Genomic DNA, 72,089 nt, shown 5'->3' on the forward strand with positions numbered 1-72,089 from the left:
TGTTGTAAATATTCTTGGGATATGCCTTGGGGAGGGTTGCTGAGCAGAAAACCATCTTACCAGGGATCTTTCACTTGGCTTCTGCTAGGCTATGGCCTGAGTAGAAGGGAAAAGCTCAGACCCTGGGAGAATTCTGCTTCCTGACTTTGGAGCTAGAAAAATTAATTATTCAAGCCGTATCGACTGCCACAGAAGCCACAGAATTGTAAAGACCAAGCAGCAGTGCCTGGGAGGCCTGAGGGGCCCTAAGCCCAGCGGAGGTGACCACCAGTCAGGGCCTGAGTGGAAGGGGGTAGGCAGGCGTGATGCCTGAACAGACTCGCATTCACAGACCCATTGTCTCATGATAGGTCAGCTTCCAGCCTCTGAAAGAGTGTGAGTCAGCCCCATTGATTTTTATCTTGGCGAGCTTACCAGGATCTTGGAGAATTTAGATACAGAGAGCTGGAATAGTTTTGTGATGGATTTAGAATTAGAAGGCCAATGTTTATACCTTATTTACTATGCTCTTGGCAAGCCACTTCACTGATTTTAGGAATCTCATTGATAAAATGGAGATCGTCTCAATGTCTATTGACACGGAGACTCTACACTTGCAAACACTTTGTTATCTGTATGTCTCATGCAAGCGTTTATTGTTGTTATTATAGGTCTTGTTTTTCTGCGTCACTATAGACCTTCTGTTCCACCAGGCGGAGTTATGCCCTTCCCGATTCCTTAAGGCTGTGGTTGGGAGAAGTCCCCGCGAGACCTCTGGGCAAACAGTTGCCACCGTGAGCATACAGTTTGAGAATATTCTCTGGGCTCTGGCCAATCCCAAGTCTAGTTCTCAATTAGAGGTGAGAGAGCTCCATGGAGAGTTTGTAAGACCGTTACTAACCTCATCAGAGGCTCCAAATGTGTAAGTCACTAGTTTAATATCCCACAGAGGGAGAGGTACAACTGACAACAGATTTCAGAAAATCAATGACAAGTTCTTGAGGCAAAATTGCTTTTCTAATAAATTGGTATTGCCTGAGAACATTTGACGACAGGTGTGGGAAATTCCCAGGGCTCACGAATTGGCTGATTCAGGCACTGGATTCCGAAAACAACCCAGTTCAGGTGTTTCTAGATTTCAGACTCCCCCCCTTCTAGTGTTTCCTCTTTGGCATAATTTGATAGGTGGCTAAACCAAGCCACTCCTTGGCTTTCAAAGAAAGCTTAATGCTCGTATAGTTCAATGGATGGGAGCCAGGGCTTCAGGGTTCAACTGATCTAGAATTCCTGGTCGTAATCATAAGCCGTGTGTCCTTAAGTGAACTAGTCTCTTAAGTGAATTAGTTAAGGTCAGATTAGCTGCTGTAACAAACACATGCCAGAAATGTAGCACAGTGGTGAGTTTTATTTCTCACTTATATAAAATCCAAAATGGTTCTTCTTGATCTGCTGGTGACTTCCTCTAAGAGGCAGTGAAGAACCCAGGCCTCCTCCGTCTTGCAGATCCTCCATCTTCAGCACATAGTTTTCAAGGTTGCCATGGCAGAGGAAAGACTACGGGGGATGGTATATGGTGGGTTTTAATAGGCCAAGCCTAGAAGCAGCATAATCTTTGCCCCCCACACTCCGTTCCACTCAGTTACATGGCAACACCTAGGTGTGAGGGCAGCTGCCCATCTAATCCCCAGCTATGAGCCCAGGGAAAGAGGAGATAGGTTTGGTGATTAGGTCAAAGAGAAAGATGAAAATAGGGGGCCGGCCTGGTGGTGCAGCAGTTAAGTTCGCACATTCCACTTCTCGGTGGCCCAGGGTTCGCAGGTTCGGATCCCAGGTGCAGACATGGCACCGCTTGGCAAAAGCCTTTCTGTGCAGGGCCAGTCTTCCTCAGCAAAAAGAGGAGGATTGGCAGTAGTTAGCTCAGGGCTAATCTTCTGCCACCCCTCACCCCCAAAAAAGAAAGATGAAAATGGAAACTGTCTCACAAGAGTTGTGAGGATTACACATGATAATGTATGAGAATCTGGCACATACTTAATGCTCAATAAATATGTTATTAGTATTATCATAATATTGGTTCTGATGAAAATTTTTAAAAAATAATTTTCAATGCTAGGAGTCTAGATTCAAATCTCTCATAACTTTACAGTTGCCATGGGTAAATATTAACTTTTTATGGAGGGTAATTCTGAAATAATAAGGGAAGCTCAACTTTATGAGGCATACCATATCCCAGATAATGCGTTAACATCTACATGTAATTTATCACTTCATCTTATAAAAACTCTCTGAGGTAGATATAATATTATTATACTCATGCATAAGAAGAAGAAGGTTAGAGGTATTAAGAGACTTATCCAGAGCCACTCAGCTGGTAAGTGACAGAGTTGGATATCAGTGCTCACACTGTTCATGACCTCCCATGTGCTCAGACTGTAAGGAAATGGGCTCATTTTCTAGCTCAGTAATTTCAAAGCCAGAGATGTTTTAAATCAACCGTAATTATCCAGAAATATTTCTAAAATCTATGTAGAGTCAAGGTAGAAAACAGGAACAGGCCTTAGTTTCTGGGAATCTACAAACAGCAATGACGTGGACGGAAACACACTATTGAGAATACACTTCAAACAAATGTATCGTACGTAAGTGTGGTAGAATAATTTTTTGATAATTAACCAATGTCAACCACCCTTCCACTTACTCTGTTCTTTTTTCCTAATTCCAGCAGAGAGTTGGTTCTATTTAATTGTCTCAGCTCAGGGTTGAGGCAAGGTAGAAGTCAGAAATAGATTCCTAGCTTCTTAGGCTCTTCTGTTCCAAAAGCTCTTAAGCCCTTTGTGGACCTAAATGAAGATAGATAAAATGATGGGGACAGACAGTAGAAAGAGGATAGGGTCCACCCAGCTAGAAAAAAATTCCTGAGGCCAGGGCAGAGGAGACAGGAGGACAGGTGATGAGAATAGAGAGGTTGATGGGTCCCACAGAGAGGAACCCTGGGTCTGTTTAAGCAGATTCCTAGGGAGGCAGCTAGAATGACCGATTATGGGGAGGCCCAGGCAGATAAGACCATAGACAGCCTGACAAAGATTTCTTCTGTCTCCAGCTTGGTATAGAAATAACATACTGGAATACTTCTCAAACTCTAATGTAAGGATCACCTGGAGATCTGGTTAAAATGTAGACTCTGATTCAGTAAGTCTGAGGTGGATCCTGAGAGATTCTGCATTTCCACTAAGCTCCCAGGTGATACCAAACTGCAAGCTTAGAATAACAATGGCATAGAGTGTTGCTGGACTTGAATGGGCCACCTGGACAGAGGGAGTACCTAGGAGTTGTGTGTGAGCTGAATCGTCTTCTGCAGACTGTTCAAATGTCTTCAGACTGACAGAATACCAACCCTCAACTCATCCAAGAGTCCAGGGCAAATTACCTTCCCCTCTGGTCCACTCTTCCCCTTGTCAGCAACCAGTACCTTGACCGGTGACATTCAACAGAGGTCAAGGCCATTAGAATCCTGAGCCTTTGCTCTATCTCCATCTGACTTACCCCATATGGACACCATTGAGACATCCTCCTATGACACACTTAAACTCTAGCAAAGGAGCACAGATCCTCGGAAGCTCAGCAAGGTCCCCCATACTCATACTTGTGAACCAATCCTCAAACCGCAGTAGTTAACATGTTCATAATAAGCAACAAGAATAAAGTGTTAGCAGGGGCTGGCCAGCCCTGTGGCATCGTGGTTAGGTTTGCATGCTCCACTTCGGCAGCCCGGGGTGCTCAGGTTTGGATCCCAGGTAGGGACCTACACCACTCATCAAACCATGCTGTTGTGGCAGCCCAAATACAAAGTGGAGGAGGATTGGCACAGATGTTAGCTCAGGGCTAATCTTCCTCAAGCAAAAAAAGAGGAAGTTAGCTCAGGGCAAATCTTCTTCAGCAAAAAAAGACAGAATAAAGCGTTGACTCTGGAACTCAACCCACCAACGTTTGCATTATGACTTTACCAACTTGCTAGTTAAGAAACATCTTTTTCCTGAACTTCATTTTCTTCATCGCTAAAATGAGACTTTTTGTGGGAAGTAAATGAGAGAATATTATTAGGTTCTTTCTAAAGATGTGAGTGAAAACCAAGTGAATTGAATGAGAGAGGGAAAGAGTTGGGTGATCTCTGAGGTCCTCTTAGAACAATTTGGAAGAGGGTGTTTTGAAAACAGTGTTTAATCTCTGTTCAGATTGTGTTCAGGCAGTTTAGTTCCTGAGACACAGAGCTCCTCTCTGGCCTGGTGGTGCCCAGGGGCATTTGGCATAAAAGCCTCAGGGGCCGACTGTGCCCCTCCTTCTCCTGGACCACTCGTCACTTATCTACCTCCGCCTGTAGGCCACTCATGGAAAAGCAGCTCACTTTTCATTCTACTCTGCAGTTCAAAGCCGAGGCTATTTCTCTCAGTTACCTTATCTCAAAGGAAGTAATTACTTGATATCAAGACTCTCTTTTGATTCAAACAAATCAGATTTAGACAGAATTGCCAATAAATAGTGTTTCCAGCCTCTCTGGAACGAATTTCCTCCATCCTGCTCCTTCGCTGTTTCTGGAGATTCTGCCATGTGTTTCAGGGAAGGTGAATTCTGCCGTAGATACGTAATCACTGGCATTTTAAAGAAAGGATTTAGAATTTTCTCATTATATGATTAGATTTAAAAGGTGGCTATAAGATGGGGGCAGCAACAAAGATGGCTGCAGCGGGGAGACCAGTGACCTAGGATTTCTGTGGAACATCTCCTTTTCTAAGGGAGCATAAGGTATTTGCTACAACAAAATGAGTGACCGGGCAAATCAAACTTTCTCACACCACGCTAGGGACAGGAGCGCTTTGACCATTTTCATTTGTGACAACAGCAGCAGCGATATCAACAGTTACTATTCGCTGTGTTAATCATGACACAAGCACTTGTCTAAGTTCTTAAAGTGCAACATCTAGTTCAATTCCTAACAAAAGTCTTGCAGAGGTTGTCCTAAATCCCTATTACATTTTCTCCATGAAACATTTCCTAATTCCCTTAAGTTACTACCAATTTTAGCTTAAACATTATTAGTAGCTTACATTTCTTTAGTGCTTACCAGGAGAGAAACTCTATGCTAAATATTCTTTATTCTTCCCACCATCCACTGGACTCTAAGCTCCAGGAGGCTCAATGTTTTTGTCTCTTGTTTTCAGTGTTGTATCGTTAGCACGGAGAACAGGTCCTTTCAGGGAATACATACTTGGTAAACATTTGTTGAGTGAATGAATCTCATGATGCTTTTTGTATTTTACAAATGGCAAAAATAAAAGATCAGATGAGTTAATTAGCCTAAAACCACATGCTAGTAAGGAGTAAAGGTATGAACCTAATCTGACTCCAGTTCCTGCCTGTGTAACTACCTTTCCATACTGTAGTTGTATGGTCCCTGTAATTCTGTGCACAACTAACTATGAAATACAAAACTCTCTACGTGTCCCAGGGTGCTGAGATGATGCTTATATGATTATGTGACCAAAATCTTTGAGGTTTGTCTGCTATTTCTTCCTTGAGATCTTGTGTTTTGAGGGATGTTTTGAAAGAGGAAGGGAGCATAGCTGGATGAAAAAGGAGTGGCAAAGACAATCCCGGGAGAAGGGAGAGAGGCAGATGAACGCAAAATTCAGAAACTGGACTGAGTGTTGGAGGTAATGAGCAAGTTTGTTTGACATAAAAGATGGATTTAAATGGGAATAAAATATGAGGAAGCTTAATTGAAAATGGACGGATGGATTAACAAGAACTGTTTTATTATCAAGAGTTTAGAATGAGCATAAGAAACTATCGAAGGCTGCTGCAGGGTTTTACGCAGAGAAACAATATTGCCATTACATCTTTAAGGAAGATGGTTTCTGCGGTTGCGTGCAGCATAGATTGATGAAGGTAGAGATATCAGTAAGAAGGGTTTTGTGGTAGACCAAAATACAAGAGGATCACGGTCTTCACTGTAATTGTGTCTTTAAAACTGAAATGATTATGTCTGAGATGTGTTTTAGAAAGAAATGCAGAACCTTCTTTAGATTGACTATTTGGTGTGAAAAGCAGGAAAGGTGTTCCTAGCTATCATGTACTCTTTCTACTTTGTCATTTAAGAAGCGACGGAGACAATATATTCTTCTGTGAAGATGAAAGCAGTAGGAGAGCTGTTTGACCACTTGTGGATCATAAACTGGTACATGCTAAAGGTGGAATCTGGCTCATTTATGGGTTTTGTTTGCATAGCAAATTGTTTAATTAGTTCCAATGACGAAGTCAATTCATCAGAGGTCACACTACTCTATCGTCTTACATTTAGCCACACAACATCATAATTTTACCTACCTGGACTCAAAGTGCCTTTGAATTGGTGGCCTCTGTCTTACACATTCTTTGAGGTCCTGTTTCTGCATTTTTACAATGCTGTGCTTCTAAGTGGCAGCGGAATTATAAAAACTGCCTTTCCCTTTCTTCCTGTGGCAGCATGGTGACACAGCTCCCACACAGATCTGGCAATTATGCAAACTTTGGGGAGCAGAAAAAAAAATGCTTCTCTATCAGTGTGTGGGCTACAGACAGAACATGAGGATACTCTCGAAATGCAAGCTGGAAAGGAAGATGCAGAAAGTAATAAATCTTTGAGCATGGGTCTTAGTCAAGAGAGATCTTTAAAGAAAATCTACTCCAGTAAGCAGAGGGGCGTGAAATATGTAAGATCAGAGAACAGGATTTGACGTGGTTTTAGAGAGAAAGGGGTCACATAAATGACCAGCTGTGGCTTGGAGGCCTCTCAGGAAAACTTAGTGAAGGGCCGGGGGAGAAAGCTGACGTCCAGGAGTGGACCAAGACAAATCACACTTTTCTTTCATCTTAGCTTAAATTTTCGATTCTATAGTCCTGTCTTGCTCACTTGAAGTGACGGACAGGAAGCTAATGATGACTTTATAAAATGTGGAAGGTATAAAAGACAGTTAGCCAGACTGAGGAAACAGAAAAACTAATCCAAATGCAAGCTTGACTCAAAAAATGTTTCAGGCCAATCAAGGGGGCACAGCCAACATTTTCTCTTGGGACAAAATGCAGATACAGTTTTAAAAAGGATTAATTTGTTAAAATCTGTCTTCCCTGGACAGAATCTCGAATGGCTGATGTGTGCGTCCTTTCTTTCCACTCCAGCAGAAGAACGCCTCACCTTCCTTCCGAGACAGCAAGTATGAAAGCTACTGTTTGTTTTGTTTTGTTTTCCGAGAAAACCCAGCACATCTTCAAGTGGATTTTGTAGAGTTTAAACAACCCTCCCCCACCCATGTAATTACCAGCTATGACCCGGGATTTGAATTCCTTATTTTAGCCATTGCTTTTGTGATCAAGAGAACAAGGAGAAACCACATTTCAAAACATCCAGCTCTATCTGCCCAGAGACTGCACAGCTTCAGAAATCTGGGTTGGTGCACGGAAACTTTGCGTTGAAAAGAGTATAATTATTTTGTACCAAGGCAATAAGATGGGAGTATACAATGTAATCAGAATTCTTTCAAAGTACTCTGTTTAGATAATCAACTTTCTAATACCCTGAACGCTAAAGTGGTATAGCCCCAGTATTACCTCAGGATCAAGGACATTTTATGGGAAGTCAAATTACAGTTTTCCTTCTAGGACAACAAACGTGTGATTTAGCCGAGAAGAAAGAGGGAGCAAAGGAGATCTTTCATCTGGAGATGATTTTATATGATAGCATCTCAGTTTGTGGATCGAGTAGACTCTTATTTTGAAATACAATCAACATATATCGATGTATCCAATACTATGATTAGTGCTTCTGCATATTCGGAGCAATTATTCTCTCCATAGCCCTCTGGAGTGGATGTCATTAGTATTGTTCTGATTTTAAAGATGCAAAACACAGATGCTTAGAGTAATTTGCTTGAGATTACACAGTTAACAAGTGGCAGAGTGGGAATTTAAACTCCAGCTCTAACGTTTATTCTGTGCCATACAGATACACCATTGTTTAAAATGCCTGTATTTGGGGAAATTTTCTATCAATTTTCTGTTGAATAATTTCGGTGTATCATATTTCTAACAACTTTACTAATTTCCCTAGTTGTGCATGCTTCTGAGTGTGTGCATGTGTGTGTTTGTGAGTGTTACAGTTTGGAGAATGAACTATTTTCTGAAACAAAATATTCAATACTCTTTGAAAACATTTGCTTAATTCTCATCTACCCCTGATTTAAGTGTGGCAGCTAAATAAGTGAACAATTTTCTAAATTCAAGTGAGATCTCTCCTTTTATTTCCGAATATAATATAATCAATGTAGTTTACCGCATGCATTGACGGTTACAAGAACTTTCTGACTGGTTTATTTACATTTGCGTTTTTCCTGAAAGATTTTGGCTACCATCAAGTTAATCTTTCTAAAGTCCTGTGGTTATACTCTTCCTCCTTCCGCAAATATCCCAGTGGCATAACAATTATTCCCACAGGAGACGTCCTAGCCTTCCCCCCTTCCCCACCCACTGAAATGCCTGTGGTCTTTGTTGTTTAATTCCTCCTCCTTCATCCTCTTAAGAATCAGTTTGCAACTAAGTTTCAGGAGATCATCTAACTAGGATGGCAAATACCTCCATCATTTTTTCACTAATTTCTAATTAAAACTAAACATTTTCAATTATGAATTTAAGGGGCAACAAACCACGGTAATATTAATACTACTTGAGGCTTTTTAGTAATAGGAATCATAGGTATTTATATATCATATTTTAGTTGTTATGGATATCTCAAACTATCATTTACACTAATCACTACTTTGTAATTATAGCAGTTATTAATCTTTTCACTAGATCTTGCTATTAATGTGTAGATAAAAGACACATATTACTTGGACATAATTTAAAGAAAACATTTAGTCCACGATTTCAAAATATTGAGTGTCCTTGGTAGTCTAATGTATTTTATTTTAGGCATTTAGAAACATTGTGCTGAGATAAGGTCCATAGGCTTCATCAGACTGCCAACAAGTTCAGTGGCACAAAAAAGGTCACAAGCGCCTGCTATAAGGAGAGTCCAGTCTTCTCCAGGCTCCTCAAGAGTACACAAAGCAGAGCTGATGGATTGATGGAGAAGGGGGCAGCAAAGACAATGGGAGAGAGGGAGTAGGGAGGAAAGAAAGCAGGAGAGTGGGGAGAGGAAAATGTCAAGAGTGGTGTGAGCTGGGGTGAGGAAATAGAAGATAAAAGCCTAGGGAGGGGGAGATAAGAAAACAGGAGAGGCAAGGAATGAGGATTTTTAGAAGTGTTGGTTTCATTGCAAATGGGATCTCCTCTGGTGTTCTTAGAAAAATACAAATAAATAGAATTCCTTTACATTTTATTTTTTATGCTTTTTGCTTCTGAACTGCTCCTCTTTGAATCTGACTCTATTCAGAACTGGGCTATGAGGGAACTGGGATTTATTTGGGCTCCATCTTCAGTAGACTGCTACTAAAGACCTTCAGGAGAAATTCAAATTAATTAGCCTGGCATAAAAGACCCCAAATTGTGTCAGCCTCCTATATTTACATCCCCTCAGTTCCCAGCATCAGTCCTCTATTTGAGCCAAGTCATACTTTTTGCTATCACGTGACCATTCCCAGGCGCATCCTGTGGATATGCCTCTGCTCTTTCTAGAGTCTCTGCCTGAATTGCCTCCTTTCAATGTTCTCCACATTCTTCCCAATGACCTAGGCCTGGCTCTTCTACTCCCGTAAATGCTCCTGCAATGACTATAGACCAGTAGTCAGCAAACTTAATCTGGAAAGGACCAGATGATAAATATTTTAACCTCTGTGGGCCTAAACAAGTCTCTGTTACAAGTATTCAACTCTAACAAAAGCATCCATAGAAAATGTGTAAATGGATGAGTGTGGCTGTGTGCCAACGAAATTTTATTTACAGAACAGGTGGTGGACCACATTTGGCCTCTGGGGATAGTTTGCTGACCCCTGCTCCACATCACAGCAATCGCTTCCTTTCTCTGAACACTACTAACAGCTATTTTCATAACCACCTATTTAGTTCTAGTTTACGGCCGTATGCTATTAGTTATATTTTCTACTATAAGCTTCTTCAGGGATGAATTTGATAGTGTGGCCCATAATGTTGAAGAAAGAAAGGAATAAATTGTTGCATGTCAGTGAGATAGAATGTTGTTAGACCTACATATGTTTGTGTAAATATCTCTAGGCCCCCATGTCTGTCAATAACTCAGCCTCAGTTACACGTAATTGCCAACTTAGACAAATCAATCCCCAAATTGTCCAGAAACATTTAGAGCTCTTCAAAAACACTGAAATTGGTGATTTGCACTTCAGAGAAGAATTAATAACTTTTTACCTACAGTGGCATTTTTTTCTGCTCTTCATACCTGATTTTAAAAACTCCTTAAAGTTAAATTATCAGTTTTACTAATAAGGTTTAATGGATTTCACTGGATGGTTTATTTGTCATAAATGCTGTTATTTCTCAGAAAGATGGAATTTGGACTAAAAGGTTTAGATTTGAGACCTAGCTCCATCAATTAACTCTGCGACATTGGGTAAATCATTTAATATTTAGGATCCTTATTTTAATTTTTTGTAATGACGGGTTAATTCACGTACTTACAACCTTGAAATGGATAAGGAATGTGCAAGTGCTTTGTAATGGGTAAAATAATGGAAATGTCACTTGCTGTTGTTCATGATAATATAATTGCTTTCAGGATCCCTTCCTTCAATGTATTTTTTTTAAACAACTGGTTCTGGAGTAGTTAAGACGAGTACTGGCCCTATTGGTTTGGCATTCTGGTAACACTTGATTCAGAGCTGAAGTGAAAGGAATTTGTTAGAGGTAAATTTTAAAAAATCAGAGTCAAATCAAGAACTCCTTCCCTGTCCCTCAAGATATAAATAGATTAAGAAAGAGTGACAGTCCCTAGGGGGGTCTGGATTGGATGGACTAGGTGGGAAACAGCACAGAAATACAGAAAGGACACTCTTGGAAAGTTAGGTAGAGAACTTGAATAGTTAGGTAGAGAGCAGAATAGTTCTGACAACAATCCAAAAGATTGAAAACAGGGCTCAACTCTGGCAGAAATAAAGGATGTGGGGCAAGCCACAACTGGAAAAATGAATCACGGAACTAGGCTTTTCTGGCACATCCAGTTTTCAGGGGAAGAGGGCAATCTTGGGAGGGAAAGACCTGGTTAGAAGCGTGTTGACTGGCAGGGGTAGAGGCTGCCACTAGATGCTTCCCGTTTGATAGAGATGATGTGGTAGAATGGAGACAGCACAGCTCTGGAGCCAGGCAATTTGTTTGAACCTCAGACTTGTCCCCTTACCAGCTACATAATGTCAATTTTCCCTAAACCTCATACTCTTCATCTGTAGGACATTGTGAGGCAAGTGCCTAACTCAGGTCCCGGCATGTAGAGTGCATTAGATAAATATTCGTTCTCCTTAAGGCAGTCTGCATCTCGACTTGAGATAGCAAAAGAGTAGCTCCAGCCAACTTTCTGCTTTCGTGAAAGTTTCTTAGATTTTTCTACACTGACTTGTCTACGGCAGCATTTTCTGGATTCAATGTAAACTGAAAATTTGAAAGCCTAGGGTGGGTATTCCTCTTATGTAATAACTTTTCATCTGCTGACTTAGAATTATATACAAAGATTTCCTTTCTATTTTTCTTTTCTGTCTTCTAGAGGCTGATTATAAATATACCTTGAGAATTGGCTTTTATGTTAATTTCCTGCAGTTTTTGAAGTTTACTTTCTTTTTTGTGGCATTCTTTTACATTTTATGAACTTAATCATTAAGTTTAAAATTATTAGGTTACTTTTTAGAAGCATCTCTGATATGTCCACACTTTAAGTAGATGTGTTGTTCAATATATAACATATAATATATGTTGTTATATATTGCACAACAGTATATATTATATGTATAATATACATAGTGAATAACAACACAATACGTATTGTTAATAACAATAAGTTGTTAATAACAATATGTATTGTTATTCAATACATATGTCAATATATTAATATATTATCGCTCTGTGCATCTATCAGACTGAGTTGTTTGAGTTGAAGATTCCAACTCTTGCTACTTTAAACAGAATGCAAGTCACTAGGGAATTTTACCCAGCTCAGAGAATGACTGTAAGATCTGGAGAAACAGGCTTTAAGCTTTTGGGAACAACAATAGAACCTTGTTTCTAACCGGCCTGATATGGTCGCTGCTGCCACCACCAGCTTCAAAACAATGCCAGCACACCCAAAAAATGGATGCTTAGCTTCTTGCTTTTAGCAGCCCACTTTCAAATCAAAGTTTCAGCAGGTATATCCGCTTGATGGAATTTAAGGTTCACGTTTGAACCCAACTGTAAAGGAGTGTGGAAAATATTTTTTCTTTTTAAATTTTAACTTAGAATAGGATTCAAAATATAGGAAGCTATGAAAATGTGGCGAGATCGTCGTAGATGTGGGAGTTCACCGCGGTCTATGTGGTCTTCTCAAGAATAAGGGACAGTGTTGCTTTAAAAGTTTATTTGAAGGCTGAAAAAATTCTTATTTATATAGTTTCATTTCCATTTTTAGGATTCATATAAACTCTCTTTATGTAAACATTCCAAAATTGAATTTCTCATTCATACCTGCTCCGCATCTATCCACCATCCCTAATCATTATTGCTGATCTCAGTGGATGCCATCATTATTCACTCGGGTCACCCTTGCTATCTCTTTCTTTTCATAACTCTTTCCCATCCAACCACAAAGTCTTACTGATTTAAATTTTGAAATATGCATCAAATTTGTTCACTCTGTCCATATGTGCTGTCGCAACCCTAGCTTAAGTCAACATGACCTCTTTCACGGACTAGTTCTTTTCTTTCGCTCATGTTATTTGTTCAGATTACCTTCACCAAAGAAATGAGTTCCTCCTGTTACATGCTTACATGCCACCTGTACTTTTCCATAAAGAACTTTTCCAATTATATTCTACACATGTAATTTAATAAATATTTTTGCAGGTTATAAAATTTCTGTCTTCCCCACTGCACTGTAGGCTTCCTGAAAGCAGGGACTGTCAATATTCATCGATGAGTTCTTTAGATATAACATAGACACTTAATAAATATGGTTTGAAAAAAATGTACCAAAGGGGTTAACATTATATACTGACTTTGGAAGATTACATAAATTTGCTAGGGCTTCTATCCATAACTTGGAAGGTCCTGAAGAATCTTGCCTAATGCTTGATTTTTGAGGAAATGAAAGTACTTTGTTTGTTTTTTTTTGGTAAGGAAGATTGGTCCTGAGCTAACAACTATTGCCAATCTTTTTCTTTTTGCTTGAGTAAGAGTGGCCCTGAGCTAATACCTGTGCCCATCTCTCTCTTTTTTTTATGTGGGATGTAGCCACAGCATGGCGTGATGAGTGGTGTAGGTCCATGCCTGGGATCTGTACCCGTGAACCCAGGCCACTGAAGAAGAGTGAACTGCACTTAACAACTATGCCACTGGGCTGGCCCCAAAATGACACTATTTTTAATATAAACATCTATCCTCAAGAAAGTAACCAGGAAAAAAAACGTATTCATTCCAGCCAGACCAGCACAGAGCTGTCGTTGGTGAATGGGCCTCCATGACTTGCCTACTTAAACCAGAGTTAACTACAATGAGAATTTTATTCTTTTTTTCTTTTACATACTGAGTATCTACTATGTGCCAGGTAGGCTGTGCGCCCAAAGCTAGGGATGCAAAGATGATTTGGACATCTCAAATTGCTCACAATCTAGTGGGAGAAATAGATTTAACAACCTCTTTATGAAATTATCTAATAAGCAGTCCACATATAATGGAGAGTAAATAAAAAATTTGATAATAGGATGATTAATTTTGCTGGCACAATGAAGACCAGGCACAGGTCAGCTGGAAGGATAATCATAAACAGGGAAAATGTGAAAGAAAGCTGTTTCAGACAAGGAAAATAGACGGAGTATCAGTGTGAGTGCCCCAGTGAGGGAAGATGGTGCTGTCTCCTAGTCAATGGCCAGCAATTAGGAAAAAGACTAGATATTCCTCAGGCCAGATGAGCGAGAATGGCTTGGTCACACTGTATTGAAGTGCTGTCCTACAGAGACTGTCCTCATCTACCCACAGTTGGTCCTGTGCTTTAGGTCACTTTTTCCATCGATATTGATAGCTTTGTACTTCTCTGTCCATTCCTGCTGGCCCCACTCCCTTTATGATAGTCTACAGAAATTGTAACACGGTTGGCCAAGGAGAAGACGCCATCTGCAGTCATCAAATACAAGTTGCCCCCTTCTTAGCAAGATCCCGCCCGCCCGAGCCTCTTCAGGGCTCACATTGTGCCTCTTACTCCTATGAGAGCCAGAACAAGATGGACTTGCGTTTCACTCTTGTCTCCTTTTCTTCTCAAATCAGTCACCAGCACTTGTCCACAGGAAACATGCTGAATGTGGAGTCAGATCGAACTAGGAAGCAATCCTGGCTTGGCTACTTAAGACATTAGGAATGTTATTTATCCTCTCTTACATGATTTCCTCAACTGAAAAATGAAGATGGGAGTGTTTCCTTGTAGAGTTGGCATCGCGATTACAGGAAGCATCATAAACAAGGGGGCACATAGCAGGCAGTCGATACATGTTCTTATTTTGTGTTTCCCTGGACAGTTATGGCAGCTCCTTGGTCATCTCAGCAATCCATATGATAAGCTTCCCTATCCGAAAGCTATTGCTACTGCCAACTAGATGAAGACAACCTCAGTGATCCTTTAGCAGTTAACATAAACCTCAGTAATCCTGGGTCAACTGGACCTCCGAAACCCAGGGTGCTGGGGCCCCACAACCACAGCCTTAGGTCTCTGAAAACACCTGATTTTTCAATCAGCAGCATGAACACTAAGTATAGAGATGAAGTCAACTTTGTATTTCTCCACTGGGCCACAAACTTGTGGTTTATGTGACATAGATGCTTAATTACTGTCAATAAGTAACTTTATACACACATCTTCCTTCTCCAACCCTGAGCAAATGCCCTGTGTTGTGAATTGCTGTAATGCACCAACTCTCCCCAATACAACTAAAGTGTAAGCAAAGACGCTTGCCCTCATCAGCGCACTCGTGCCAGCTAATTCCTCTCTCCTTCCTGCCATGCACTCACTCTCGCCCATCCTCCCCTTTTGTATTTATGAGGAAAGAGTGCAAGACCCTGCCCGTATCTTCTGAGTTTATTATTTCGACTGCCAGGCACCTGCTGCCTGCTGCTCCTCTTGTGTAGAAAGAATTAAGCCTGTCTTCCATCTGCTTTAAGATGCTTTAAGAGTCATGTCAGTAGGATGTAATTAAAAAAGACAAGAACAGCAGGGAAAATGCCAGGCAATTACTAGGAAACACAGGGTAAAAACAAAGTTGAGACAAACTAGTTTATATCAAAAGGAATTCTGATTACCACCATAGTTATTATTGGTATTTAATTTATTGAGCACCAACATGGAGTTACACACTGTACAGAACATAGAATTAGACCCTTCTCTAGCCAGGAAGTAATGTTTAAGGAGCCGTGAGAGTTTTCCAAAGCTGCTGGCCTCAGATGCTGCTCTCCTATGAGGAGGGCCGGAGGCTTCTGATGCTGTGTGGATCTTGGAGCCTTTATATGGGAAATAAATGAGATAATGAACTCAAACATGAGAATTGCTTATAGTAAGCACTCAATACAGATTAGTTCTAGGAGGGGAGGCAGGCCGCAGCGGTCACAGCAGCGAGGGGCATCCGGAGGGGCTGCCAGCCCACCTGGGAAGGCTGCTTTCCCCTGTGTGGAGCCAGACTCTTCTCACTGTGCCTTACTTTATGGGGTCCCTGCAAAATCCTGTTTTAGCTTGCCTTGAGAAAATGTTGAAGTATCTTTCAAAGTGCTCAAATCATGTTATCAGAGATCAACATTTCACCCCAGGTAGGCCAGAGGCCACCTGAAGCCCCTTGACTGGGCAGAGATCTGTCTTTGTCATCTCTGTAGATCTTACACCTGGCAGAACACCCAGTAAATGATAGGTGCTGAGAGAAAGAGTTAAGGAATAGAAGATAAAAATAATAAAAGATATTTAAATAAACTAAAAAAAAAAATTGGGTTGTGAATTTTTCATATAAAAAGCTATTTAGGAAAAAAAGCCTTTCAGTCAGCCATACCAAGCCGCGACAGTGCCATAAAATGTAACCGATACATGGATGTGGCAGTGGTAGGACCTGTGAGAGCCAAGAAAGTGCCTTTCCCTGTCGCCGTCTGCCCGCGCCTGCTCCAGAGCAGCTCGCTCGCATCTGTCTGGTGACTTTCCGCTGGGAGCTGACTCTGGTAAGTGCTTTTTCAGGCAAATCAAACTTCTCTCTTATGTCCTCAAACTATTTCGGATAGATATCTTTCCAAAATATGTACACATTGCCTTTCTTTCTGAAGCAGAGCATATTCTGTTCAGTTTTGATCTGCACATTCTGGGAGTAATGTTGGAAAATTGGAGCAGATTTAGAAAATGTTTCCACCAGCTTCACAGCCCAGGACACAGATCCTGAGCCTGTTGCCTTCCCAGCGTGCAACTCTGAGACATCCGAGAACTCCAAATTTCAATCTGGTGTTCCAGGTGGTTTCAGAGGATGTTTGTCTAGATAAGAAGATAGAATATATTTTATTTAATAAGTGTTTTTTTAAAATAAGCTTGATTTGTACGTTTTAAATAATTTGAGCTCTGTTCATATTTTTGCCTCAGGGTCTGCAAAAGATAGGCCTATGCCAAGGTTGTCCACATGGGTCATCCTCAAAATGAGAGAGAAAAAAGTGTGATTAACCATCCGTCATTACAAGTAACCTCCTTTCTCTCCACACATTCTAATGAATCAAAAGCGACTGAAAAAGTCTGGAGATCAATCTAGCACAAAGCCGCTTTAGCCTAGATGCATCTGAACTTAAATGGAGCTCTTGAATGCTATCCTTTCTCTAATTCTGTAGAGAGTATTCTGTTGGCTATCACTGCATAACCTTTGGACAATAATCATTAGGAAAGGCAAGCCTTGGAAAAAACAATTTGTCAGGGTGAAATTCATATTGCTGTAAATCATGAAGACTTCCCTGAGAATATTTGCCAGTTTTGGTTTTTTTTGAGGGATAATTTGGATGTCTATAGCAGCTATTCACTTAATGACAGGATAAAGTGAATAGATTCTTCCTCTGCTTACACATCACGATGGAGAGGGAGCTCTGACTTTCTCAGCTGCTGCGGTGGTTGGATCCGAATGCCTCTGGTGGAGTTTAGGACGTGACTTTCCCTGAGGTCTGCCTCCTCTCTTTTCTTCCCACACTCGCTGGGGCGCTCACTGGTAGTCAGACAGAGGCAGGCTTCACCAAGCAGCATTTCTCCCACTCGATGGCTCGTCTTAGTGCTGGCTACCCTTTAAACTGTCCTTGAGACTCAAACCAGCGCCTGCATCCCTGAGATGGAGGTCTCACTCCTCACTTCCTTTTCTGAAGCTGGTCGTAGGCCGAAGCTTGAAGAACCAAATGCTGACCCCAGGCTGCTGCCTTTACTTTTCAACCCCACCTTCTCGGATTATTGTTCACCAGTGATGTAATATAAAGGAATAGAAAATATACTGCTTTGAAGACAGTTTGGTGGAGATTAAACATTTTCTAATGAACTGTAAGGAAAACACTTAGGGAATTGGAAGAACAATTTTCACAGAAAATGAAAATGTGTGAAAATTATTTTTCCTGCATTAGTTTCCACTGCTGCAGTATTTTGAATATTTGCCAAACTATGTGAATAATTACTGTGGCTTAAAAGACAAATATGTTCATTCGGTTGTGTGTGAGAAATCAATTTCTTATGCATGGCTTATTGCTTCTTACATAAAGCAAACATAGCCCAGTCGACTGAAATATTGCTATGTAATCTACGGCAAGGTTGTCCCAGACCCATAGGATGATCGATCATGCTTAGCTTTTCAATCCATCACTAAGTAATAGCTGTGATAGGCTTACACAGCAGCCTGCCTTAAGGCAGAGAAGTCTAGGCGGTGGACCTGAAACAAAAGCCAATTTAACAAAGAAATTCTGCATTTGACGTGAGTGGGGTTGCACAGGGATTTTTTTCCTCTTGCTTTGACAAATGTGGAAGTAATGTTGTTGATTCTAGACCCACAGCTATAATTATTGCAAATCATTTAGAAGTACAAAGGTTGCTTTTGACTCTCCCATTATTGCATTATGCTCATTCCTGAGCCGGTCAGGCTGCCTTCAGTTGAACTACCAGACCGAGCACCCTTGGAGGACCCCAGAAAGCACACTTGCCCGTGGCTGATTCTCACAAAAGCCTATTGACCAGAGTAAAACATCCCCAGCGCTCCCACGGCCCTTGGGTCTATGTCCTGGGAACACAGACTTGGTTTGCTTGCCCATGGGTTTCCATTCAGCCGTGAAAATGAACTTTGAGGTGAGGAATTCTGTTTCAGGGTCAGCCATATAATTTTAATCAAGAGACTTCAGAAGGCAAGAATGACCTCACATTCTTGTTTTTTTCCTCTAGATAATTCTATGGTTGGAAATAAATTTTAGGAAAACATAACGCAAATGTGGTACAAAAATGAAACTTGAAGGATGAAAAAGATGATTGTGTTCTGATCATAAGCCACACACTGTGATTCAGAGATGATGTGGGTTCTGAAATGAGTGCTATGCATTGGAAATGGCAGTGGTGGAGCCGGGGAGACCTGTTGCTTGAACCCTGGCTCTGCTAATTGCTAATTGGCTGAACTTGGGCAAGTTACTTAACATTCCTGCACCTTCGTGTCTTCAGTATGCACAATAAAATGTATATAATAACACTAACCAGGCATATTTATTGTCAGGATTAAATGAAATAAGGTCCAGCACCTAGAATAGACTAGAAACTCAGCAAGCAGAAGATATTTTTTTCATTAATATTAATAGTAGCGATAAAGTTAAGAAAATAATCCCCTACCAAAATTTGAATATGTTCTCCCTAATCTGAGAAGGCTGTTTAAATTGATGCAGAGAAAAGAGTTTATCTATTATATCTCTGAGGAAACTCGTATTTCAAAGTTTAGACCATTGTAGGTAGTCTCATGGAAGACCATGCGCTCCGGAGAACAGTTTAGCCAAAAAGTCATTTCTGTGGATATTTTGATCTTTTATGTTGTTAATCATCTCTGTAGACTGGGAGCTTGTTGGAAATTTATTATCTTAATGGATATGTTTTTGCATTTCCTGGCAATCTGAGGCAGTTTCAGTGAACAATGAAATTTTAGAAATCATGAAAATAATAAAACAGAGAGAGAATGGAGCTCCAGTGAGTAACCTTTAATAACAATCTGGGCAACAGCCTGCAAACCAAGCTTGAGATCCTGTCGGAGATCAGGGACCTGGGCTCCGGCTCTTATTTCCTTTGTGACTCAGCCGAAAGCACTATTTGTGGTTCTCACAGGACTAAGTGCACAACGTGACCTTTACTGGCCGTGCATTTGCCAATACCTTTCTTTTACTAGAGACAGTCTAGTGCTTATGTGTTTTTCCCTTCAGAGTCTTCCCTATCCATTAATAGCCTATACTTTTCCTTCCTGCTTCTAGATCCATCAACTTGTCTCCTCCATTATCATCTATGAAAGCTCAAGTGACCATGTTGGCAGCAAATTCTTGAAGTTGGGGTTTGAGATTTATGATTCCATGGGAATATCCCATTTCATCCAGCAATAGGCATCACATTGAAATATAGAAGAAAAACATTGACTAATATTCATACCCTAACCGTCCACAGTGTTATTTACCCTTGGTATCTCAATGTCTTGTAAATACACAGAGAGGATTGGATGATATAACCAAAGCTGTCTTGCCAATACCGTGTCAAGGAGTTCCTGGTTAAAAGGAGGGCATGGGAAAATGAAAGCATTACTTTAGTAAATCACAAAATATCTGTCTTACTTTTATTTTCATGCAACATGTTCATAAATATATTTCCAGAAAAGGAAAAACTCCAGGGCATTGCAGCACCTCGAGACTCTTTTCTGACCTTGATGAATATTCATCTTCTCTTTAATTTTAGCTGATTGTTAGAATTATTAGCACAAGAAGGACAACCTTGCCAAATTAGTTCCCTGTGATCACAGAGATCAAGGCAGAAGCTGGTAGGAATAGACCCGAGGACTCTTGATGTTTAGTTTCTTGCACTAGTTATTAAGCACGCATCCTCTCCATCAGCTGTGCAAAAGGCATCTCTGCCGTCGCTAAGCCAACCGTAGGTTCAGCAGGCAGAAAACGTGCTGCACAGTCTCTCTCCTTTCGCCGTCAGGGAGCGCAGCGCCTAAGTGCAGGTTTGGTCAGAGATGAGGCAGAATGCCATGAGGCTGCTGCAGCCACACGGGCTCCGAGCCCTGGAGGCTGGAGAGAGGAAATGCTCTGGTTAAATGAGACTCCTCACCGTACAGCTGTATTTCATGCCGTGCCTACCGGCACGTCCTATGGAAATAAGGATTAATCTGGACATGCAAGTAATTTAAAGATATGCGTGTTATTATGATCGATCTTACAGCGCTGTCACCTATTTCCCATTCGACTCATCCTTTTCAGTTACAATGAAATAACATGCGGCAGAAAGGCTGCGAGGAGCAGATGATTCCAGGGTGTGGGAATGACAACACCCTCGTCAATCTAGTGGTTTCCTAGAACAGGGAACACAATTAGCCTTGCTTTGAGCTATTAATTAACCAACTGGTCATTAACTGCTGCTAACAATTGACTTAGAAGGAATTATTGCTTAAATAGCAGGAGGCATTTAAGAAGAATAAATTAAAACAAAGAACTGCTGGATCCTGAGAAAAAAATAGGAGTTCTTGAAATATAGAGAATAGCTGAAAGGCTCTTTAATTATCAAGTGATAAACAATCATTGAGAAGCACATTGCTTTATTTTTTTTTTCAGAAATAGTGACAGTATCTTATAATCAAGACCCCAATTCGATGTCTTTACTAACTGAATGATCCAAAGTGAATCATGTTATCAGAAGCATGACTGAAGTAGTAAATAGTCATTTTAGTGAGTTACCAGAACATTCACATGGGTCACAACTATACCGTCTTGGCAATGTATTATGGAAGTTTAGGTTACAAGCAAAATATTAAAAGAAACAAAACAACACCCCGACAGCATGTCGATTGCCCTGAGCTGAATCACGTGGGCTCCCACCACGTGACTCCAAGGACGTGGTTTTCAGCCTCTGCCAGTTCCTGGGCCGGTTCGTCTGACAGCCTCTCGTGATGATTTTCCTTTTCCTCTTACCTCGAGAATGGGGTTTACAGGGGTTACTGCTTTTGATCTAAAGCAACAATGAGAAAACTAATAGTAACCAAAGAAACTAAGGAAAATTTACTGTTTTTGAGTGAATTATTTCCCATCTTACTAAAGACACCTTTAGGAATTATATAACTAATAATCCCAATAATATTTTTTAACCAAAACCAAGTTGACCTGCCCTACTGTTGCATCAAGTTTATTGAGCACCTGCTATCCACGAGGAACCGAGGAGGTCTGTCTCCCCATCTGAACTGCTCATTGAACACGATCTTACGGGCAATGTTAACCTGAGGGGTAAATGTCAGAGTTTCCTAAGCTTTAGCATGCTTACTTTGTCCAATCATCATATTAAAAAAAATGTCTCCTGAAATTTAGTTGTAGTAGAGCTTTTAGTGGGTAGTTTTTCAGTAAGTTCTTAAGGCTGTAGGTGATGATTCCATATATCCAGCTTCTTTAGAAAAACTTTGGAAGTTGGTGGGAATTTTATCACAGCACAAAGGGAGGGGTTCACTACAGACATCTAGCAGACAGAAATCTAGGGATATGCATAAAGGATTTTTTGTAAATTTTAACACATACTAAATTTTCCAGGAATGCAAACACCATGAAAACCAAGAAAAGATTGTTCTCTGTTTTGTTTGGAAATTCACCAAGAGTAATTTACAATTTTAGAAGTGCACTTCACTGACAACAGTGCTATTTGTGGTGTTGGAGCTGCCAGCCTGTCCGCCTGTTTCAGTTTGAAGCGGCGGCTGGCACAGTCGGCTACGCACAGGCACTCCTTGCTTCGCGCGGCCCCGTGTGTATTGAAACCTGTGCATATCGGAGCCGTGTCCTCACTTTGCGCAATTCTGAAATGCATCATTTCGGTTAACACAGTACTGTGTAAAGCAAGGACTACCTGGAATGAAAAAGATTTGAAAGTTTGAAATTTCCTTCACAGTCTGGTTTAGAATTAGTATTATTAAATGCATGGACAGACAAAATACAAAAATATTACTAAATTTCATTAATAAAGTCTGTTTTTAAAATTCTTTTCTTTTCCATCACATACTCTTTAAATGTTGAAGTTAAATGATAAGAAATCTGAAGTTACATCAAAATAATTTATTTATTAATGATTGGGATGCTTCTTGACTTAACCACTACCTCAGATTATTTTTCTTGTTTTTGTTCTACCATCAATTCCCATTGCTTATTGAAAGATGTGGCTTCCATGGGCATGATGGTTAATTTTATTTGTCAACTTGGAGGGTGATTTTGAATGAGATTAACATTGGGGGGCCAGCCCGGTGGCGCAGCAGGTTAAGTTTGCACGTTCTGCTTCTCTGCGGCTCAGGGTTAGCTGGTTCAGATCCCAGGTGCGGACATGGCACCGCTTGGCAAAAGCCGTGCTGTGGTAGGCATTCCATATATAAAGTAGAGGAAGATGGGCATGGATGTTAGCTCAAGACCAGTCTTCTTTAGCAAAAAGAGGAGGATTTGCAGCAGTTAACTCAGGGCTAATCTTCCTCAAAAAAAAAATTTTTTTACATTGGTGAACTTTAGGTAAAGCAAATTGCCCTCTGTAACGTGGGTGGGCCTCACCTAATCAGTTGAAGGCCTGAATGGAACAAAAAGACCAGCCTCCTTGAGCAAGAGGGACTTCTTCAGCAGACTGTCTTCATACTTCACCTATGCCGTTGACTCTCATGTGTGCCTGCTTGCCGGCTTGCACTGCAGCTTTGGACTTGCCAGCCTCCATAACACCATGAGCCAATCCTTATAAGAAACATTTTTCTGTATGTATATGTGTGTATATATACACACACCCTATTGGTTCTGTTTTTCTGTAGAACTATGACTAATACAATGGTCTTTCTTTTTAATTAACATGCAATAAAGTTGATCCCTTTTTTTCGGTGTTAGCAGTATGAGTTTTTAGCACATGCATGAATTCCACATAGCCACCACCACGATCAGGATGCAGAATAGTTTCATTACTATGAAAACTCCCTTAGGCTCATCTGCAGCCCCACTGTTCCCCTACTCTGAACCTCTGATAAGGAGCCATCTGTCCTCTGTCAAGGTCTGTGTAGTTGTGTCTTTTTAAGAATTCCACATGCGCATTGACTTGCCTGGACGAATTCTGGATACTGGCTTCTTTTACTCAGGACGATGCCTTTGAGATTGAACTAATTGTTGCATCTGTCAATAGTCTGTGCCTGCTTATTGCTAAGTAGTATCCCATTATATGATCAAGTCTTTTTATATATAAGAAATTTATGCATTGATATGTATTGAGATTTTAAAATGAGATATGTTTTCCGTGATACTTTTTCTTACTATATGTTATAAAAGGTGAATTATTTTTCTGTAAGAGTTTTAAGAAAGGCCCAGCTTATTTGTGAAAAATATGATACTTCTGCATTTTCTCCTTTGGACAGTCTGTAATTTATCTTGTCTTGTTATCACTACCTCAGTCCAGGTTATCTTTCTCTCTGTCATACTGGCTGGTGTGTCCTCTCACTGCTGTGTTCCAGCAGCCTCCTGGGTCTCTGCACTATCGTTTTCTTACACTTCTGTGTAGGATGTAGGTGCATCTAGTATAGTCATGTCTGTGCATTTACATGTCAAAATGCATGTTATCTTACTATAAAAACATTGAAATATATGTTACCTTATAAGTTACGATTTTTGTATTTCTCCTTTTTATAATAGTTAAGATATATTTAGAATTTTAAAAAGTTATGTGTGTTATTGGGTCATAGAATATGAATTTCATTTCAACATATTAAAGAAGTGATTTTTCTAAAATGGGACATTAAGACACTTTTGAGAACCACTGATTTAAACCTTATGTCTATAACTACTTTTTGGTTTTTTTCTTCTCCAGGACGGCACAACCCTCTAGTTTGACTTGATGATCTCTAACTTCCCTTCGTAGTCAGAGAGTTTAGAATGTTTGCCTGTAAACACGGCTGTGTTGTCTTCATTCCCGTTCCATCAGTCAGCTGCAGTGACATGGAGCCCCAGCTGTAGAGGCTTTCAGTAGCAGGCAAGTTCCTGCTGTTACGTGACCATCACGGGTCGGCGTGGGGCCCTCTTGTGTCTTCCTGCTGAGCCCTGGGAGGAAAGAGCAGCGTTGGTCTGGAATACGTCGAGCCTGCAGCAGAGAGAAAAGAGCAATGGCAGACCACGTCACCTCTTAAACCTTTTTCTGAAAGGGCTTCACGTCAGTTCCACTCTCATTTCATTGACCAAAACAGCCACGTAGTCAGCCTGAAGTATAACCCTCCTATTAGGAAGGGTCAGCAAATATTTTTTTTAAAATGATACAATTTACCTTATATAGCTTGTAAGTATTATTTCACTTTCCCTGTTTTATTGTTTTAACTATGGATATATAGAAAGTTTAGATTTTACAACACATGTTAAGTGATTACATGTGTTAAGCACTATCTTAAGTATTTCATATCTTTTTTAACTTAACCATCAAAACAAGCATAAGTGATAGCTAATATTTGCAATGGTAAAGAATTTGAAATAAAATCAGTTCCATCTTAAATTTTATATAATCCTGGCCCACAGACTCAGTAACCTGTTCAATTAGCTATTTTTCATGGTTCACTTTTTTTTTTTTTTTTTTGGTGAGGAAGATTGGTCCTGAACTAGCATCTGTTGACAATCTTCCCCCTTGTTGCTTGAGGAAGACTGGCCCTGAGCTAACATCTATGCCAGTCTTCCTCTGTTTTATGTGGGGTGCCACCACAGCATGGCTTGATGATTGGTATGTAGGCCTGTGCCTGGGATCCAAACTGGTGAACCCTGGGCCACTGAAGCAGAGCACACAAGCTTATCCACTATGCCACTGGGCCGGCCTCCATCGTTCACTTTTTAATTGTAACTTATAAAAGTGTCTAGGTAATTTATTAAATACTCTGCAGAAAAAAAGTCACATGCAATTAGGTACCTCATAGAATTCTTTCTCTTTTTAATTTCTCTGCAGAGCCAGGAGCGTCTTGAAGAGAGGAACCATCTTTGAATCCTTATTGTAGCCGAAGCCATCATTTTCCTGGCCCTAACTTTTGTGCGTGCCCACCTGAGCATGTCCAACCACTAGCATGGTTGCCTCTTGGTCTGTGGCTTTCTCTGGTGACCAGAGTCTCCTGGCCCACATGCCAGACAGGCTGGAAGTGCCCAGGAGGTGGCACCTCCTGGGAGGAACAGGCTCGCCCCTGGATTGAAGTTGCTCTGAGACACATTCCACACTGCCTCCCAGGGTTCCTGTGGCAGTGAGCCCGCTGCCCAGAGCAGGAACCTGCACCAACAACCCCTTTTCTTGGCCTCCCTTCTTCCCCGTCTTGCTTTACCACGTCCCTGCTGATGCTTTCTGGAATCAATCAAATACACCTGAACCCTTTACACTCATATCCTTATCTCAGGGTCTGCTTCTGGGGGAACCCCATCTAAGACGTCTACCATGTGGATTAAGGCCTGGCAAGCAATGGACGCTTACAGAGTGTTGATCATCATGGTCAGAAGAAGCCCAGGGAAGATGCAGACATTTTCCTGAGAAATATTGCTCCAGGGAAACATGTAAAGCTGGATTTTAAATTTAATATTTCTTTTAGCGTGTCTAACAAGATCACCTGCATATAACTTGACATTTAAAAATTTTATCACGTCTTATATTTTCACGTTTCTGATGACTTCTTCTACCTGGTATCCTTTCTCTACCAACCCCCATGTCTTAGTCCAAATTTTAAAGTCCTACAAAAGATCATGATGTGAAAATTAATGATAATAATAACAGCCATGGCCAGTAATTGTCGGGCGTTTGCTCTGTGCTGAGCACCGTCCTCAGGGCTCGGCACCTGTGAACTCAGTTAAGCATCACAACAAACCAGGAGCACGGTATCATTATTTGTCTCCAGTTGGTTAATTAAGAAAGGCACAAAGAGAACGCAATTATTATTATTTTTAGATGATACATTTGAATATTTAGAAACCCAAAGGAGCAAACTTTAAAACTGATAGAATTAATAAAACAGTTTAGTAACGGAGTCAGAAAAATACTTCATTAGACAAAAGTATCGGATAAGATTTATCACTTCCCCTCATTATAGGCTCTTTTATAATATATTCAACTGTAGCCCCCACCTCATGACTCTGAGCAACCGGGCCAGGGAAGTACATAGTCTAAGGCCAGAGAGGAAGGCCAGTTTTGAGAATTTAAGCCAAGAGACAAGAAGACTTGTTAGGTGAATTTGTGGCTGGAACAAGGATCGCAACAAGCCGAAGCTGGAGCCATATCAAACCGGGTCCAACCACAAGCCGGACATTGTCATGATGAGTAGAAACTCTGAGGAAGCAGAGAAAGCCAGCTGGTGACGAGGAGAGAGAACTGAATCAAGCAGTTGCTTGGCCTGAGATCTGACTAAAAGGTCTTATCAATATCAAGAACTTGGGGCAAAACATTCCAGGAGGGATCACAGCAACTATCGAGGCCCCGAGGCTGAACACACTTGTAGGGAGGAGGCAGGGAAAGATGGGGAGTGAGCTCAGGGAGGGTGATGCCAGGTGACAGCAGAGGGAGCAGCCAAGCTGAGTCGGGGCTGGCGAGCCATGGTGAGAGGTTTGGATCCCCTTATTGGGAAGCCCAGCCCAGCTCTGTTCTGCCTCCCTTTGAAGCTGTTCCCGTTGGCTTCCATGAATGGAATCTCACCTTCTTTAGAACGTTCACAGACGTACACCTCCAGCAATTGGCATGTAAACCCTGAATCACAGATTTGTTTTACATGTTTTATATTCCCAAGGATGTTAGGTCTTAGGAGTCGGGAGCTATGAATCTTTGTATCCTCTACAGACAGTAGCGAGCTAGCGTGAACATGGTGGGTGCACGGTAAATATTTGTTGGCTCAATAAAGGGGACAATTATTAAGTATTCTCCACCAGTGCCCGTGGTTCCTCACTATGCTCTCACCTAGAAGTTCTAAAGCTACGTTATGTGACACAAATGGTTAACTGAGACTCTCCTTGTCCAGGTGGTTGCTCAGTGAAACTAAAGACTGTGCAGCGATAAGTCTTTTGTTAAGGGCTTTTGTTTGAGTGGCTGGGAAATGGGGAGTACCATTTCATGAATCCAGGAGAAATTACACAGCCATATAAGGAATACTTATTGAGCCCCTACCACAGGGCAATGTTTAATGTTTTATAAGCATTTCTTGTTTAATCTTCAAACGACCCTCTAGAGTCCCAACTAGTATGTGGGAAAATCAGTCATGTAGCCAGGTTGGCTGAGCCTGATTCCACGCTCTCAATTAGCAGGCTAAAGTTGCCCCAGGCTGTCCAGGTGGAAGAAGGTGATGTCCCTGTACTTTTTACAAGCTTACTTACGCATCGAGCGCGTGCTCCCTGATCCAGGCTACACTACGCACACAGGGGGACTTTGATTTTTCTCTAACGTTTGTAAGGCCAAAGGATTCAAACCTGTAGAAATGAATTTAGCAGCAGTCTTGCCCTTTCTTTAGTACCTTTCTAATCTTCACTTTTGGTTCTGATGCTGACTAAGAAATTTTTATATACTTAGCTATGCTCAGTACTTGCAAGTAGAGGACACTTTCAGCAAAGAAGACCGTTCCGTTACGCCTGCATTTATAAGAAACTACATGGAAAATCTGTATACACTTTTCTATTGAAGAAGATAAATTATCCATTAAGAGGTCTTCTGAAATCTTTCATAATAGTTATTATTTGGTTTTTGCCTATCTTTGAGGATTAAATCAAAGATTTGAATATTTGATAAAAACTTTTGTCTTTGAAAACTGTAAGCATGAAGCTGTATTTGCGTGAATACTGGAGGCATAAATTCATACTTTATTTTATGAACAATATAAACAATGTCAAGCAAGGATTTCTTTGACGAGCTTCTCCGAGTTGGAACGAGGTCTGCCCGGCTGCGGTCGCTCTCAGCTGGATTCTCCCTTAAATCCCCGGGATTTCAACTGAAAGCTGTGGTCTGCCCACCTTCCTTCAGCCTGGGAACCCCCTCAGGGCGTCACATTATGGGACTAGGACTCGGCCCCGCGGCTGCAGGGAGCTGGCACTGGTCTGTGCTTCTCAGGCACCTCAGGTCCCCCACACTGTACGTGATGCTACGTGACAGAAACGTTAGTTTTATCCAGTAGAAGGCAACTGAAAGAATAACTTTTATGTTAAAACAAATATGGATGTCTGATGAAATAAAAAGCAAAAGTGGCACACATTTTTAAATATATCACAAAGGACTTCAAAACACGTCAGTTTAGAATGCCTGGCCTCGAGTTTCCATTCTCTCCACCATTTGAGAAGTAACTCAGCTTATTGTTCAAGAGCAGACTCAACCCGACTGCATAGTTGGAATCCTGGTTTTGCTGAATCCTGACTGTGGCCACGGGCAAATTACTGAAGGTCCCGGGTCTCAGGCCCTTTCTCTGTAAAGTGAGGGTAATTCCTGGACCTGCCTCACAGGCCCGTTGTAAGGATTACGTGAGTTAACATTTGCCAAGTGCTTGGAACTGTCCCTGGCACACAGGAAGTGCTGTATGGTGTCAAATACACTAAAGTAACTTAAGCTGGTACCACAGTAGCAAGTTTTGAGAACATTTACTTGCTCTCACCACGGGGAGGACCGGCTCTGCGCATGACCGGGCAGTCTGCTGAGCCCCCGTTTCTGTGGCCTCTGTGGTGCTTTCTTTCTTTCCCTCACCTGGGACTTCTCTGGGACTACATTTGTCCTGCCACCCTCACTGAACACTTGAGCCCATGTTTTGATCACAAATCCTTTGTTCTTTCAATTGTCCCTTACGTTCCAAAGGGTGGAAATGTGTCTCTGAGCATCGCTTCTCAAATGTTTATGTGTATAGAAATCACCTAGGGATGTTGTCAAAATAGAGGTTGTGGTTCAGAAAACCTGGGCTGGGGCTTCCGATTCCGAATTTTGAACACACTGCAGGTGTTGTCCTTGCTGCTGGTTCCAGGATCACACTTTGTGTGGCAACCTCCAAGTGAATTTTACCATCTAAAAAATTATCTAGCAACAATTTAAATAGGTGTTTCTACTTCAGGTCACAGGCCCATAGACATTTACCACACAGTGTCGCGGCTGAGAGAACATTCTCTTCTGCTCTGTAGTATCTCAAGGTTATGAGAAAACTGGCCAGAATACAACAATGACATTTTAAATGCCCACCCATCTGTCCTTTTCTGATATACTGTGCCGAGAAATGAGCAGAGAATTTTGAAGACCTAACCCCCCAAGTTGATTTGCTCCATGAAATGTTGACAATGGAGTTTTCAGAGAATTTGTGTTTCATAGTCCTAGATAGAGAAGCTTTCCTGGACCCCACAGCATCTGGCAGGCCTTGGCTCTACCCTAGGTGGGTGGTACCCTAGGTGGGTGGGAAAGGTGTGATTTTCTGACAGCCACCTGAGGCAGGGCCCTCAGCAGGAGCTGCAGGGGTGGGGATGGGACGGGGAGGAGGGATGGGGCAGAACCCCCCTCCCCTGAGCTGTGCCAGCATTCTGGGGCTCCGCCCCAGGCTGAATTGTAATGCAGCTCTTGGGGAAATGTTCGCAGAGACTTTCCCTCTGGGAGCCTCCCAGGAACTCTCTTTCCAGCCTCTCCACCCACTCCCCGAGTTTGGGGAGAACACATCAACACTGCTACAAGGGTAAAGAACCCATAAAATCATCATTAGTTTTTCAACTTTTAAAATTACATGCAGCAATTGGCTCTTGGGCTGTTTGTCAAGGGACTAGCTGCCAAAAACTTCTTCCCAGGAAAAGATTTTGTCCAGGAAAAGTTGGAAATCTCACCTTCAAAATAATAGTTTACTTCAAATACTTAAATATTTGAGGATTATAAGGAAATTTTTTAGGAAAAGTGGAGACGCAAAAATAAAATACAGATTTAGAAAAACATACATCATGGAATTAAGAATCTTCTTTGCATTGGGCAAAGAGTGCTGAACCTAATATAATATTTTTTTCCTGATTTCTGGGCCTCCTGGGCCTGCCCAGAGGAGCTGAACCCAGGGAGAAATAACGAACGCTGCTGGGCTGTCCTTTATGAGCAGTCACCCCAGGCTATTGGGCATCTATGTCCGGCAGGTGCCATCTGCTGCTCCTGGCAGCTACCAAGGCCGCAGGTTGAGGTCCCTCTTCCACACCTGGTTCTTGAGGCTCGCCTAGCAGGGTGCTGGCACAGGTGGCTCTGTCACAGCTTGCTTTCCTGTACCCCGCATTCTGAACAAGTCCTGGGAAAATTTGATTCATACTTCACCATCTTTGACCACTTGCTCTGATTATTGTTATGACTTTGAAACGATCTGGGGCATCATCCAAAGTGCAAGAAGCCATTCCTGAAAAAGACCAGAGGCCTCGCAAATGGAAACCCCTCTGCCACTGTACCCTCCCATCCTGGGAGTCAGGGCTTCCTCATTCGTGGGCCAGTTTCTTGGGACCGTGTCCTCTCCCCTGTGTTTCTATTCACCCTCCTTCCTTCCCCTTCTTCCACCTGCACGCCTCTGCCCCATGGCCCGCCTCCCCGCTAAATCACTCTCCAGTGGAGCAGCTTCTCATTAGACCTCTCGGGCTTCAGAGGCGGGGTTTATAAAATGGGGCTAATAGTAACCATCCTGCAGGAGGACGTCAGTGACATCAATTTGGAAATGGTTAAACATTCAAATGTCAATTTTTGCTGCAATTATTCTCTGATTGTGAAACAGGAAACAGGAAATCCCTTCTAAGAACTCTAGTAATTCTGGAAATTTCTAACAGAAGTTAGAGTCTCAATGCTATAGCTAAATGTACCCTTTCATTGATGATGAATGTTCTGCAATAATTATATTTTCTTTGACTGGCTTCTTTCCTACCTTCCTGCTTTCCTTCCTGACATTTCTTATTTATATCTTTCTCATCTCTCTTCTCCCTCCCTTTCCCCATTTTTCCTAACCATCTCGCTCCCTCATCTCTTGCTTCTCTTTATCCTCAGAATAAACGTGAAGAAGACTTTGCTTGGCTTGAAGCAAGATTTCTCAGTGACTGAGTGAGTTAACTATAGGTTGAGATGCCCCAAACAAGCACAAATTATGCCTCTACTATGCTAGTCCTTAGTATGGCTGAACAAGGGTTTCCGGTTCTCTGCATTCTGGGGTATGGTAGGATTCTACTTCCTAGGCTGCTTGTGATTGGGTGGGGCCACATGACTAGTCCCGGCCAATGAGTTGTGAGCAGACGAGGTATATGTCCCTTCCGGGCTGGTGTGTCTAGTTGCTGACGTGAGACCTTCCAGAACTGTATCCCTCTGGTACGGCAACCAGAAATGTTTGAGACGACACCTGCTTTATCAACCTGGGCCCATAAAAGATTACAAGGAGCAGGTCTCCTAAGAGAACCATGATGGACACACATCATGAGTCAGAAATAAACCTTAGTTGTTTTAAGACACTGAGATCTTACAGTCGTTTTTACCACAGTGTTAATTAAACTATGCTGACTCTAAACTGTGAACTTCTCTAGGGAAAAGAAAAAAAGGAATGAAGAAAGGACACTGCTTTTATTTAGAGGTTATTGTATGTCTCTGCCAGGTGCTTCATAACAGCACATTAACTTATTATTAATTATTGGCCCAAAGAATTCGAACTATGGCTACTCCAGTATTTAAAAAACTGACTTGTAGTAGCACACGTCCATGAGCATCTTTTAACACAATGGTCTTTACTACATAGGCAACTAAGGTAATGAACAGCTTCCAAGTGGAGGATCCAGATTGATAAACACAGACTCCCATGACAACAATCTAAATCTCAGCAGGGTTCGAAGGGAAATGGTTATTGTTTACTCATTCAAGCCTTCTATCCATCGATCAGACATTTTCTGAGCACCTACTTGGCCAGGCACTGTGCTAGGTGCCAGGAGAACAGTGACCGCTTTCTATAAACCCGTTACTGCGTTCAGAGCAGTTCTCCTCATGTTATCTCCTTCTATCTCACAAACACAAAATGCTCACTCTGTTTTAAAGATGAGGAAATGGAGACATAAGGAATCAAGTAATTTGATCAAGCTCACCAAGTAGGCAGAAACAGAACTGGGATTACCCCCTATTTTCACACAAAGTCCACGTTAAATATTCAGCAATTATAAGAAAGGACTATTGGGGAAAGGTTGAAAATGGAAATTTAATTATAAAATGTATCAAATAATTTGTGTGCTGAAAAAAGGGAATTTCTTCCTGAGTCCATGGATGTCTTAGTTGTGAAACCCCTGAAATGTAGACAACACCAGAAGATCCGGAAAGTATTGATGACCTAAAAACAATAAGAAAAACTGCTCTACAGTCATATTCTTACCAGCCCAGCTAAGAGACAAGAGCACTCCATTTTCAATGCTTTATTTCCCATGAACTCCAGCATTAGTGGGGAAACAGTAATTATGCATATTTTTGTATTTTTAAAATAAAAAGATAAAAATATAAAAGGCAAGCCAAAAGTTATTTGAAATTTCTTTTCTTCCTTTTACTAAGTACAGATCTGGAGGAGGGGTTACTGTTCGTTTTCTCTTTCATAGACTTATGGAGCAGTGGAGGTGGAAGAGAATGTGAGAAGTCATCTGAGTGCTCCCTTTGTTTAGAGATGTACAAAGTGACAGCCAGAGAAGGAAGCTGTTGAGTCCGTGATGGGGCTGGGGCTGGAACTCAGGCTTCAGATCCCCTCCAGTCACTCCAGGGTCCATTTGACGAAAAATGCTTCCTCCTTTTCCCTTCAATTTTGATTCAAATGCCATATCACTGCATCTCAAAAAATCTTACTGGATATATCAGTAAATTACAATTTGTGAAAATTTAGGTATTTGAGTCATTTAGAAAAGTGTTATACTCAGAGTAGAAAAGTTGGAATGCTGAAATGTAACATTAGCACAACGAATTCACCACAGTGAGAACAAGCCCTCTGCTCTGTGTAGTGAGTGGCTGTCCATCTGATTTAATGCACAGGTCAAAGTCCTCTTTGTACATATCAATAAATACAAAACTAATTTATACATGAAGTTTGCATTGCAATCTGATTTGCTTCAGTTTACTACTTTGGTTTAAAGTTAAAGTTTAGTTAAAGTTCAGTTAAAGTTTACTCTCCCTTCTACAAGCCAACAACGCTGGAACTGACGTGGTTCTGTGGAAGGAACTGAGAGCCAGACGATATGTCAAGAGACCTGAAGTGTAGTCAGTTTAGCCTGGTTAGCTGCTGGTTGTGAGCACTTGGGCCAGTCACTTTACTTCTCAGATCCTTGGTTCCCTTGTTTTTAAAATGAAGATATTGGAGTCCATTCCCCAGGATGCCTTCAAGCTCTAGCACTCTCTCATGGTGTATCAGTCAAGCTTCTGTCAGGGGACAGAATTTGCCATAAATGGCCCAAATAAAGAGACTGCATTGGGAAGACAACTTTCAGATCTTGAGCAAACAAATGATGACGAGTTGCTGAGGCATGAGCAATACAGAAGACTTTTACCAACCCTACGTGTAAAGGGAGGAGGTGAAGAAATACTTACTAGAGCCCAAGAAGTGCTGGGATTCTGGATGCGGGGCTATCAGGTAAGGGCTATAGTTGATGCGTGTGGAGAAGGCAACCAGAGCCAGAGGTACAGCTTCAAAACAGGGAGGAGTCAGGGAGGAAATGTCCTGCCCTTCCTCTCTTCCAGCCTTCTAATGCCCTGCCCTGCAAGGGCTGAACCCAACCAGAAGCAAGAAGCCTGCCGATGCAGTCTCCAGAGGTCGGCCCCCCAGGAAGACCAGGGCAGAGAGCGGGGAGAAGGCAGCCTCTAGTGGCAAAGGGGTCCCACTAAACTGCACAAATGCTGACATGAGACAAGTTTTGGTTAACTCTTTCTTCTCTTCACTTGCAATTCAAATAAATTTCAATGAAATGTTTTTTCAAATCTTCTATTGTTGACCATTGCATTTCTTGAAAACACATCAATAAGAACAAACAGTAAGTACTCATGAAGTCCTAATTCTGCTATATTCCTTTTATTTCTTCTTTGCTATCATTACTACTTTTAGTTCCTTCTGTTATAGAGCTTACTAGTGAAGTCGTTTCTTCTTCTGGTCTGGTTCACAAAACCAAGTTCTTTACCTTTTTAATTCCACTCTGCTTTTAATCCAGGAACCATTCCTAAAAACCTCTATAGAACCAACACATTTAAAAAATCACACCCTTCTAGAGGAAAGAAATAAAAGACATCCTTGAAATTTAAATAGTTGTAAAAACAGCAAAGGTGGTGCTGTTTATTCTGATCTGATGACGAGTTTTGCAGGTTTCACATGTATTCTGGGACTGGGATGATGTCGTGTCCAGTCTCAGCTTTGACAATGGGTGGTGCACATCACCACTGAGCAGCATGCCCCCAGCCGTGTGGGGTCCCTCCTACTGAAAGTCTCAGCAGGGAGCAAGGCTGGCTCCAACAGAGGGAAGAATTGCATTTATCGCTGCCTTTGATCCAACAGCCTGCAAAGGTTTCTCCAGAACACAGTGTCACTCTTACTGGATCAGACAAGGTCCTCCTGCCAAGCAGGGTGCCACGAAGAAAATCCAGCTCTGAGCGTGAGCCAAAGCAATCAAAGTGGAAACACAAATGTCAGAAGACCAGGGGGCAAATGCCAGGTGCCTCCACAGTTATCATTAGCATCAATATTTCAGATGCCCTGGTTTTATTCAAGTTCACACAAGATGGAGACATCGTTGTCAATAACACAAGGACTAATACAGAGCAAATGTTACCTTGTCCCCGGATCAGCTCCAGAAAGTTGTGCATAGTGGGGATGACTTATTTGCTGCACATTTTTTGAAGGGCAGAGGGACTGTTACTGAGAGGTGGAGACAGAAATTGAATTTGCAGTCTGAGAGGGCAAAGAATGGGGCTCCACTTTTAATAGGCTCATCGAGGTTGGCCTTTGAGCCTATCTCTGCTTCCCCCAGGGATGAGAGGCCTCCAGCTGACTGTACAGGAGTCTCATGACTGGACTCGTGATCTATGGAACACAGTTCAGCACAGGCCGGGGCTTCTAACTCTCTGGAGGAGGAGTGGCGTTTGTGGCCTCCATAGTTGGTAGCCTAGACACATGCGCCCCTTTTCTGCCACAGGATGGCCATTGTCCATTGAATAAAGTAGAATAATGATTGCTTCGTGTCCGTATTTTTAAAACAGCTTGTGCATTTTGAAAAATCCTATTTTGAAATGAGGACTGAATTATTTAGATATTTTTTTCTCCATCTCCATCTCTGAGCAATCGCCAATAGCAAACCGGGCTGGAGGCGGGCCATTCAATCAAAGAACAATTGGGAAAAAATGTAAATCTGTAGTTTTAAATAAGGATACTCTAATTTCAGCTGTAAGATGGATAAGCAGGCAAGCATGGAGTGTGGTACCTGCCTGAAGCGTGCAACCTTCTATTCTGGAATGTTCCCTTTGTTTCTGCTGGTTTAGTCTCCTCCTTCCGTCTCCCTCTCCCTGCCCAAATGTTTTCTTCGCCTCCTCTGCCCTGGACTTTGTGCCATACCCTTTGCCAGGAATGGCTTTCTCCACTTTGTTACCCACCTGAATCTTACTCCTTTGAAGACTCAGTTCAAGCCACTTCACATTCATAAAAGCTTTCCTAACCTCTGCACACCATTGAATCTATGAATTCTGTTTCAACTTTTAGTTAGCGCTAAAATGTCCTCTGATAGTTTCAGGTGTTATTACGTTATATCAATTAGTAGATAGCAAGCTATGGGATATCTAAGTACGTGACTATATTATTTTTTAGCTACTATGGGAGACAGCCCAGTTCAAGGCACATACTAGGTGATGTTAATTACTTTTTATTTATTTTCTTATAATCTTTTTTCAAAATTCCTATATAGTTCCAGATTATTTCTTCATAGCATCATTCTATTCTCTACCTGTCTCCCCCTAAAAATGAACCCTTCGATTTACCTGAGTCCTGTCTTTGCAAGAGTAAACAGAGTAGCAGACGTCTTCTCTAGCCCCTGTGTGTGTGCATGAGTGCAAGTGTGCGTGCGTGCGTGTGTGTTTGTAGGGGTATGGGGAGAGAGAGAAATTGAGAGACTGAACAACTGACTGTTATTTGGATAAGGGTCTGGGTAGCGGTCAGAAAGGAAAGAGTTAAACCTTTAAGAATCTTCCAATAGGAGATAGAGTAAAAAGTCAATGAAATAAAACCACTTTTTTCTGTCAAGGAAGAAAAGTCAAGTTTTGGATAACAAAATGGGGCCTTTTTACTAAGTATGATATTTTTGAGTTTTGGAACAGATCTAGTAAATGAAGCAATGGAAAGAAATTAGAAAATGGAAAATGGAAAGGTAAATACTTGACAGTTTTGTCCTGTCCGCAATTTATAATGGCAGAAGCTGTATAAGCTCCCTGAGGACACAGAAGATAGCTTGGATATTTTTAGGGTTAGGTTATTTATATTTATTTGTTAAAAATACATTGTGGCATCTGGATTTAATGAATACAAAACACTAGTCATAAATATCTGATGAAAGAGTTAGGTTAATTTTAGAACCTAAAGGGATAGTTTTGTTTGGGTCATAAAATCCAAATGTTAGATCCTATTCGTCTTGCCAGGAGAGTATTTAAGGAAATCACAGAACCTATAAAGGCTGTCTTTCTCTGACCCTGAGAATCTCCTCATTGTATATGACAAAATGTCTTCTTACGGAGTGTGGCTGTTCAGATCACTTACCTGACCCATACAAGAAGAATATATTCTTTCCCGTAGGAATCAGTTTTCTAGCCGAGTATATCTTTATCTATATATAAACATATCTGTATGTGTGTGTGTGTGTGTGTGTGTGTGTGTGAAGCTGCACAACTTTCCCTCAGCAGCTTGAAACCAAGTTTGGAGCATTCCGTAAATTACGTAACTACTTGTTCATAATTGGATCTAGGTTGTTGAGAGTGTTTCTAGGCTGAAGGCTAACCTTTCAGATCCAAAGAGAAACATATCTGGTGAGATATGTTTACTTTAGTAAGATGAACAGGCCTGGCATGAGCCTCTGTGGCGCCATTTGCTAATTAAGAAAAGGCTGTCCTCAGTGTAGGTGCAGCACTGCGAGCACAGCTGGGCTCCGGGTGTGGGGGGAACTGAGCCCCATGCCCCCTGCAGCCTGGTGCTATTATATAGCACACAAGCTTTGCAGCAGCATGTGGGTGCTCTGATCATTAAGATGTTAAATGGCTAGCACTAAAATAAGTCTACAGAAGGTTTTATGTACAACTTTATCTAGAGACCAGTATTATTGATAAATTAATAATCAGCCTCAGATACTTGACCCACCCTAGAGATGGGTAGGATAGGGGAAGGTGTTCTCAATCTTTTTCACCAAGGAAGAATTCCCTCGGTTGTTTTTCACTCATACGGTTTATGTTTGGAGATAATTGGTCCAACAAAATAATTGAATTCCTTAAGCAACTATTTATTTGCATATTTTGATCTTTTAGTCAAGCAGATGTAACTGCCAACAGAGCTTCTGATGAGCATATGATGAGTATTGTCATGTTGGGTTTATGTGATCTTTAGTTCAGAAAAACTTACTCTCTTATTTAATCCATGTATCTATGCCTCAAGTAAATGTATGATTCTCACAAGGCTTTTTGCTTTTGATATTTATTTATATACCCTGAGGTTCTGAAACCTTAAATTAGGAATAACTAAACTGTGTCATGAGTGAACTGTTCCCCTTAAACTTACTCTCTTCTCATTGTTGATAATCCTGAGCTATAACGTAGGAAAACTTCAAAGCTACGAGGATAGTACAGTTAAGAAGTGAGGATCTCTCCAGTTCTTTGACTGATTTTCCAGTGGCTAAAGATTTGGTAGGATTCTGCTCAAACTTTTCATTTTACTTTAATTTTTTGGAGGAAAGCATTTTAACAACATGCCAAAGAGTAGACAAACGTACAAAAGCCTTGACTACTTCTTGCCCAATAGAGGAGAAAACTGGTCATCTTACCCATTTATTTTTTTATAAACTGGAAAGTATTTAAAATAAAAGCTCCCACATGTTCTAGTAAAATCATCAGGACTGTGAATGAGTTGATTGGATTTAAAGACAGAGAAATGAATCCTTAGGGAAAATTTGGGGGGGCATGAAATAATATGACTGAACAAGAGCAATGTTTTACTTATGCAAACACCTTTAAAAATGCTTGTATAATTCTAGACTATCTCTCTATATCTATATACAGAGGTATTCTAAAAAATAGGTTAGCATTATAGAAAAAAATATATGTATATAGTGGTATTGAGCCTTTGGCTTAAATGGAAAGCAAATATCATTAGTATTTGTTTGTTTTCCCAGGGAAAGACTTGGCTTTTGATAATAGATGCCAGTGATTAATCGCACCCTCATCTTTTCTATCTGGGATAGATAATGTAACAGCGTGTGAAGAGATGCTGTCAGTACTCCAGCAGCTCCCCTCACTTCCCTCTGACTGTTTCTGCGTGCCCATCCCCTGGCTTCAGTGTGCTTAGCACCTAGAGGCTGGCACCTGTGACTCTTTTTGGAAGATGGCTCTTGAGCTACTGGTGCTCTGGTTCCTGCAGTCCTAGCCAGCCAGGTCCATGGGTGTTCACGTGTCCTCACGATAGCTCTTACCAAGGACGGACTGGCACAGAAAGCTCAGCAAACTTGCCTCAAGTTGGGATAAGATCTGGAGTAGAATCTAGATTCCAGAGCTCCCCAGAGGATGAGCCTGAGGTTGAGGCTTTGCCTGAAGTTGTGTCTTTGCTTGTCCTCTTCTGTCTTGCCCCACATCCCTCATGCCTCCACAGGTTTCTCCTGGAGCCCTTCTGTACTGAATCACTGGCACAAAAATCTTTATCTCATTGTCTTCTTCTTGGGAAGCCGACCTAAGACAATATTCAAACATCACTGCAGTAAAAGTTGTTCACATGCATGTGAAGTTTTATTAGATGTGGATGCCATGCTAATTTCCAGATAAAACAATGATGGTGCTCCCTCCCCACCCTCCAGCCTGGACTCAGAATCATGGCTGATGTCTGGTGAAGCATAAATCAAGCCAACTTTGTTCTAAGTAGAATCACAGGAAATGGTGGTAGTTGTTTTTGATTATAGACTTCTTAATATATTGGAGGACATATTAATCCATAGAGGCATTAATGACCAAAATTGTGAAATTAGGTAATTCACAGAAGTACAAGAGCAAAAGAAACAGTCAGGGACCTTATGTTGAAGAATGCAATAGAGCTGGTAGATGCACGGCGAGGCTGGGGTTATTGATGTCTGAAAGCCTCTGAACCCGAGGAGACAGTCGATGCTAGTCTTGACTGAGCGTCTGGCTATGAATTCCATGGCGCTCCTTCTCTGGCCCTCAGTTTACTCACCTTGCACGGCCTTTTTAACTGAGCATTTTATATGATTCCATTTTCTCTCCTTCCCTAGCGTTTCACTTTTAGTTCTTTTCTTTTTTACTTTTTTTAGTGGTTGCCCTTGAGATTGCACTATACTTTTACAGCTAACCCAAGCCGCTTTCGAATAACACGATGCTACTTAACGGGTAGTGTGAGTACCTAATAATAACCAAATAATCCTAATTCCTCCCTCCCATCCCTTGTATCATTGCTGTCATTTGTTTCACTTTTATCTAAACATATATCTATATATAGACACATAAGATATATAGATAAGCATACATAATCAAGTACATTGTTAGTACTATTATTTTGAACAAATGGTTATCTGTTAGATCAATTAAGAGTAAGAAAAATAAAAGTTCTTATTTTACTTTCATTTATTCCTTCACTGATGCTCTTCCTTACTTTATATAGATCTGAGTTCCTGACCTATATTATTTTCCTTCTCTCTAAAGAATTTCCCTTAACATTTCTTGCAAGGCAGGTCTACTCACAACAAATTCCCTCAATTTTGGTTGTCTGAGAAATCCTGGTTGTCACTGTCACTTTTGAAGGATAAGTTCACAGAGTACAGAATTCTGGTTGGTGTTTTTTTCTCAGCACTTTAATATTTCACTCCACTCTCTTCTTGCTTGCGTGGTTTCGGAGGAAAAGTTGGATGTAATTCTTACCTTTGTTCCTCTCTAAGTAAAATGTTTATTTCCTCTGTCTTCTTTCACGATTTTTTCTTCGTCTTTGATTTTCTGTAGTTTGAAAATGATATGCTTAGGTATAATTTTGGGGGCTTTTCTGCTTGGTGTTCTCTGAGTTTCCCAGATCTGTGGTTTGGTGTCTGACATTAACTTGGGGAAATTCTCAGTCATTATTGTTTCAAATGTCTCCTCTGTTCCTCCTTCTCTTTCTTCACCTTCTGGTATTCTCATTATGAAGATTTGCAGCTTTTGTAGCTGCCCCACTGTTACTGGATATTCTGTTCTGTTTTTTTGAGTCTTTATTCTCTTTGCTTTGTGGTTCTCAAGGATTCTGTTGATATATCCTCTAACTCAGAAATTCTGTCTCCAGTTGTATCTAGTGTATGAATAAATGCTTCTAAGAATTCTTTATTTCTGTTATAGTTTTTCATCTCTAGCATTTATTTTTGGCTCTGTCTTAGGATTTCTATCTCCTTGCTTACAATCATAAACAGCCAAAGGAATAGCCATATGTGAAGCTTTATAAGCTGGAAAGTTTACACCAATATCAGGGTGCTCTATTTCCCTACATCTGAGAGCATTGAGGGGTACTTGCTGGAACAGCAGCACAAGAGCTTGCTAAGGATTGCGGAGAGCAGTGGAGTACGAAAGGACTTACAAAAAGGGCACCGGATATCTCACTGGGGAAGCAAAGCAAAATTTTGAGTCTTATTCTCATTCTCACCAGGAATCTACCACAGATTCAAGCCCCTTGGAAGTTGCAAAGTTAAGAATGGCAGAGACAGAGGAGGGGAGAAAATTGCTCTCAGGAGAAAAGAGAAAGAAACAAAAGGAACCAAAGGCAGATATGTTTAATTTTAGAGGAAAAGCATTCTTGAACCTGAGGGGTCTTACGTTCCCAGCCTGTGAGCACTGTGGGAGTGTCCGGGGAGTCAGTTCCCTGAGCTCTAGTTCATGAGAGGCACGTGCCCTGTTGCTGCTCTTAAAGAGTCGCTTGCGCATTACTCACCAATCCCACAAATTCTCAAATGTGACATGCAGTTGGGCTGGAGCCATTAAAATATTGAATATATCTTCAAAGTGGCAATGACAGTGCAGACTCACGTCATTCTGAGTGTTAAGCAAAGTGTTCATGGGATAAAAGAAGTATGTAAAACGTCCTCATCATTCCTCTTTTATCTCATTTTTTTCCTGTTGGAACATGGGTCTAGCCAGGTAAAGGCATTCCGGAGAGCAGGCTTCCAGAAAAAGTGTGAGAGATTCTCTTTATATCATTCAAATATTTACTATCAGAAATCCTTTACCCAAACTGGCAGTTGTTCATATTTCCCGTAGGTGTAAAATGACTCTTCTGATATTAGGGCTTTAGGAGTACAGGAAAATTCAAACGTACTTTTTGTACCAACTGTTTATTTAATTTTTAAAATAAATGCATTTAAATGCTACAAAATTGAAAAAGTAAACTGAAAGTTTCCCTCCTGCCTCTGTTCACCCGATATTTCTCTGCAGCATTAACTAATGTTACCAGTTTCTTGGTATCTTTCAGAGATGTTTTATATAAGCAAACACTCGCTGGTTGTGTGTATGCATATGTTTTATATACTGTTATGTATATTCCTTTCTTCACTTAACGACATAAATTAGAAGTTATTTCATATGAGTATTGACGATCTCTCTTCATTTTAAATACAGTTCAACACCCTGCACTCTCTCTCTTACTTTCTTTTTAGAAACAGAACTAATCACCATCATTTATTTGCTTATTGCTTCTGACATCCAACTAGAATGTTAACTACAAGGGAGTAAATATTTTTTACTGTTTCATTTACTGCACACATCTACAGTGCCTCGTACAGTGTTTGGCACATAGTAGACACACAGTAAATATTTGAATTTGTTTACTGAATGAACAGATTAGATTTTATAGCTACATTTTATTCTATTGCACGCATTTGACAAAATTTATTTAGCCAGTCTCCTATAGATAGGCATTAAAGTTGTGTATGGTCTTCTGCTGTTACAAGCTCTGCTGCCAAGAACATCCTGGTACACACACCGATTAACCCATGAGACAGTGTATCTTTAGGGAAAATTCCTAAAAGTAAAGTTGCAGGCTCAAAGGATGTGAGAATTTTTAATTTTGATAGATAATGCCAAATTGCTTTCTTTCGAGGTAATGCTAGCTTATATTTCTATCACCAATATATGTATGCATAAGTAAAATTATATTTAGTTTATTTAAAAGAAAACATATTAATTGCAATGGAAATGAACGCATGGTGCTTTTCTCCATTAGGAGAGTACGTTGGAGACCTACTGTCTGAGATTAATATATTTTTTCTTTGATTTTATTGAATACTAATTACTCAAGTCTAAAATAAATGTTAATTCATTGTTAAGTCTAGGAATTCCACATCTTCAATGCCTAAATTAAAAATTATAATTTATAAACAAATGCACTGTGCTCCAACGTAAAATCATATCATAAAAAATCTGAGCCAAGGAAAATTCATTGCTTTGGTTATCAATTATATTCATTAATAAAGAAATCTGAAAACTCAAACTTGCTTCTGCATTTTACTGTTCTTTATGGAAAATTTTACATTTCAGTGTAATCTAAATTCAACTGGGAATATATCTTTGGCCTCGTCTCTATTTATTATCCTAAAAATGCAGTTTAATGTTAGAGGTTGTTAAACCACTAACAAGAAGGGAGATTCGAAGCTTGTGAGTGGTGATGTGAAGGGAAGACACAAAATACTTTGTGTGCGAAGACATTGCTACCTTTTACCAAAGCAGTTTGTCTAGTTTGTAATTAGGTAGATTAAAATATTTAATAAACTATTTCAAAGAGGAAATAGGATTAGAAGTCTTGATTAAGAAATCATTACTCAAAGAAGGAACTTGCTCAGCAGTCTCCGTCTTTGTCTCCACACCCTCAAAGGAAATAAACCTGATTATTATTTCTTTTTGAGGAAGATTAGCCCTGAGCTAACATCTGCCGCCAATCCTCCTCTTTTTGCTGAGGAAGATTGGCCCTGAGCTAACATCCGTGCCCACGTTCCTCTACTTTATATGTGGGGCACCTGCCACAGCATGGCTTGCCAAGTGGTGTGTAGGTCTGCGCCTGCGATCTGAACCAGCGAACCCCAGGCCACCAAAGCAGAGCATGTGAACTTAACTGCTGTGCCACCAGGCCAGCCCAAATAAACCTTGTATTTAACCTAGAGACAGGGAGAAAAGATTCTATTCTCTTTATGAGTCATGTTGAAAGTGTGTATAAGGAGCCCTTTAAAAACCAAGCACAGTTGCTGATAATGCTTCAGATCACAGAATTTCCTTTCGTGTGGCATATCTCCAGGCCGCCTGAGGAGGGAAGCAGGTTTTGCTTGGGACACAAGGAATGAACATGGGGAAGGGTTACCCAGAGAACCCCGACCTAGTCTGAAACCTACTGATTCAAACTGTGAAAACAAATGCTCAGTGTGAAACCTTGTTTAATAAAGAAATGCCAATATTTATTTTTGGAGATGCCAGAGAATTTAAGAGAAAGCTTAACTCAAATTTAAAAAAAAATCTAGTAAGCTTCAATAAAGGAAATGTCCTCCAATCGATTGATTGAGTTCTTGAGGTAACTTTAATTTAATATGACGTGTCTTCCTTAGAGAGAGGGCTTCCTGAACAAGAGCAGAGGCAGGGGCAGGACTAGCCAGGACCAGAAAGTCCAAGATCTGTAAACTATTAGACTTTTCCAGCATCAAAAAGTAGATGTTAAAAATAAATGTTGGTGCATCATCAGATAGGTGAGTCAGTGGATGATTAGAACCACAGGTGCTGGATCTAGAACGCTACAAGCCAAGGTCCAGAGAGCTGACCGACACCAGGGACGCGGCAGCCTTAGAGGGAATAGTTTCAGGGACTGAGGCGGAGAAGCACGATTACCGATCAGACAAGGCAGGACCTCATTCATGGAGAGATGGAATGACAGGCTGAGGCAGAGGCTTTCAGAAGGACAGGGCAGCACGTCAAATATGAATAAAGGGCAGCTTCAGCAAAATTGTTTCTAATTCTATACAAGTATTTTATTTCTGTTATTGTTGTCCCTCCTACTAGCCACTTTTCTCGCTTTTTTTGTTCTACCCACTCACGCTGCTGCAACAGGCTCATGGCTCCTGTACCTCTTTGGGTATCTGATCCAACTTGGCCACAGATTGCGTTTCTCTTGACTCTGTTCAATCCTGAACCCTCCTGCCCTCCAGGCTCAGTGGTGATTCTTTGGATCCTGGAGGCTAACTGAATCCTGGAGTTGGTGCTGGATCATCTTCTCTTGACCCACTCTTGTTTGCTGGCTTTTGCTGTAGGCGCTTCAAGAGCTGTCATACAGGAGCTCTGCTCACTCACAATTGCTCTCATTGTCTCACTCTCTGAACTGTCTCCCCACCACTGTCCCCTTTCCCCAAGCCCTCCCAAAGAGTGCATTTCCCTGGACATACCCAAAGATTAATATTGACAGTCATTCAGATTCTGGGGAAATAGGACAAGGACCCAGTTATTTACATTGGTAAATATTGATGATAATGGTAATAATAATGGCTCAGGAACTAGGCACTGTGTTAAATTCTTTTCACGGATTTTCAAATTTATTTCTCCCGACCTCCCAGGGTGTTATGTATATTATTCCAATTTTATAGAGAAGGGAAATGAAGTAACTTGCCCAAAGTTACATAGGTAGCAATCCAGAAAGCAAACCAGGCCGTCTGTCCCCGGGATCCACCATTTTAAGAGGCAAAGATCACAGCTGTAGTAAGAGAACACTTCGCTTCTTGCTGATAACTTACTTAGTGACCTAGATTTCCAAAATTAACTTGAATGGAATCAGGACTGGTCTCAGAATTCTGGGTGTGCTGAGCCTTCAAGCAACAGCTAAATATAGTTAGCCTTACACCTAACCCAGCTCAGCCTCCATATTTTTGCTGACTAGAAACAATGAGAATGCTTCTGGTCAATTTACCAGCAGCTTTTACTGCATGTGCCAGTGAGTGGAAAAATCCTTCTTGGTCTAATCAGAAGATAGTGTGTCAGAGGCTTGCCAGATACTCACCAATCCTACTTCCTCTTCTTGGACACACAGAAAGGCCACATTTCACAGCCTCCAATAGGTTGGGGCTATATGACTGGGTTCTGGACAATAAAATGTGAACGAAAGTGATGTATGCTACCCAAAGGTCTGGCCTCACAAACAGCTTGCATGATCTCGACTCCTGCTCAGTCTTGTTTTTTATGTGACTGGAAGAGAAGAACCCCGAGACTACCAAGGGACACAATGGAACAAGGCTGGTTCCCCGAGTCATTCTTTCAAGGAGAGGGCTGGACCTACATGGAACTGTGTCAAGAACAAGAAATAAACTTTCTTGTTTTTGCACATGTTAAGCCACTGAGATTGGGGTTATTCACTACGATAGCTAATGTTACTTTGCCCTAACTAATACGGAGAACACGACAGGCACTTCGATGTGAAAGAGCAGTATAATTCCTCAGAGAAATCAGTCTCCATCTGGTCACTTTCTACTTGGGTCTTGGGTTCACTGGTGCTTAAATATTTGAGAGGCACTGGAAGGACAGGAAGGCCACTGCATTAAAACCCAGACCATTAAGCAGAGAACCCACTTTCTGTTTAGTTCCCACCAGATCCGTTTCCCAGGAATTGGACCGGGCTCCTACTCTGTTCTGCCTTATTTCTGACTAGAGTTATGAAAATGACCTTGCTCAGTCTATTGTATGACCCAGCATCTCCTCTTAGTGCATACAAAGCTATGGCATGCCCTGATCTTGGATCACAACCCGCTTTCCTCTCTGCATCTCGGTTATATGGCTCATTGTTCTTATTGATCAGGCTTGAAGACCCAGTTGATCCAGGATGGCAGAAGAGCTGAGGAAGGACACTGGTAGGCAAGCACTTTACACTGTAAGGCATTCTGTGCATTAATGATAAAACTCTAATGTTGTATCTCAATTATACTTCAATAAACAAACAAACAAACTCTCAGTGACCAGTGCCAGGTCACAATGGCCTATGTATGGAGAGGTGAACTCTGGGTCTGAGACCAGGGGCACTGATAACGTCTTCTCTTATATCTGTTGAATTACCCTGGCAGATAATGTGCTGCTGGAAGTTCAGCAATTAGGTGGGATGAACACAGAACTCTTAAGGAAAAAAGAGGAAAACCATCTCTCCAGACTGAAGAAGCAAATCTATCCTCAGGTCCTCACAGTGCCGCAAGGGTCACGCCTAGATTTTCTTCACATCTGAAGGTGTCTCGATGTCCTCTTTGTTTGGTCAAGCGGCCCTCAGGGGCCTTAAACTGACACTAGTCCCTCATGCAAGTGCATGCCCTAGATAGCCCCTAGAGTCACAAGAAAATGTAAGTTCCCGAGATGACTCCCCAACAGCCCTTGTGATCAACAGCGTCCCCCGCTTCCCAGCACACGCATGCCTCATAGGCCCCTTAGATAACACTCCCATGAGGCTTACCCAAACCCCAGTCTTTTGACTTAAATCGAGCAATCTAGCCCTAGCCTGGGGACCTCAAGGCACTCCACCCATAGACCCTAATAGAGGCTTGTGCCCCAGGTCCTTGACCTGCCTGTGTGGTGTTCAGTTACTTCCTCCAGGACCTATGACTAATAAACTTCTCTCTTCTACTTTTTCAGTTTCTCTTGTTGGTCTGTTGTTAAAACTCTGGTTCACATCTGGCACCCCGTGCTCCACTTAACAAATGTTAATTTAACAAAGTCATAACAGAAGCTCAGCAGTTCTAAGATGAGAGAGACAGAGAGAGACAGAGAGAGACAGAGAGAGAGACAGAGAGAGAGAGAGACAGGGAATAACCAAGAAGTGCCCTGTAAAAAAATTTCTAGTTACTGTTTCTTTGTTTTTTGTTTTCTGTTTTTTCTTTTTGAGGAAGATTAGCCCTGAGCTAACTACTGCCAACCCTCCTCTTTGTGCTGAGGAAGACTGGCCCTGAGCTAGCATCGGAGCCCGTCTTCTTCTACTTCATATGTGGGACGCCTACCACAGCATGGCTTTTTGCTAAGCCGTGCCATGTCCGCACCTGGGATCCGAAGTGGCCATCCCTGGGCCGCCGAGAAGAGGAATGTGCAAACTTAACCACCGTGCCACTGGGCCGGCCCTGAATTTTTTGGTATGTTTTTAAAATGATTTATTCCCCATAAAAAGGAAACAAGCTATTTTCATTTAGTCACAAAGGATAAAAGGTTATCTATGTCTAAATTTAGGAATGAATGCAAGTCAGTTGTGTGATGTAAGTCTTCTCCCGGGCAAAGAAATGGCTATAAGTGGAACAGTCTTTTATAGTCCTTCGTGACTGCGTTTCCCTATTTCAATTTTAGAATTAACAATAGGGTTAACAGCGTCTTATAGGGCAATAATGTGGTAAACAAGAGATGTATTGTCTGTGCTTAGTTGTATTAAGAAAGAGGACTTTTGGTGTCATAAGGGACGTAATGAGTTGGAACTTTAAAAAACGACGAAGTCAAGGTTTAAAGAAGGCAACGCAAGAACTAAACTTTTCAGTTAGTGATCTTGCCTTAAGCTGGAACAATTATAGCAGAGATCCAGAAGTGCTGATCACACATTTACTTTATTCTTTGTGTTCTGTTGACAGACGCCTTGAAAGAGCACATTTCAAATACCACGAGTGCAGATGTGATCAACAAGTTTGAGGGTTTTTTTGACTTACTATTGATATCTTGTTATTTGCTATCTCGGTTTTAGCCGCTAAGAGACAGATTTACTTATTCTTTATTACTCTTAACATTTACTCTGCACAGCAGGCATATAGAATTCACTTCGATATCATTCTATGTATATACTACAACATATTTATCTAGAATTCATTTCGATGTCATTCTATGTATATACTATAACATATTTATCCACCACGATGGACATTTAAATTGTTTGAAGACATTCACTATTATGGATAATCCCGTAATGGACATTGTTGTGCATATCTCCTTGTGCACACGTGTAAGAGTTTCTTAAGAATACGCACTTGGAAGTATGATTGCTGGACTATAGACGTGCGTGTTTGCAACAAATTTAGTGAAAATTTGTTCTCTGACATAGTTGTACAAATTTATTTCTTCACACATTCACCAATATCTCAGCATGGTCTTGCTGTAAAATTTTTGCCAGTTATCATATTTGCATCTGTTTGATTACTATTGAGGTTAAATTGAGAATCATTGTACATATTTATTGGACATTAGGGGTTTATCTTCTGTGAAGAGGCTATTTATATCCTTTCCTGTTTTTCTTATCAGATTATTGATTTGTAGGAATTCTTTTCTTTATAGGATTTATGAGAATCCTCATCTTTTGCCAGATCCATGCATTACAAGTATTTTTTCTCAGTCTGTGGTTTGCCTTTTAACTTTGCTTATGAAAGCATCTGCTTAACAGGTGTTTATCGTTTTAATGTGGTTAACTTTATTAATCTTTCATTCTTGGATCTGATCTTCTGTGTTTGATTAAGCAGTTCTGTCTTACCGTAAATTCACAACAACTAGAACTAATGTTAGTATATAGTTTAATTTTCCAATTTTATTTATTTATTTCATATGGACAATCAGTTGTCTTAGCACCATTTATTAAATAGCCTATCCATTCCTTATTAGTTTAATGTTGTCTTTTACGTATACACATTTCCTTAGTCTCATGGGTTTATTTCTGGGTTTTCCATAGTATTTCGTGAGCTTTCTTTATCCATCACCATGCCCAGATCACACTGTCTTAAGTACGACAGTCTTGTTTAGTGCCTACATTCACACCAGCAATGAATGAGAGTTCCTATCATTCTACATTCTTGTCAGCATTTGATGTTGTCAGTGTTTTGGATTTTGGCCATTCTAATAGGTGTGTAGTGGTGTCTTATTATTATTTTAATTTGCAATTCCCTCATGACATATGAGGTGGAGCATCTTTTCATGTGTTTATTTGCAATCTGTATATCTTCTTTGGTGTCTGTTAAGGTCTTGACCCATTCATCAGTCAGGATGTTTGTTTTCTTTTTTTTTTGTTTTGATGAGGAAGAGTGTCCCTGAGCTAACATCTTGCCAGTCTTCCTCTATTTTGTATGTGGGATGCTGCCACAGCATGGCTTCATGAGCAGTGTGTAGGTTTGTGCCTGGGATCCAAACCCCGCAAACCCTGGGCTGCTGAAAGGAGCATACGAACTTAACCACTATGCCACTGGGCCAGCTCCAGGATGTTTGTTTTCTTATTGTTGAGATTTAAGAATCCTTTTTATGTTTTGGATACAAATTCCTTACTAGATATGTCTTTTGCAAATATTTCCTCCCAGTTTGTGCCTTGTCTTTCCAATGTCTTGACAGGGTCTTTCATAGAAATTTTTAATTTTAATAAAGTCCAACTTATCAATTATTTCTTTCAGGGACTGTGCTTTCAGTATTGTATCTAAAAAGTCATTGCCAAACCTAATGTCATCTGGAAATTTTACTATGTTATCTTTTAGGAGTTGTATAGTTTTGCATTTTACTTTTAGATCTATGATTTATTTTGAGTTAATTTTTGTGAAAGATGTAAAGTCTGTCTCTATATTTCTTTTTTAACATGTGGATGCCCAGTTGTTTCACCAGCATTTGTTGAAAGGCTATCTTTTCTCCATTTTATTACCTTTGCTTCTTTGTCAATGATCAGTTGACCATGTTTGTTCTTTCTCCAATACCACACTGTCTTGATTGCTGTGACTTTATAGTAAGTCTTGAAGTCAGGTAGTGTTAGTCCTCCAACTTTGTTCTTCTCTTTTAATATTTTCCTGGTTATTCTGGGTATTTTGCCTCTCCATGGAAACTTTAGGATCAGTCTGTCAATATCCATAAAATAATTTGCTGGGATTTTGATTGGAATTGTGTTGTATCAATAGATTAAGTTGGGAAGAACTGACATCTTTACACTATTCTTTCTATTCATGAACCTGGAATAGCTTTCCATTTGTTTAGTTCTTCTTTGACTTCTTTTATCAGAGATTTGTAATTTTCCTCATATAGATCTTGCACATATTTCATTAGATTTATATCTAAGTATTTCATTTCTTTGAGTACTAATGTTAAGTGCGATTGTGTTTTTAATTTCCAATGGCTGGCATATGGGAAAGCAATTAATTTTTGTATGTTAACCTTATACCCTGCAACCTTGCTATAACTTCCTGATCTATATACTTCTAATTGCCTTTCCTTGCCTTTTGCATTAGCTAGGACTTCCAACACGATGTTGAAAAGGAGTGGTGAGAGACGGGACGCTCCTGCCCTGTACTTGACCTTAGTGAGAAAGCTTCTAGTTTCTCAATATTAAGTGTGAGGTTAACTACGGAGTATTTTTTAGATTTTCCTCTTCAATTTGAGGAAGTTCCCCTCTACTTTTAGTTTGCTGAGATTTTTTTTCTATCATGATTTGGTGTTGGATTTTGTCAAATGCTTTTTATGCATCTATTGAAATGATCATGGGATTTTTCTTCTTTAGCCTGTCAATGTGGTGGATTGCATTAATTGATTTTCAATTGTTGAACCATATTCCCAATGTTGCATACCTTGTAATAAGTTCCATTTGATCGTTGTGTATAATTCTTTTTATGCATTGCTGGATTCAATTTGATAATACTTTGTTGAGGATTTTTGCATCTATGTTCATGAGAGATATTGATCTGTAGTTATCTTTTCTTGGGATATCTTTGTCTGCTTTTGGTATTAGGGTAACGCTGGCCTCATAGAACGAGTTAGGAGACATTATCTTTGCTTCTATGTTCTGGAAGAGATTATAGAGTCTTGGTATAATTTCTTCCTTAAATGTTTGGTATAATTCCCCAAATTATAGTTTAAGTTTTTCTACTACAGCAGTGGTTCTGGTGGGAGTTGATGTTTGTGGCTTTCTGTAACAATAAGTTGTGATTCTCTGTGTATGCCTGTCTGTTTCTCCAATTTTGGGGTCAATGGTTTGCCCCATGACCTCAATTTTCTGATGAATCTAAGAAGAGTTGTAGGTTTTCAGTTTGTTCAGCTTTTTACTTGTTAGGATGGTATGTTGTCTTCCAAGCTCTTTACATGCTGGACTGCAAACTGGAAGTCCTTAATTTTATTTTTAACACAAAATATTGGATTTACATTTTTATAGTTAATAAAATAGGTTTTACAGCTTTCTTTCCATTTGCTTTTTGCAGTTAATAGTTAATTAAGCTTACTAACCTATTTTTAAATTTCCATGCACAGCATTCTTTCTTGTATTTCATGATTTCCCTCTGGGTTCAACTTTTCTTTTTGCTTAAGTACATCCCTTAATTAATTTTTTAATAAGGGCCTCCAGGTGGTAAAATCTATTGATTTATTTTAATATCTAAAAATATCTTTATTTTCCTTGAATTTTTTTTGGCATAGCTGTAAGAAGAACCCAGGGCTTCAGGTGTGTCCAAAGTGTTGACGATCAGTGTGTCCTGTACTTCACATTAATTCTCACAGCTAGCGGCATTCTTCCTCTGCCCATGAGCCAAGTGACCAACTGCTGAGTCAGGTTGACTTGATTTTTAAATAACAGTATAACTGGGCTTATAATTCTAGGTTGACAGTTATTTTCCTGCAGAAATTCAAAGGTCTTACTCCATTAGTTCTGGCTATTTCTTTTCTGCATGATATTAGGGGTATTTCAAACCTACTCATGCATGAAGGAAATGGCTTGAGTTTTTTTACTGGCCCTGGCTTCAAGTAGTCAGTCTAGGTCTTGTCTTCATCTGACTTGGAGCACTTTTAGTAGGAAGCCCCACAAACCAACGGCTTCAGCCAAGCTCTCCATTTTTTCCTTTTTATTTTTCTATTTTAGTCCACAAAATTGCATATATTCTTTTAAAATCTAGCATTTTGGTTTGGTTTTGTTTGGTCTTCTCTTTTGTATCATTCCCACACATTTGAATCAGAAGTTTGCCTCAGCTTACTGATCTATCTTTAGCAGATTTTGAATTATATTTCTAGAAAGTATATGACCAAGCTACACCTCTGCTTAAAATATATTTTTTGGCTTTCCTTGAGATTCATGTTGATAACTTTTATTACAGCACTCAAAACCCTCCAAGATCTGACCCCTGATGAAGCTCACAGCCTCAACTCCTACCGTCTCCTTGTAGCCATTCTCCATTCTAGCTACACTAAGCTTCCTCCTAGTTCCAAAATATACATCATGTCAAGCACCTGAGCCTTGACACATGTTGACATTTCTTTCTAGAATGACCTTTTGTCCTCTTGGCCATCTTCTACTTAACCTTCTTTGCATTCCTCTAATTTCCCCAAACAAAGTTATATATTACTGACACTATGTGCTCCTAACTTAAGACTGCCATCACTATATTATTGTTTAGAAACATGTCAGTTTTATTATCTAGTTCTTGTACTACCTAGTAAAACCTTCTGTGATGATGTTAATGTTTTATATCTGCACTGTTCGTTAGAACTTTGTGTGATGATGGAAATTTTTTACATCTGCAATGTCCAATATAATAGCCACTAGCTACATGTGGTTATTGAAGATTTAAAATAGGTTTTGTGTGACTGAAGAAGTAAGTTTTTAATTTTAGTTAATTTAATTTAAATAGTGACACATGGTTAGTGGTTACTGTATTGAAAAGTAAAGTTGAAAATTTTGAATTGTTTAAAAAACAGAGATGTGTTGACCACTTTCTTTGTATGCCCAATAACTGGCCCATAGTGGACACTCACTACTCAGCAAATGTTAAATGAAGGAATGAGCAAATTTTAGAAGACTAGAGAATTAATGTTTCTACAGAAGTGCTGAGAAAATCAAGGGAAAATTGTTCCATTTTAGCAGAAAATAAGCTCATATTCTTTTTAGCTTGATCTAAACTGTGTCACCGGTTCAGTTTTTCCAGGGTTCTGAGGCAAAAAAAGTTCATGGATTAAAGACTTGGGTGGCTTAAAAAGTCCACAGAAATGTGGTTTTGACAACTGAGAGATTATTTCATGTTGAGTTTTCTCTTACTATGGTGTTAGAAAAGGTCAGTACCATATAAAAGTGTAAACTGATGCTGTGACGTTTTCTTTAATTAGAAACTTGGCTCCCAGGAGGAAAGAGTAGCTGTTTGGTATCCTCACACATAGCATCAATGGTCTCTTCTTCAGTCTACGATTAAAGTCCATTTACTTCTACTTTATTGAGTAGAGAAATTTGAACTCACATTAGGGAGTGGAGCATCAAAATAATTTTTTTTTTTTAATTTAGTGTTTTCATTAATGTCCAGAAAGCAAAGGGGGAGAGTTAGTTTCAGGAAAAACAATGATGACGTTAAGTCAGCCTCTTTGTCAAGTTCATAGACCTACTTGTACTTGGAGGAATGCTTAATCCTATGAGAGTAGCAGAAATATTATAAAATTGCTGTGGTGGGGATAGTGTGCAGAAAGAAATGCAGCTGAGGAGGTGAGCCAATAGAGTAGATAATTGCTAACCTCTGTCGCATTTGTATGCCTGCAAGACCATCAGGGTTTCAGTCTAACCATTACTGAGGTCCTCTGGCTTGATTGGAATTTCACCAAGTGAATGTTCTTAATGTATCCACCTTTCCTTTATTGAGATGCTTAAGATTTTTAAAGAAGGAAAAGCTGCTACAGAACCTCATTAAAATTTGTTTCTGTAGCTGTTATTCATCTTGGGAATCTTGTAACTCATTTGATACTTCTCAGTTTTTTTGCTGCATAGTCCAGTGTATCTTTCAGAATGAGCTAAATTATGCTACCATAACAAATAATCCTCAGATCTCAGAGGCTTAAAATCCACAAAGAGTTATTTTTTGCTCACTCTTCACCTCTTGTAGGTAGAAGGGAGCTCGCTCATCATTATTATTCTCTGACCAAGGCTGACCCAGGCTCCACCTTGAACATACTTTCAGTTTCTGTTTGCAGGGAAAGAGGAAGGTGGCAAATTGCACAATGGCCCAAAATAGATTAAAGACTTGAATGTAAGACCTGAAATCATAAAACTTCTGGAAGAAAACATAGGCAGTACACACTACATCAAACTAAAAAGCTCTGCACAGAAAAGGAAATGATCAACAAAATGAAAAGACAACCTAACAATTGGGAGAAGATATTTGCAAACCATATATCAGATAAGGGGTTAATATCCAAAATATACAAAGAACTGATGTGTCTCAAAAAGAACAAAACTAAGAAGCCAATTTAAAAATGGGCAAAAGATCTGAACAGAGATTTCTCCAAAGAAGATATACAGATGGCCAACAGGCACATGAAAAGATGTTCATCATTAACTATCAGGGAAATGCAAATTAAAACTACAGTGAGATATCACCTCACTCCAGTCAGAATGGCTATAATTAACAAGACAGGAAACAAGTGTTGGAGAGAATGTGGTGAGGAGGGAACACTTATACAGTTCTGGTGGGAGTGCAAACTGGTGCAGCCACTATGGAAAGTAGTATGGAGTATCCTCAGAAAATTAAAAATATATCTACCATATGATCCGGCTATTCCGCTGCTGGGTATTTATTCCAAAGAAATGAACTACACGAATGCATAAAGATACATGCACTGCTATGTTCATCGCAGCATTATTCACAATAGCCAAGACTTGGAAGCAACCTAAGTGCCCATCAAGGGACAAATGGCTAAAGAAGATGTGGTATATATACACAATGGAATACTACTCAGCCATAAGAAATGATGAAATCTGGCCATTTGTGGCAACACGGATGGACCTTGAGGGTATTATGCTAAGTGAAATAAGTTAGAGGGAGAAAGTCAAATACTGTATGATCCCACTTATAAGTAGAAGATAAAAGCAAAGACAAACAAACAGATAAAAACAGAGATTGGATTGGTGGTTACCAGAGGGGAAGTGGGGAGGGAGGAGGGCAGAAGGGGTAATCAGGCACATGTGTATGGTGATGGATTGTAATTAGTCTTTGGTTGCCGAACATGATGTAATCTACACAGAAACTGAAATATATAACAATGTACACCTGAAATTTAGATAATTTTATAAACTAATGTTACTACAATAAAAATAAATTGACCGTGAGGGGAAAAAAAGGGAAATACAACATAAGGATTATAGGTAGTCGAGAAGGAGAATGAAGCAGAAAGCTTGTTCAAAGATTCATAGCTGAGAACTTCCAAACCTGGGGAAGGAGCTGGAAATACAAGAGAAAGAAGCTATCAGAACTCCTAATTATATCAATGTTAAGAGACCTTCTCCAAGTCATATAGTAGAAAAGCTGGCAAAAGACAATGAGAAAAATATTAAGGGCAGCAGGGCAGAAGAAAATAACTTACAAAGGAACCCCAATCAGGCTTTCAGTTGATTTCTCAGTGGAAACCATACAGGCTAGAAGAGAGTGGAATGATATATTCAAAATTTTGAAGGACAAATCTTTCAGTCAAGAATACTCTATCCAGTGAAAATATCCTTCAGATATGATGGAGAAATAAAACCTTTCCCAGATAAACAAAAGCTAAGGAGTTCATCACCACAAGAACCTCCCTATAAGAAATGCTTGAGAAGGTCCTCATACCTGAAAAAAAAGAAAGGGTTTACAAACCCTTGAGCAAGGAGATAATAGGTAGACAAAACCAGAAAACTATAGCTCTCTATCATAACAGGTTAGCAAACACTTAATTATAACATTAAAGATAACGGGAAGGAAAACATTAAAAACAAATGCAATCTCATCATTTTAACCACAAACTCACAAAACAAGATAGAACAAGTTGTGACAACAACAACTTAGAGGGAGAAGAGGAAAGGGTTGGAACATGCATAGTCTAAGGAAATAAGAGACTGTTAGAAAATGGAATATCGCATCTATGAGATTTTTTTTACACAAACCTCATGGTAACCGATAAACAAATAATCAGAAGAGAGAAGTTAATGATAAATAAAGAGAAAACTAAAAACCATCATAGAGAACTACTAAACTGAACTGGTAGTCTGAAAGACACAGGATGAGAAATAATGGAAAGGCAGAACTAAAAAATGAGTGATAAAATGGCAGCATTAAGCCCTCATATATCAATAATCACTCTAAATGTAAATAGATTGAATTCTCCAATCAAGACACAGAGTGGCTGGATGGATTAAAAAACAAGAACCAACAGTATTCTGCCTCTAGGAAACACTTCTCAGCTCTACAGACAAACAGGCTCAGAGTGAAGGGATGGAAGACCAAACTCCAAACCCATGGCAAACTTTGAAAGCAGGTTTTGCCATCCTTATATCAGACAAAGTAGACTTCAAGACAAAAGAGGTAATGAGAGACAAAGAGGGGCAGTATATAATGATCAAAGGGACACTCCATCAAGAAGACATAACACTTACAAATATATATAAATACCCAACACAGGAGCACCAAAGTACATAAAGTAATTATTAACAAACCTAAAAGGAGATACTAACAACAGCACAATAATAGTAGGGGAACCTTAACACTCCACTCACATCAATGGATAGATCATCCAGACAAAAAGTCAACAAGGAAATAGTTGATTTAAATGAAAAACTAGCCCAGATGGACTTTAAATATATATACACACACACACACACACATATATATATATAGAACACTCCATCCAAAAACAGTAGAATACACATTCTTCTCAAGTGCGCATGGGACATTCTCAAAGATAGACCATATGTTGGGAAATAAGGCAAGCCTCAATAAATTTAAGAGGATTGAAATCATATCAAGCATCTTTTCTGATCATAATGCTGTAAAGAAATCAATTACAAGAAAAAAGCTGGGAAAGTGACAAATATGTGGAGACTAAACAACATGTTATACTGTTAGCAGTGAAATGTGAGCAGAGGGTCCAGACGGGTGACTGCATGTTCTGCTGAGTGGAGCTCTCAGAGGATGCGACAGTCCGGGATGACTTTGCCTGGGGCTGCATAATCTAGCTCTGTACTTTGTACTGATGATGACCCTTCTCAGTCATCAAAAAATGTTCATAATTTTCAGTGTGGTAACTGAGAGGCAGGGAATTATACGGTAACTTAGAAAAAGGTTTGCATCCAAAATTACTAAAAAGAAAAAAAAGAAAAAGAAAGGAAAATGATGGGTAAAAGCATGAATCCTGAGAAGCTGTCAAACTCAACTACCCAAAACGATCCATTCTCCAAGGGTTTTTGGTTTTTCCTAGTCTTTATCTTGAAAAAGAAACCAAAAAGCATTTTGACCTATAGGTGGCAACATTGGTATTGTTCAAGCTAAGCACAAAAAGTTGGGGTGAATAGGGAAACAATTTAATGGTTCAACAAAGAAGATAGTTGAATCTGAAATCCATCTTTGATGAACACAAAATAACTTGAAAAAAGAAGTAAATTTACCCAACCTGAAGTAAATTTACCTTACTTTTACAAGTAAGGGGAATTAGAATTATCCCTTACTTGTAAAATACTCTTATTGAATTATAGATTTGAATTTGGGAAAAAAAGGGAAACTTCTTAATTATTTGTCCTGAATGAGTTCTACTGTTATTGTACTTTGAACGTATAATATTTACTCATAGTGCTTTGTTAAACTCTGAATAAAACCAATTTTTCACAACTACATCCCTAACACCTTTTTTTCATTTAAGAATATTAAGGTAAAGTCTACATTATATTTTCCAATGTACACAACTAGTAATTGTGTCACTAACTCTGTGGAGAGCACTGGGACCACCCAGCTGTTGTTCCCCAGAAAACTCAGTGAGTTTCTGATGTTTGTTGACAGAATGGTTATGTGCATACTGGCTTATGTGCTGAAAAGACCCTTCAGCACCTTGGTAGCAATGTGTTTTAGCTGTTTTTAAGTTGAAGTAGTATTTCTTAAAGTCAGTAAACTCATGCACCAATTAGTTCAACATAAAAATCTCAGAGCCTCTCCCCTAGTCCTTCCCAGATTCTGACACTTCCCTTGTGAGCAGGCCCAGCTTTCTGCTGAGGACCATCTGTATCCCCCAAACAATCCTCCAATTTACTTTCCCACAGTTTGGATATAAGTATTTTTTCATTTTCTTATTATAAAATTATAATATTTGTTATGCAGCTGTTTTCTCTTCTTCACTCCAGAAACCGTGCTGCACTTCATTTTTCCAAATTGATCATCACAGCCCCAAGGAAAATCAGTTTAATTGATGAACATTACACCAAACAGAAAACAGAGTTTTTTGTGTGTACATGTGCACGTGTGTGCGCACGCAAGAGATACAGTAGTACCATGGTATGGCATGAAAGAAACACTGACTGACAAACGCTGGAAGTCTTTAAGTCATAAAAAAAAGCAGTATGCAGTATCTCTCACCTTCTGGACCTGACATATCCAATAGAGATATCGTATCCACAATGGCTGTTTATAGTTAAATTAAGTAAAATAAAAAATTCAATTCCTTCATCACAGGAGCCACATCCCCAGTGTTGAACACCTACAGGGAGCAAGTGCATTGGACGGTGCAGATAGAGAGCATTTCCTTCATGACAGAAAGTCCTATTGGACAGCACTGCTCTATACTCTAAGTTCTTGGGGTGATGATTCTCTTTTCTTTGCATTTCCCTCAGTGTCTAATAAAACCTTGTATGTAGGAGGCATTCAGAAAATATTTGCTGGTTAAAAATATAAGAGAGAAATTTTAGAAAACTGTTGTAAAAAACTTCCGGGGTTGATTTGGTTATTTGCTTTCTGACTACAGAGAATATGTGACATTACGTATGTTATATATGTAATGTACAGATACGTGCTATCTGTCTTCAGGGCTGCTCCTAGTCTTAACTCTGGCTTCCTGTTCCCATTCTTTACAAAGCCACTATGGCAAAGTCCTTTGTCCAAAGCTATATGCTGCAAAGTGTCAACTTAATTCCAACAATGGCTTTCCATGTGAACTCCTAAAATTGACCTGGCATCCCTTCCATGCTGTGCTTTTTAATTAACATTAATTAATTCACTCCCTTTTGGGTTTTCAATTTGCCTAGATGAGGCATTATAAATTAGAAAATGTAACATATTCGGGTTATAATTTAAAGGGCTCTCCGCTGATAGTTAATTAGCTTGATTCAGGAAGGATAAACCAAAAGAATGAATTTTTAATGCTAATTTAAAGGACGTTAGTTGCTATGGGCAGAATGATTAAAATGCCACTGTTTGATGCAGAAAAATCAGAATGCAGGAAGAGTGGCAACTGTAGATGCTCAGTCGTTTTCATATCTTGCCAAGATTATATGACACTCCATCACCTGCCCACAAAAAAGCTGATGAGTTCTGGAGGGTAATTTTGGTCTCACCAGGACACATAGTGAGCAAATCGTGAATGTTCTTATCTTTTAACGCGGTTGCTTCCACTCTCGTCAGGAATGCAATAAAGCAGAGTAACATGTTAGGATGAGAATTACCTGGCTTGGTCCATTCATCACAAGCAGGGGGGCTGAGACCAGATTGTCCTCCCCTCCCTGTTTCACAATCACTTTTATAGCACTTATTAGGTGCCAGGTACTCTCCCAAGCATTTTACAAATGTTAACTCAGTTATTTCTCATAAAAAAATCTATGAGTTTTGTACTGTGATTACTCCCATTTTTCAGCCAGGAAACTGGGGCACAGAGAGCAATTTGCTCAAGGTCACGTAGTGGCAGATCCCAGATTTGAACACAGGCAATCTGACTTCAGTGACTGTCCTCTAAAAGAGAAAAGAATTCCAATGCAGTAGATTATTATCAGTGAAAGATGGTCTCGCTGTTAGCATTAAATGTACCATCAAAGTTTATCATCAAAGATGCCATAACTGCTGAGATGTTCTAGGACACCGACATCATGAAATGTAAGAAGATGAGGACCACTGACTCTCAGATTCTCAAGAGGGTCAGCGAGATGTCTCCAATGCTGCCAGTTAATTAGCGGAAAAGCAAAGGCATAAAGCTTAAAACAAGATTGTTCCTTTTTCCTTCAAGCATTTTTTAAACACTTACAATAAGCCAGGCACTCACAGAGGAAAAAGGCACCCCCTGCTCAGCAGCAGCTTCCAATCGACTCCATAAAGCACACGCACAAAGGCCACTTGGCTACAGTATGGAAACCTCAATGAAAGAGCAACACATCAAGGACTAAAAGGGAAAGGAGTGAGCCTGGCTCACCCAGAGACGAGCACAGGGCAGCCAAGTCTCCAGAAGAGGTTGGATTTGAACTTGAAGAATGGAAAGCAGTGAGATGGTGGGGTCTTCAACCCCAGCAACTTTGGACTGGGTAAGCCTTTGCCAGGAGGACCGGCAGGTGCATTGTAAGACGTTTAGCAGCATCCCTGACCTTGGTCTACTACGCGCCGGTAGTACACAAGGTTATGACAATTAAAAACATTTGGAGACATTGCCAAATGTCCCCTGGGGGGACGAGATTGCCCCAAGTTGAGAACTACTGAGCTTGGGAAAGTGTGCGATGACGGTGACTGGCTGGGGAGAGGGAAGGAGAGCTGTCAGGGAGAGGCCACACTGGGAACAAAGGCATGAAGTAAAAGGCCTGGCCATGGTATAATGCAGCTGGGGCCTAAGTGTGAGGTGCAGTGTGGCAGCAAGTGGTTTTGATGATGATGGAGGAGGAAAAAAATGTGTGGTGACCTGGAAAGAGCCTGTAGGAAACAGGAACGGGCAGGAGACCTAACTAATGGCTACTCTGAATCATAAGTCTGAGCCCTGCTGCCCAGGCTGAGAGGGAACCAACGCCAGCACACACACCAATTAGGCGGTTGTAAGTAGACTGTTGGGACTCATGCTGAGCAAAGGAGCCGAATTCTTCTGGAAGGCAAGCTGGAGGCTTCCTAACAGTCAGATAGCTATTCCTAAAGGGAGCCAGATGTGGTCCAGCCTGGGGACCGAGGGCTGTGGAGTTCACGTCAGCCATGCCCAGGGAGAGCATTAGACTGTGTGAGGGAACATCCTCACATTTAACAGCATCCATGTATTAGGAAAGCCCTGTTGAGAACTAAAGTCATTGATGAACGAGCTGTCCTACTTAAGTAGATTTTTCCAAGGTAGTTGATGAAAATCATAGTTAGTGCCTTAGTCCACCCCTTTTAAACTTTAATCTTTTTTACATTACCTTGCACCACATTCGTAGAACAGAGGAAACCTAACTGAGCTTTTCCTTGCTGACTTAGGGGGTCACCATGATCATCAGGGTGTGTCTCTAAAGGATAGTCTGACACGTTTCAGATCCTTTGGCAGGTTAAATGTGCCAACTAACGCAATTGTTTTGTATTTTAGTTAGGTGGGGATTTTCACAACATTCTCATTTGCTATCATTCCAAAATGCTGTTGGTAATCTTTTTATTTTCTTCTGAGAAACGTAGTAACTAAGTTTGCTAGATTTATATCTATGAATAGCGAATAAATTCTGATAATAACCACAAACACTTATTTAGTATTTAATATATGCCAAGCAGTGTTCTAAGTGTTTAATCTTTTCCACGTGAAAAGTGTTTGTGTTACTGGCCACATACACAGGTTCTTTACCTGCCACACAAGAGGGGCCAAGTAAAAACTGGAAGGCCAGGCTTGTGGCAAAGAAAGGGTTTTTATTTCAGGTGACATCAGTGGGGAGACTAGAGCAAGCACTCAAATTCATCTCATCTCCCCGAAAGGTGGGAGGCAAGGGGTCTTAAGGGTTGCAGGGAGTGAGGCTGCTTGCAGGGAGGGGAGCCTTCGGCCTCGCTGGTTGGTGTCCCACTGGCCTGCATCTGGCCTTGTGAGGCTGCTTGCAGGCAGGAGGATAGTGTGGTAAAGGAATCCGCAGGTGGGCGTTCTTTGTTTTCTGCCTCCCTGGTGGACGGTGGGTTCTGGCTCCAGGAAGCAGAAGAGAAAGCAGTGAAAGGGGATGAGCACTTTGGTTTTAACCCCATATATGCTGGGTTCAATGCAGGGGAACCGATATCAGGGCCAGTATCATTTAGGTCTTAGTGCATGGAATTTTTGCAACCATGTTAGTGGTCTTTTTCTTTTTATTTAGAAATGAAGTAAAAATTTACATAGAAATGAAGGTCATTTCTATGTCCTGAAGAGGTAAGTTGCTAGAATTTTGACATTCAACTAAATGGGAAATCTGTATCTACATGATTTAACCCTTTCCGCAACTGCTAAACTCAGAAAGCAGGTTCTACTTTCAGCAATCTAGAACTCTTTTAAACAAAGCAGCAAGAAGCCAAGTGAGATTTTTCAAAAGGGGAAATACATTAGGCCTAAGACTTGTACACACATTCTATTCAAGACTCACATCTTTTTGACCTCTTTCAAACAGGAAGCCACTTAGGCTCCCTTATCAAAAGGTTAAAGCATGCACACTCACAAACACAGCTCCAAGTCCTGGGCCGGTCAAGAAATCCAGGCATTGGAAGAAAAGGACAAGTGCTCCAGGACGGCTGTGTTCAAAAGGCCTGGAAAGAAATGCTGGGAGGGTTGCCCTCTCTTCCTATGACACATCGCAACTTCTGGTAGGAAATCAAGAAAGGAAACTGGGCAACCATGGTGATTAGTCACCAGGAAGGAGACAACAAGCTTTCCAAAGCCAACAGCTGCAGAACAATGGGACTGTGAGGGGCTATTTTTGTTTGGTTTCAACAATTAATTGGACCTGGTGGAGCCAACAGTGTGCTCTGCCTTCTCTCACTCTTCTCCTACTAAAAGTGGAAAGTTTCCATGCCAAAAAATAGTTTTCTTTTTCCTGCTTAAGAATGATTAAAATGCCATCCTGCTCTTTCATCTTCATGTTTATCTCAAAATGAACTTATGATGAATATAAAAATATTCAACCGTACAAAAATGACAAGCATCTGTTATTGTGTTTCGACCACTACTGTTTTGCTGCTGTTGGAAACGCTGGCATGTGGAGTCCTCAGCTTGGAACTGTGGCGTCTTGGGGACCTCCCTTGGCAGGAGGTCTGGAAAACCACAGCCGAAGGCCTTCAGCAGCAGGTGGCTTATGTAGCGGCTCTTGTGTTTTTGTTTTGATTTGTTTCTGTATTTTAATTTTAGATGGTACCATAGCAAAAACAAAAATTCACCTAAGAAAGATTTGATTAGTCCCTACCTTATTTTCCAGTATTTTTCAAACTCTCCAAAAGCAGAGGCAGATGGAATCTTTACAATATCAAATCAGAAAAAACGTGTACAGGCTTGTGAAACTTATGAGAAAACTGTTGCCAACTTACCGGCCTTGGACAACCTGTTTCTGGGTTTGGCCGTAGCTTCCCAACCACCAGGGCTTCTTCGGAGCAGACTTGACTTGAGGAGATTGAAGACATTTTCATAAGCTTAGAGCATCCCTTTGAGTGGAAAGTCTGAAAGCTCCAAGGCAACCTTCAACTAAGTGGGCACAGGTACCACAGAGGCTTATCAGAAATGATTTTGATAGGCATATACTACTAATTCAATTAGTGCCATGCAAAAGACAAGAAAGTTGAGGCACATCGTCTTAAAGGCGCTGCCTCAGAATTCCAGAGAGGTGGAAATAACTGGAAAAGCTTTATGTCCCTGGGCAGGAGCCATACCATGCCAGAGGGAGAAAGATATGAACAAGCACGAGTGAGTGCAGGCACAGAATAAGTTCCACGGGTTGAAGAAGTTTGGGCAGGGAGATGGTGAACAGGAGGTAGAGATAAGCAGGAAGAGCTCCCATAAACTGCTTCTAATTCTTGTACCTTCTTCAATTCCTCTCTCCTTCCTAACTTCTCGACCATCTCTGAGACCTGAATGAATTGCTCTGGTCCCTTTTTCCTACCCACCAGTGTAGACTCAAAATCATGACATTTCTAGCAGACTTTTGCTATTTTTGACACTAAGCATTTCTTTTACCTTTTCATGGTGAATTTTCTTCCGTTTGGGCCTACTATATTTTACCTATTGGATGCAATCTGGTGTTATAGCATGTGACCCATGTGGTCTCTTGGAGTTTTACTTTTGAGCACAGCATCAAAAATACTTTAAAAAGTCAGAGCTTATTGTGCCGAGGTGAGCATCTGGAAAGGCCGTGCCTCAGTTCCTGTGGCCTAGAGTTGACTCTTGTCCTTCCCTAGCCTGATTCTTTACCTTGCTTATGATTCCGCGAGCTGTTTCCATACAGTCTCTTTCTGTTTGTCAACTTCTGCTGTTGTGATCTCTTAGAAGATTAAATTATCTTTCCAGACAACCATTTATACACCCAAAGTGAATTTTACTTGAAATATTCTGACCCCAGGTGGATATACACAGTGTTAATCCTCAGTGGTTTGTATAGAAGAGAGAGAGGGAGGCAGGGAGGGAGAGACAGAGAAGGAGAAGAAGAGAGAGAGGGAGAGTGGAGATGAAGAAATACGATTAGGAAGCCAGTCATTCCAGGACAAACAAAGCTTAAATTAGATTAGATAAATGACACACTGTGCCATATCTGATATGTAAACTGTTTTATTATTTTTATTATCCCCACTTTATTATTTGTTCTGTCCAGTACTTATCCACAGATTGAGTCCCTCCATGGTCCCACAGACCAATGGAGTTTAGCTGGGTAGACAATCAGAGGCAAATACTTAAAATTTATGTGATTTGCCAGTTTTAAACAGTATAATTCCATTTTTCGCTATTCCAAGTAAAGCAATGGTGAGCTCAGTCTACTTATACCTTTCTCCCTCTTTTATTCTCATTTTTATGGTATTTGTACTTTTTCAAACTACATTACATTTTCTTTTCATTTTATCACTTTTAACTCTTTGTTTTTAGCTTAGATGTGTCTGAAGTATATTAAAATCTTGCCTCCTATCCTTTCCTGCTGTTTTCCTATCATATTTTAGTTAGTTGGATGTCATCTCTTAACAATATTCTTGAGATAGACTTGTGTGAGTGATGCTACTTGAGTTCTTGCAGATATGTCTTAAAAAATAATATTTGTCTATAGTCTTTACATTTGAAGGACAGTCTGGCTAGGTAGAAAAAGCTTGGCTCGCACTCTGTCTCCTTGAGTCTTTTCCTTTCTTTCCTTGCAAGTGTTTCTTCACTGTCTTCTGGTAGAAAATTGCTGGGAAGTCTGATATCAGCTTGATTTTCCTTCATCCAAAATTATCTTGATATTTCTTCCTGCTGCCCAAAGATTCTTTATCTTCAAAATTAAGTCACTGTTTTCAGGTTCAGTCTCAATACTGACCATTCTGTGTGATAGTGACCCCTTCTCTGGGTTACGGTTTTCCTTTCAAGAAGTAGATTCAAGTGTTCTTTTATTTAAGAAAATTTTCTTGAGTTATATTTTAAAATATTAGTTCTCTTCCATTGTTTTGTGTTCTTTGAGGTTCCAGTTATGTGAATGTTGGATATATTTTTTCCTGCCTTTCATGTATCATATACTCTTTAATCCTTCTTATATCTTTCTTTCTGTTTATTTTCATTTGATTTTCTCATGTGCATTTCCGACTGTGCTTTCTAGGGTTTTGCTATCTGTTGTGATACTTCAGTTTTATTTCTAAAATAATTTTCTTTTTCTTCCTCTTCTTTCCTGAATTCTATCAGATTCTGCATCTCTAGACATCTGGCTTCTCTTATCCAGTTGTATCTTTCTGTGTCCTTGTATTTCCTTCACGGCTGTAATAGCTTCTTTAACCATGGCAAAAGGATGTGTTGCAATTTTATCTTTTTGAGACAACATATTTCTGGAGAATTTTCTTTAAAAATAAAAAACTTTTGTTGCTATTCCCTATTTTTATAGTATCTTTGAAAAGACTGTATTAGTTTCCTGGGGCTGCCATAAAAAAGGTATCACAACAGAAGACTAAACAACAGATATTTATAATCTCATCATTCTGGAGAACAGAAGTCCAAAATCAAAGGCCAGCATGGCCATGTTCCCTCTGAAAGCCGCAGGGCAGAATCCTTGGCTTCTGGAGGTCTGCCAGCCTTTAGTGCTCCTTGACTTGCAGCTGCAGCCCTTCGGTCTCTGCCTCCATCGCCACGCGTCATTCTTCCCTCGTGTCTCTGTGTCTCTTCTTTTCTTATAAGGACACCAGTCATATTGGATTAAGGATGTGTCCTACTCCAGGACGAGCACATCTTAACTAATTACATCTGCAACAATCCTATTTCCAAATAAGGTCATATTCTGAGATACCGGGGTTAGGATTTCAACATACCTTTTTGGGGGACACAATTCAACCCCTAGCAGGGTGTTGGGTTTTTTTGTTGCTGTTGTTACTTAGATTTGAATGAATTGAATTTTCCAAATGAGATATTAGTGGGAGTGGGGTTTCGCAGGAGTGTGGGGCTACAGAGAGGGCTGTCTGATATCCTACGGGCCCTCTGTGCAGCCGTGCCTCCTTTGCCTCTCTGACTGAGCCTGAGACCAGTGTTCCTTCACGAACACTGCTCCCCAGAGCACAGGCCCTGCTTCTGAGCTGTCCTCTCCTCTTTGGGAAGATGGTGCTTTCTTAGGTCTTCACTGCCAGTTCGCAGGAGATGTTCAGCAGTTTGTGTCACAGTAGCCATAGTGATTGTGCCTTCTCACAGCACTTTCTACCTATGAGGGGGTTTTCTTTTCTGTAAGTTAACCTTTGCTGTGATTAATATTTCTGAGCTCTGCCCCTCTAATCCACCATTATCCTCTTTTTTTCCCTGTTACATTTCTATAGTTTTCCATGCAGATTTTGCTGGTTTTACTTAGTTTTGCTCACATGTATACTTTGGAGTTTTCCAATGTTCTCTGTCTCCTGGTTTTACTGAAGGTGCAGCTTGTAGGCTTTTCCTCCCTACCCTCCTTGCAGCTCTGTTGGCTTTCCTAGTGGAGAAGAAAGTAGATTTGGGACTAAGCTGTTATCCAGTTCCTGCTGGAACAAGAGGCTCTTGAACCGCTTTCTACCACGAGTAGGCTGAGCTGGCAGCACGGATTCTTCCTCTCCCACCCTCCTCCTCTTTGTCCACCTTCTTATTCTTCTATATTTTTCCTTTTTGAAAAACGGGATATTAAGATTGGAACCAGAGTTTAATTGCTATAGATCCAGCATTATCCAATGAAAATTTCCACAGTGATGGAAATTTTCTTTATCTGTACTGTCCAATATGGTAGCCACTGGCCAGACAAGGCTATTGGGCCCTTAAAATGTGGCTAATGTGCTTGAGAAAATGAGATTTTAATTTAGTTTAATTTAACAAATTTAAATAGTCATGTACGGCTAGTGGTGACCCTTTTGAACAATGCAGTTTTAGATGAGGGGCAGAAGGAGGTAGAAGCTAGGAGAAGGAGAGGAGGAAAGAAATAAAAGAGAGATGACACTATGGTGCATGGGGTGATAGGATAAAAGAGAAATGAAGATATCCACTTGAGCCTTTATTGAGTTTTCCCATCTAATGCATGGCGTCATGTCTCCCTCCATCTCCTTTTCCAAACTGAATGTAAAAGTTCTGTTTCTTACTAACTCCTTTTGGGAAATATTTTCTTTTGGAGAATGAAGAGAAACACTGAATCATGCTCCAAAGTTGCTGTGATGTTGTGCATCTGAGTCTGGTCACATGGGCTATAACAGTGCCTGATTGTTGTTATTAAAATCTTCTTGTTTCCTTGGGAACAGGGTGCTTGCAAGTGAGGAGGCATAGGTTGACCACTAAATTGAAGCTCCCAGAGTCTGCGTGAGGGTTTGAGCCAAGAAAATATACATCTGCAGAAAGGGCAGTGTCTTTTGAACTGTCAGCACAAGAATTACGTCCCACAAGAGAAATAGACATTAGAATTTAGAGTTATCTCCTAGAACATGGAAACTTGGAAAACAAATCTTTCCAGTGTTATATGCACAGACAGGTATTTCCATCACTGTTATTTGAACATTCTGGATACAGAAGTAATATGTAGAACTCTGCACCTTCAGTGATAACATGATGATCTTTTCTCCCCCTCTGCTCACGAGTAAGTGGGGAACATCTCATGGCAGTGAGTGACAAGTTCATCAGAAAATCAAACTCTTAAAAACAGTCTGAAACATAATTACAGATGGAAAGTGCATCCAAATTAAATACCTACCAAATACAATGTGTTATCACCAGTGACCCATGTGCAGCACGACCCCCTTCAGCAATCTTGCCTTGTGGTTTCTGCTTGGTTTTGTAGATGTGGGTTTTCAGGTGCTGAGGTGCATTCAGCATCAGCTCACACACCCACTTGTGGCCAGGAACAGATGACCCCGGCGCAGAATCTGTCACCCATGGAAGTCAGCCCTCTTTGGTTGATTCTAGACTGACATCCTCTTGTGTTACTGTTCACATTTGCAAATAAAATCACACATTTATCAAATGCGTCCTCTGTTTGCTAATGCTTGAATGTAATTCAATTGTTTTACATTTTAAGTATCTCATCATATACTCACACATACACCCGAATCAAAACATACAACATTTTATGAGATTTGGGCAGTTTTCACAGTAATTGTACATTTTGGAAAATTCATCTCATCTCTCATTTGCTGATGGTCCTGCCTCGTTTCTATGGCAATACCTTCAGTTATTACAGCTTCAAGCTTTTGGAAAAAATTTATCTGTTCACACCAGAGAGATGTGGAAGAGGAATGACTGCTATAAACTCTAGTCATCCTCAGGCCCCTGAGGAGGGACAGATAAACCCAAATGGCTTTCATCAGCCACACGTGGTTACCGAGGATCAGTCGGTCACTAAGGTTGTATTGCTCACCTAAGTGGGCTTGCAGGAAGATTTATATAGGACAGATATCTTTGCAAAAGCTCCAAATTGTGGGCAAACTGATCATGGAGGAAATTGCCCATCAGTTTCAGGCAGGTTGGTAGCAGTAAAGATCTCTTGATTCTATTTGATAAACTGGTTTTCAAGTATTTTCATCCATTTAAACCTTACTAAAAATCACTACTCTGGAGTTTGTACCCAACTGATTTTATATGTTATAAATCCACAGTTGCAAAAGGCCCAGGGCCCTCAGCAGCAGAAGCAAACAAACTGGGTGCACGCTGCTCACGCTTGCGCGAGGCGCGGACCTCTGCAGCCTGGCAGGCTGGCTTCCGAATTCACATTGTTTGCTCTGCAAATAAATTAGTAGTCAAGTAATGCTCCTAAGTTTTGGCATAAAATAAAGGCTCAGTAATTCAGACATTGTTCATTTGCATTTTAAAAATTATTTATTTAGGATTTGAATCATGACTTTCTTTTTCATGTTGTGGGATATAAAAGTTGACTAAGCAAAATAAGGAAAATATGACAACCTATTTGAGCGCTGTTTCAAAAACATTTAAAGAAAATGACTTTAAAAATAATTAATGCATAAATTGCAATCAAGCTTTTTGTTGTTGTTCCGGTATTTTTAAAATGTTCTTACTGAGAGCATTTTACTAAAAGAATACAAATTATTTTTAATATATCTTAGAATATTAGCAAAAAATTAATAACGGTGAGCATATTACATTATACAATACTTGCATAAGCATGCTTGAAAATTATATTTTCTTCCCTTTCAACACAGCACATCAGAAAAATACATTTAAAAATTTTTTATGTATAATTCCCATAAATGATCATATCCTTGTTTATTAAGGAAAAGGCTGATATGACAAGCATTCACAGTCCTGAAATTTTCTGTACAGTAACTACAAAAGGAAAACCAAAGGCTCTGTTAGCACTTTGACGCCTGAAACCATTTTGAGTATTAGGAGGAATTCAGTTGGTATGAAAATATCGTTCCACATGGGATTTACTTAGTTCATTTCTGTGCTGTCTTTGAGTCGTAGTATCTATCTTAGCCAAAGCATTGTTTGAAAGGCTTCCTGCCTCCTTGAGGTGGTGTTGTTGAAGCCAGCTGTGAATCGCTGTGTGCTGAATAAATTAGAGGTGGTCCGCTGTGCTTCCCCGTGGGGTGCATCCATGTCCTCTCCAGATCCCGAGCCTGATGGTTCTGGGGACACTGGCTCCTTACCCTCAGTCTCTTCCTGCTGTTTGTGCCTCTAATTACAGCCTTATCTGACTTTTGCGCCCAGATAAGCAGGTTGAAAGCCAAGCCTCCCCTCACCACCCGCCCTTCCCATTCATTCCCTCGCTCCTTGCAGTGTAGCCTCATCTTTCAGTATTTTCTCAATTAAGTCACAAATAATATTGTTATGGCCAAAGTCAACGTATGCATTTAAAATTTTATATTATTGGACCTCTCTAGTGTAACTCACGCAGCTGACCAGTTTATCTCTCTTTAAACTTTTGGCTTCCATGAGCTGTCATTCTTCTGCTTAAATCCTTCAGTAAATTCTCGTTATTGTTGCGGAAAAGTCCATAGTTAGCAGCCTGGCTTAGAGATGGCCTTCAGATTCCAGCTCCTGCTTGCCTCTTCAGTTTCATCTTTGCCACTCTCTAACATTCCCCATCCCCTCTTCATATTCAATGTAACTGCTAAACTGAGGCCATTCTGAGTCCCTTTTGATTCTGTGAACTTACCATGTCCTTTCTTGACTATTTTCCCTTCCTGGGTCACTCCCTTACCACTCAGGTTTCAGCTTAGCCATCATTTCTCGAGGAAAGTCTTCTCTGATATTCAAGTCCTAGTTCGTGGCGCTCTCTACATGCTTCTATAGGACTATGTGTTTCCCTTGCTACAGCCTTTATCAGAATGCATTGTAATTGCTTCCTCTATTTTCCTGGCAAGTTTTGGTACAGTGTCAAAGAAGAGTATCTACAGTTATCTGAAAGAGTATTTAAACACCCCTCCCTTCTCAACTACTTATCTGTGTGAGGCCACCATTTCTTCATATACTTCAAGCAAAATAACATATCACACTAGAATAAGAGTAAAAGCTGTCTTAGATAAATGAGAATCTGCTTTTATTAAGCCAGATAGATTTGCAAGAAATGTGAAACAGTCTTCTTGAGTTTCAGCCTTCCTACACAGTATGGTCTGGGTGTGCCCACAGGAGAAAAGTTGCATGAATGCAAACTTACCTACTACAGTTTCCTTATTTCGAGAGTTGATTATCCTTCAATTCTGGATCACTTCTGATCACTCTCCAGTGCCTTCTAATGCTGGAAGTGGAATTACTAATAGCTTTAAGTCTTTCCTCTGAAACAGTGATTAAAATAGCTCAGCATTATTGCCTAAAAGGGCTAGAGTTCCTTTTGGAACAAGCCATATTTAAGCAACATTTAAACTGAAAACTCTAGTTTTGTCACATTTTAATAGCAAGTACTATGCTGGAGAGAAAAAATCATTCTCTATGTTTGTTCCTTATCACAGATAAAACGTTCATGGCACAGTTATGTGGGGCTAATCTATGGACACTCAGAGGTTATGTTTAGAGAGTCTTTGCCATGTGCTTGGAACTGGACTAAGTACTTAATGCAGATTATTTCATTTAATCCTTTCAAATCTCTAATAACGTAAGTGCCAACATTATGCTTCTTATATAGATGAAGAAGTTGAAGCTAAATAAGTGGCTCTGATACTACTGGTAAGTTGGAACC

General features: G+C 40.3%; 1 long non-coding RNA gene across 1 annotated transcript; it reads left to right on the top strand.

Annotated features, from left to right (window-relative positions):
* Positions 1-16,283: 16,283 nt before the first annotated feature.
* Positions 16,284-28,611, top strand: LOC103556596 (uncharacterized). The gene is made up of 3 exons (XR_546249.2): positions 16,284-16,404; positions 24,281-24,742; positions 25,394-28,611. It is a non-coding gene; the product is annotated as an uncharacterized lncRNA (long non-coding RNA).
* The last annotated feature ends 43,478 nt before the right edge of the window (positions 28,612-72,089 follow it).

The sequence above is a fragment of the Equus przewalskii genome, chromosome 3 (assembly GCF_037783145.1).
Source record: "Equus przewalskii isolate Varuska chromosome 3, EquPr2, whole genome shotgun sequence".
Classification (NCBI taxonomy): domain Eukaryota; kingdom Metazoa; phylum Chordata; class Mammalia; order Perissodactyla; family Equidae; genus Equus; species Equus przewalskii.